The sequence below is a fragment of the Schistocerca piceifrons genome, chromosome 3 (assembly GCF_021461385.2).
Source record: "Schistocerca piceifrons isolate TAMUIC-IGC-003096 chromosome 3, iqSchPice1.1, whole genome shotgun sequence".
NCBI classification, from domain to species: Eukaryota; Metazoa; Arthropoda; class Insecta; order Orthoptera; family Acrididae; genus Schistocerca; species Schistocerca piceifrons.
In genome coordinates this window covers 48098085-48170173 of record NC_060140.1, presented here as the reverse complement: position 1 = coordinate 48170173, position 72089 = coordinate 48098085, and positions in this window count along the sequence as shown.

Sequence of the window (72089 nt, the reverse complement as noted above, 5' to 3'; positions counted from 1 at the left end):
AAAACCTCGTCCCGTCGATGGGGCTGGAAGGAAGTACACCACACACGCGTTGTGGGCTTGACTATATGGAGCTTATTGTCAGTCACTTCCAGCCACTCATCCTCCCACCGACGCATGACTCGTGAGCTCAACAGCGAGGTGAGTGCGTGCAAGAGGATAGCATACTGAGATACTTGTAGTTCGGGACACGCCTCCTTGGCTGCGAGATCCGCCCTTTCATTTCCAGCACTGCCGACATGCCCCGGAACCCAGCAGAAAGCTACAACCTTCACCAGTCGCTGTAGTCGGAGGAGGGCATCCTGGATGGTCTGGACTATTTGGTCCGCCGGATACAAACGTTGCAATGAGTGAAGGGCACTGAGTGAATCGGAACAGACAAGAAATTTAGGAGAGGAAGAAAGTCTCATCTGCTCCAGTGCCCGCAAGATCGCAGACAATTCTGCATCAAAGACAGTAAAAGTCGGAGGCAGTCGGACCTTGAGGACACGATCCGGAGAAACAACTGAGCAACCCACGGAATCCCCTTGTTTCGACCCATCCGCAAAAACAGCTACATAGTCGTGGTGCTCAGATAAAATGGCAGAAAATGCTGCATTAAAAACGGTGGCAGGAGTGCAATCTCTCTTGTACTGCAATAAATCTAAAATCACACGGGACCTCTTCATTAACCTGGGTGGCAGGCGGTTAAAACCCAGGATTTGGGGTTGTACAGACTCCACACCCTAGGGACTCATGCACACGTTGCACTAGGATCCCAAACGGCAACGTAGCCCGGGGGCGGCGGGAAAAAAGGCGGTCCAGAGGTGGATGGGCAACAAGATGGTGAGCAGGCGAGCTGGGAGCTGCAAGAAACTAACAAGCTTGGCTCACCAGCAGGAGCTGCCGCCGGATCGTAAGTGGCGGTTCGCCAGCCTCAGCACAGACGCTGGGTACGGGTCTGGTCCGATAAGCACCCGTGGCCAGTCGAATCCCAGCACGGTGAACAGCGTCAAGGATCCGCAAATAAGACGGCCTCACTGACCCATATACTGTGCACCCATAGTCCAGCCGTGAGCGCACGAAAGCTCGATAAAACTGAAGGAGACGCGCCCTGTCCGCTCCCCAAGACCTGTGGCTGAGGCACTTGAGGATGTTCAGTGCCTTCAGGGTTCTGGCTTTCAAGTCACGTAGGTGTGGCAACCATGACAACCTGGAGTCAAAAATTAGGCCCAGAAACCGCACTGTGTCTCTAAAATGTAGGACAGTATCCCCCATATGCAAGGAAGGCAATGTAAAAAGACGACGAGAACGATTAAAATGAACACAAACACACTTATCGGCAGAAAACCTAAAACCCGTCTTTGCAGCCCACTCCTCTAATCGCCGCACTGTTAGTTGCAATTGACGGCTCGCAGATGCAACACTATAGGAGGAACAGAAAACAGCAAAGTCGTCCACAAACAAGGAGCACTGTACTGGACTCCTCACTGTAGACGTTATACTGTTTATGGCTATGGCAAAGAGGGTAAGCTTAAAACGCTGCCCTGGGGGACACCGTTCTCTTGCTCAAAGCGATCAGACAGTGTGTTACCAACGCGGGTCCGAAAAAACCGCTGAGACAGGAAAGACCGAATGAAAATGGGGAGGCGGCCACGAAAGCCCCGTTGACGCAGTTGTGCAAGAATACAGTGTCTCCAAGTAGTATCATATGCCTTACTGATATCAAAGAAGATACCGATACAGTGATGCTGATGGAGGAAAGCCTGCTGAATAGCCGCCTCGAGGAGGGTCAGGTTGTCGACTGTGGACCGAAATTTTCGGAATCCACGCTGAAAGCGGCTAAGGAGCTGTCTGGTCTCTAGCAGCCTGACCAGACGACGGTTAACCATCCATTCCAAGGTCTTTCCGACACAGCTTGTCAAGGCGATACTACGATAACTACTGGGACATGTGCGCTCCTTTCCTGGTTTGAGGACAGGGATGAGGATTTCCTCCCTCCACGAGGTTGGGAACACACCTGTCTGCAATATGAGATTAAAACATTCGATGAGGATTTCCTTTGACGTCGCTGGCAGATGTCGAAGCATGGAGTACCAGATGCGGTCGTAACCTGGTGCAGTGTCAGAAGTCTCAGTAAGAGCCAAGTCAAGTTCCCACATGGAGAAAGGGGAGTTGTAGGCCTCAGAACAGGTCGACCGAAAGTCCAAGTTCGCTCTTTCGACAGTCGCACGGTAGCGACGAAACGTTGGACCCTGGGTTGCAGTGGCAGTACTTTGTGCAAAATGCTCTGCCAGCGACTGAGCTATGGGTGTCGTTTGGAGTCATCCCTGGTTCAGGACTGCAGCTATTGGTGAACGGCTGCGTTTACCGGAAATCATCCGGATGGCTTCCCATACATTTGTGGAACAAGTGGAACGGTTGATCGAGTCCAGAAACTCCTGCCATGACCTTTTCTTGCTCTCTTTAATGACACGGCGTGCCCTGGCTCTCGCGATACGAAAGGCGGTAAGATTGACCGCTGTTGGGCGGCATTTAAATCGGCGAAGAGTCGCACGCCAGTCCCGGATGGCTGAACGGCACTCTTCTGTCCACCAAGGCACAAGGCGCCGCTTAAGAGTGCCAGAAGACTGTGGTATGGACAGGTCAGCAGCATGGTGGATCACAAGCGTGATGTGTCCACCCATTCCTGTACGCTGTTGTGGCGGTCAAAGACAGCCGACCGAGTGAACAATGGCCAGTTAGCCCTGCCAATCATCCACAATGGTGGCCGCTGCTCCAGCAATACACCATCCAGGAGATGAATGCGGATAGAGAAGTGATCGCTGGAATGTAGGTCGTCAATGACCTCCCAGTGAACGGAGTCAGTGAGCGTTGGAGAGCAGAAAGATTGGTCAATGGCTGAGAATGACCCTGTAGCACTAGAGAAATGAGTCTGAGTACCTGTGTGGAGGATGCACAACTCTTGAGATGTGAGGAGGCTCTCCAAAATTCGACTCCGAGCGCAAAGAGAAGTGGAGCCCCACAGGACATGATGGGCATTGAAGTCTCCCAGGAGGAGAAACGGTCGGGGGAGTTGGTCGATAAGGTCTGTGAGAGCCTCTAAGTTCACTGCATCCAGAGGGGGTAAATAAAGGGAGCAAACGGTAAGCCTCCGACGGGAATGAATTTCAACTGCAACTGCTTGCAGGTCAGTATCCAGGGGGAGAGCAGAGGAGTGGTGGTCATTATTGACAAACACGGCGACTCCGCCTTTGGCCCTGTCTCAAGTCAGGTCATCTCGGCGATATAACGTATAGCCCCTTAGTACAGGAGCATCGGATGGTTTGAAATGCGTTTCCTGTAAACACAAGCACAGGGGGCGTTGCTGTGCTAGGAGGTTCAGTTCCTCCACATGTGCCCGGAAACCATTCATGTTCCACTGTATAATGGGAGCCATCTATCGGGGTGGGAGTACCTTCATTCTCACTTTCTGTCGGGGAAGAGAGCCCACAACAGGTGGTGGCTCAGTTTTGGGGCGATATGATTGCCTCAGTCTGACATCAACCTCCATCGCCTCAGAAGAGGAGTCGAGAGAGACGTCAGAGAGAATGACATCAACATCAGCAGACTGTAGAACTTCAGTCTCCTTTAGTGGGTGAGTCTTCACCTTTGTCTTTGGCTTCGATTTTGTGGCCTGAGGTGGCATTGGAGCCAAAACCTCAGAAGCAGTAGGGGGTGTAGCAGCACTGGGCAGTTCACAAAACTGGACCCAGGAAGGGGCAGGAATTTCCATGATATCAGCTACCACAGCCTGGTCAGAAGGCCGGCGGGGAGCAGCAGGCTTCACAGGAACGGCAGCAGCACACGTACATTGACAAACACAGGTACTAGTGCTGACAGTAGCAACCTACGTTTGTGTAGCGGCATCGGTTTTCAAGACTGGCTGTTTGAAAACGGAAGAAAAGGAAGCAGCGAACGTGGACAGTTGCAAGGACTTGTAAATTTTCTTCGCCTCACCATACGGGATGCGTTTTGTAGTCTTAAGTTCCTGGATCTTCCGTTCAGCAAGGAAAACTCTGCATTCCTTACTCCACACAGGGTGATCCCCAGAGCAGTTGACACACTTGGGAGGAGAGGAGCAACTAACCCTCTCATGGGCGGCGTTACCACAATTCCTGCAAGTGGCTTTCCCTCTACAGCCGAGAGTAGTGTGTCCAAAGTGTTGGCATTTAAAACACCGCATGGGGTTGGGGTAATAAGGCCGTACACTGAGACGTAGGAAACCTGCCTTCAGATGCTCTGGCAATTTGGTGCTGTTAAATGTAAGGATAAATGAGTCAGTCTTTATGAGAGTACCATCCACCGGTTTCATAACGTGTTGCACGTCGACAATTCCTTCCCGGGACCATTCAGCCTTCAGTTCGTCTTGGGGAATGTCAACGAGATCTCTGCAAGTCACAACACCCTTGCTGTAGTTCAAGGTGTAGTGAAATTCAGTCTCTATCGCAAACTCCCCATGAAATTGTGCCTTCTGAAGGTTCTGGACTTGCTGGAAGCTAGATGTTTCAACCAACAAGGTGCCATTTTGCAAGCGCTTTACAGATTTTAATGTGCCAGCAATACCTTCTAAGCCCTTCTGTATATAAAATGGCGAAACTTTTTCAAAACTCCCATCTTTTCTTCTAATTATGAGAAAGACATTCTGCGAAGCACCATGCGTTCTGTTACTATTTCCTGAATCAAGAGGACTGGCTGCACGAGCCCTCTTGTGAGATTGGGTGTTAGAACCTACCAGCGGCCCACCCTTTCCGCTGGGAGGAGAAGAAGAAAACATCTAGGGTTCCATCTCGGTCCCACGAGCAGCTAGGGAACTAGGGGTCCACCTAGACAGAGTCCCGCATACCTAGGTAAGCCTTATACAACTGAGGTGCGGCAGGCTTACCAGAGGTTGCCCGCTAACGACTGTTCCACCTCAACAGCCATGCATTTCATCGGCGCGCGGCACACCTTGAGATTGAGGTTTTTTAATAGAGGTTTATTCCATCCTCGTGATCCGGGCGATCAAGCCAAGATCCCCTTTCCCTGAGACACACATCGTTCCACCGACGCGCTGTACGGTGGTCGCTGAAGTATGCTCAGAGCTTATGGTGACAGGGGACTGGCGGCGCTTACCAGCCCCTAGCTCAGGAACCCCGGGGTCGCCAAGCCCGTACCCAGCAAATGAATGCTGAGCCCCTGGGGGCTGGTGCATCGGAATCGAACACTTTCATCCCAGGAAATTTTCATAGCACCGACCCTTTGAGGAGTTACTCCTCGTGGACAGAGGTCGGCATTGTGCCTTTTGTATTAAATCCCGATGCAATTTCTGTGTTTCATCATGAATGTGAAGGTCGAAGGGTTGCAGAAAACCTGTAGTGGTGCATCAGAATCGAATACTGGCATCCCAGGAAATTTTCACCGCACCGACTCTTTGAGGCGTTACTCCTCGTGGACAGTGGTCGGCATTGTGCTTTTTGTATTCAATCCCGATGCAATTTCCATGTATCATCGTCAATGTGAATTTCCATTGGATGCAGAAAACTTGTAGTGGTGCATCGGAATCGAACACTAGCATCGCAGGAAATTTTCATAGCACCTACTCTTTGGGGCGTTACTCCTCGTGGACAGAGATCGACATTGGGCCTTTTGTATTCAATCCCGATGTAGTTTCTGTATATCATCGTCAATGTGAAGGTCCATGGGTTGCAGAAAACCTGTAGCCGTGCATCAGAATCGAACACTGGCATCCCAGGAAATTGTCATGGCACCGACTCTTTGAGGTGTTACATCCACTGACAGATGGCGGCATTGTGTCTTTTGTATTTAATCATGATGTAATTTCTGTGTTTCATCATCAATGTGATGGTTCAAGGGTTTCAGAAAACCTGTAGTGGTGCATCGCAATCTAACGCTGGTATCCCAGGAAATTTTCAAAACACTGAGTCTTTGAGGCGATCCTCCCCCAGGACAGAAGTCGGCATGATGCCTTTTGTATTTAATCATGATGTAATTTCTGTGTTTCATCGTCAATGTGGAAATCCACGTTTTGCCAAAAACCTGTAGTGGAGCATCGGAATAGAACACTGGGATGTCAGGGGACTTTCATAGCACAGTCTCTATGAGGTGTTACACCCACTAGGCAGAAGTCGGCATTGTGCGTTTTGTATTCAATCCCGATGTAATTTCTGTATTTCATCGTCAATGTGAATATCCGAGGGATGCAGAAAACCTGTAGTGGTGCGTTGGAATGGAACACTGCATTTTAGAAAATTGTCAAATGATCGAATCTTTGGGGCGTTACACGTTCTAGACAGAAGTCGGCATTGAGAAATTTTTATTCAATCCCGATGCAGTTTCTGTGTTTCATCGTCAGCGTGAAGCTGCAAGTGTTGCAGAAAACCTGTAGCGGTGCATCGAAATCGAACACTGACATCCCAGGAAAGTTTCATAGCACCAATGCTTTGAGGAGTTACGCCCTCTGACAGAACTCGTCATTGTGCCTTTTGCATTTATCATGATGTATTTTCTGTGTCTCATCGTCAATGAGGAGGTGCACTTTTTGCCAAAAAACCTCAACAGGTGCATCGGAATCGAACACTGGCCTCCCAGGAAAGGTTCCAAGGACAGACTCTTTGAGGCGTTACTCCCCCTGGACAGAAGTCGGCATTGTGAATTTTGTATTCAATCCCGAAGCAATTTCTTTGTTTCATCGTCAATGCGAAAGTCTAGCGGTTGCAGAAAACCTAAAGTGGTACATCGGAATCGAACACTGGCCTCCCAGGTAAGGTTCTAAAGACCGACTCTTTAAATCGTTAATCACCCTGGACAGAAGTAGGCATTGTGCATTTTATATTCAATCCCAATGCCTTTTCTGTGTTTCATCGTCAATGTAAATTTGCAAGAGTTGCAAGAAACCTGTAGTGGTGCATCGGAATCGAACACTGGGATCCCAGGAAATTTTCATAGCACTGGCTTTTTGAGGCATTACTCCTCGTGGACAGAAGTCGGCCTGGTGCCTTTTCTATTCTATCCTGATGCAATTTCTGTGTTTCATCGTCAATGTGAAGGTCCAAGGTTTGCAGAAACTCTGTAGTGGTGCATCGGTATCGAACACTGGCATCCCAGGAAATTTTCATAGCACCGACTTTGTAAAGCGTTACTCCTATTTGACAGAAGTCGGCATTGTGACATTTGTATTCAATCCCGATGCAATTTCTGTGTCTCATCGTCAATGTGAACGTCCAAACATTACAGAAAACCTGTATTGGTGCATCGCAATCCTACACTGGCCCCCCACGAAAGGTTCTAAGTACCGATTTTTTGAGGCGTTACAACCCCTAGACAGAAGTTGGCATTGTGCGTTTTGTATTCAATCCCGATGAAGTTTCTGTGTTTCCGCATCATTGTGGAGGTCTAAGGGTTGCAGAAACTTGTAGTGGTGAATCGGAATCGAACACTGGCATCCAAGGAAATTTTCATAACACCGATTCTTTGAGGCGTTACTCCGCCTGGACCGAAGTCGGCATTGTGCCTTTTGTACTCAATCCCGATGCAATTTCTGTATTTCATCGTCAATGTGAATATCCAAGGGATGTAGAAAACCTTTAGTGGTGCATCGGAATCGAACACTTCATTTTAGAAAATTGTCAAATCACCATGTCTTTGTGGCGTTACACCTTCTAGGCAGAAGTCGGTATTGAGCCATTTGTATTCAAGCCCTATGCAATTTCTGTGTCTCATCGTCCATGTGAAGGTCCAAAAGTTGCAGAAAACCTCTAGTGGTTCATTGGAATCGAACACTGGCGTCCCACGAAAGGTTCTAAGGACCGACTGTTTGAGGCGTTACACCCCCTAGACAGAAGTAGGCATTGTGTCTTTTGTATTCAATCCCGATGTAATTTCTGTGTTTCCTCGTCAATGTGAAGGTCCAATGGTTACAGAAAACCTGTAGTGGTGCATCGGAATCGAACACGTGATCCCAGGAAATTTTCATAGCACCGACTTTTTGAGGCGTTACTCCTCATGGTCAGAAGTCGGCATTGTGCCTTTTGTATTCAATCCCAAGGTAATTTCTGTTTTCATCGTCAATGTGAAGGTCCAAGGGTTGCAAAAAACCTGTAGTGGTGCGTTGGAATCGAAGACTAGCTTCCCAGGATATTTTCATAGCTACTCCTCTTAGAGGCGTTACTCCCCCTGGACAGAAGTCGGCATTGTGCCTTTTGTATTCAATCCCGATGCTATATCTGTGATTCATCGTCAATGTGATGATCTGAGGGTTACAGTAAACCTGCAGTTGTGCATCGGAATCTGCTACTGGACTACCAGGCAATTTTCCAACACAGACTGTTCAATGCGATACTCATCCTGGACAGAAGTCGCCAATTTGCCTTTTGTATTCAATCCCCGATCAATTTTAGTATTTCATGTCATTGTGAAGTTCCAATGGTTACAGTAAACTTGCAGTGGTCGATCGGGTTCTGCAATTTGACTCCCAGAAATGGTTCCAAATTTAGACTCTTTAAACGTCAGTTCCCCTGGGCAGATGTCGGCATTGTACCTTTTGTTTTCAATCCCAATTCAATTACTGTGTTTCATCGTAAAAGTGGAGGTACAAAGGTTACAACATACCTGCAGTGGTGCATCGGGACATACTACTGGATTCCCAGGAGAGTTTCAAAGCATTAACTCTCTGAGGCGTTACTCCCTCTGGACAGAAGTCGGCCCTATGCCGTTTGTATTCAATCCCGATGCGGTTTCTGTGTGTCATCGTCAATGTGAAGGTCCAAGAGTTGCAGAAATCCTATAGAGGTGCTTCGGAATCGGACACTGGCCTCCCAGGAAAGCTACTAAGCACCGACTCTTTGAGGCATTACTACCCCTGGACACAAGTCGCCATTAAGCCTTTTGTATTCAATCCCGGTGCTATTACTGTGTTTAATCGTCAGTGAGAATGTCCAAGGGTGGCAGAAAACCTATAGTGTTGCATTGGAATCGAACAGTGGCATCCCAGGAAATTTTCATAGCACCGATTCTTTGAGGCGTTACCCCCCCCCCCCCCCCCCTGCACTGAAGTCGGCATTGTGCCTTTTGTAATCATCCCGATGCAACTGCTGTGTTTCATCGTCAGTGTAAAGGTCCAAGGGAAGCAGAAAACAGGAAGTGGTGCATCGGAATCGAACACTGGCGTCCGAGGAAAGGTTCTAAGCGCCGACTCTCTGAGGCGTTACTCCCCCTGGACAGAAGTCGTCATTGTGCCTTTTGTTATCAATCCCTATGCAATTTCTGAGCTTCATCGTCTATGTGAAGGTCCAAGGGTTGTAGAAAACCTGTAGTGGTGCATCGGAATCGAACACGCATCCCAGGAAATTTTCATAGCACCGACTCTTTTAGGCGTTACTCCTCCTGGACAGAAGTCGGCATTGTACGTTTTGTATTCAATCCCAATGCAATTTGTGTGTTTCAGGCTGGTGTGTGGGATTGAAGGGACCAGAGTGCTATGGTGATGGGTCCCTTTTTCCAAAACTTCAAACACCCATACAGAATAACGTCTAAGAATGAAGATGACGACAGACGACATAGGAGAAGAAGACAGAGACAGAGACCAGACAAAAGGAAGTAAAAATCACACAGAATGTGACAGTGGTTTGCCGACCATAGAGACAAATAAAGGAAAAGCCGACCACCAAGAAACGCACTAAAAAACTCAGCTAAAATCGTAGACCAAAGGCCACTCTCAACACAACAAAGACAAACACTTAGATCAAGTAATATGAGCCCCCAGCAGGAATAAAACCCAGTACTAAGCCTGCCATGGCAGTGTCATATGTTGGAAGTGCAGGGAGCGTATCAGACAGCGCAAACGTCTGCCTGAGCGCAGTTAAAAAGAGGACAAGCCAACGAAATGTAAAACGCCAACAAAGCGGATCCGCAGCGACAGAGATTGATCATCACGGTGCAGTAAATCGCTGTGTGTTAAGTGTTCGTGACCAATGTGGGGCCGAAAAATGACAACTGAGACCCTGCGATTGGCTTGTATGGATGACTGCCACACATTCGTCATCTCCTTGATAGGTTGGTTGGTTTGTGGGATTAAAGGGACCAGACTGCTACGGTCATTGGTCCCTTGTTCCAAAACTAAAAAACTACCACACAGAGTAAAAGACGGATAACAGAGACAACAAACAACACAGGACAAGAAATACTCCGACAAGGATCAGACAAAACAAATGAAAACACACAGAGTGTGACGGTGGTTGGCCGACCATAGAGAAAAAAAGAGGAAAAGCCAACCACCAAGAACACATTAAAAACTCAGTTTAAAATCAGAGGCTAAAAGCCCGAATCAGCACTAAAAATCATAAACACTCAGATTAAACGATAAAAAACCCCTGCCCGAATAAAACGCAAAACTAAGTCCGCTATGGAAGAGTCGTCAGATAAAAGCGCAGGGAGCGTATCAGGCAGCGCAAAAGTCTGCCTGAGCACAGTCAAAAGGGCGCACTCCAGCAGAATATGGACCACCGTGAAGGACACCCCACAACGACAAAGATGTGGATCCTCACGACACAGTAAATAACTGTGCGTCAGTCGGGTGTGGCCAATGCGGAGCCGACAAAAGACGACTGAGTCCCTGCGGTTGGCTCGCATAGATGACCGCCACACAGTCGTCGTCTCCTTGATACGACGGAGTTTGTTTGGCACGGGCAGGTTGCGCCGTTCAGTGTGCCATAAATCGAAAACTTTGCGGCGTAAGACTGCCCTCAAATCAGTCTCTGGGATGCCAACATTCAGAGATGGTTGACTGGTGGCCTCTTTCGCCAGGCGGTCAACATGTTCATTGCCTGGGATACCGACATGACCGGGGGTCCACACAAAGACCACGGAGCGGCCGCAACGGGAAAGAGTATGGAGGGACACTTGGATAGCCATCATCAGACGAGAACGAGGGAAACAATGGTCGAGATCTCGTAAACCGCTCAGGGAATCGCTACAGATCACGAAGGACTCACCTGAGCAGGAGCGGATATACTCTAGGGCTCGAAAAATGGCGACCAGCTCAGCAGTGTAAACGCTGCAGCCAGCCGGCAAGGAACGTTGTTCGGAATGGTCCCCTAGAGTTAGTGCATAACCAACACGACCAGCAACCATCGAACCGTCAGTGTAAACAACGTCAGAGCCCTGATACGTGGCCAGGATGGAATAAAAGCGGCGGCGGAGGCCTCTGGAGGGGCTGAGTCCTTCGGGCCCTGTGCCAAGTCGAGCCGAAGGCAAGGGCGAGGAACACACCATGGAGGTGTACGCAAAGTGGCCCGGAAAGGAGGTGGAACAGTGAAAACCCGAAGCCCGGAGAGAAGTTCTTTGACACAGACCGCGATCGTACAACCTGACCGGGGCCGACGTTCTCGCAGATGGACGACCGATTGCGGGAAAAGGAGACGATAGTTTGGATGCCCGGGAAAGCTAAAAACATGGGCAGCATAAGCCGCCAGTAAATGTTGGCGCCTCAATCGCAGTGGAGGGACACCTGCCTCCACAAGTATGCTGTCTACAGGGCTGGTCCGGAAGGCACCAGTGGCCAGCCGTATCCCGCTGTGTAGTATTGGGTCCAGCACCCGCAACGCAGATGGGGATGCTGAGCCATAAGCCAGGCTCCCATAATCCAGACGGGACTGGATTACCGCCTGGTAGAGCCGTAACAGGGTAGATCGGTCAGCGCCCCAGCGCGTGTGGCTCAAGCATCTCAGAGCATTTTGATGCCGCCAACACGCCTGTTTAAGCTGCCGAATATGAGGCAGCCAAGTCATCCAGGCATCAAAAACAACAACCAAAAACCTGTGGGTCTTCACCACAGCAATGAGTTCGTCGGCAAGATAAAGCCCCAGCTCAGGATGGACTGTTCAGCGCCGGCAGAAATGCATAACGCGGGTCTTGGCAGCCGAAAACTGAAAACCATGCGCTACAGCCCAAGACTGCGCCTTGCAGATAGCGCCCTGTAGCTGACGTTCAACAGCTGCAATGCCAGTGGAGCTGTAGTAAAGGCAGAAGTCGTCAGCATACAGGGAAGCGGAGACAGAATTTCCCACCGCTGCAGCTAGCCCGTTTATTGCGATTAAAAACAGGCAGGCACTGAGTACAGATTCCTATGGTACCCCGATCTCCTGGACTCTGGAGGAACTATGAGAGGCCGCGACTTGCACGCGGAAGGTACGATACGACAGAAAATTTCGGATAATGAGTGGCAGAGGGCCCCGAAGACCCCATCCATGAAGCGTAGAAAGTATGTGATGACGCCATGTCGTATCGTACGCCTTCCGCATGTCGAAAAAGACAGCGACGAGGTGCTGACGGCGGGCAAAGGCAGTACGGATGGCCGACTCCAGGCTCACCAGATTGTCGGCGGCGGAGCGGCCTTTACGGAACCCACCCTGACACAGAGCCAGAAGGCCCTGAGACTCCAGTACCCATATCAGGCGCCGGCTCACCATCCGTTCGAGAAGCTTGCAAAGAACGTTGGTGAGGCTAATGGGGCGGTAGCTGTCCACCTCCAAAGGGCTCTTGCCCGGTTTCAAAACGGGGATGACAATGCTTTCCCGCCATTGCCACGGAAACTCACCCTCGACCCAGAGACGGTTGTAAAGGTCGAGGAGGCGTCGCTTGCAGTCCACTGAAAAGTGTTTCAGCATCTGACAGTGAATGCAATCCGGCCCAGGAGCGGTATCAGGGCAAGCGGCAAGGGCACTGTGAAATTCCCACTCACTGAATGAAGCATTGTAGGATTCAGAATGGTAGGTGCGAAAAGAAAGGGTCCGACGCTCCATCCGCTTGTCAATGGAGCGGAAGGCCAGTGGGTAATTGGAAGAAGCGGAACTAAGAGCAAAATGCTCTGCCAAGCTGTTGGCAATTTCGTCGGAGTCTGTACAAACTGTTCCATTCAGTGAGAGTGCAGGGATGCAGACAGGGGTCTGATAGCCATTGAGGCGTCGGATCTTGGCCCAGACCTGCGATGGCGAGACCTGGAGGCCAAAAGTGGACACATACCGCTCCCAGCACTCCTGCTTGCTTTGGCGGATAAGGCGGCGAGCCCGCGCACGCAGCCGTTTGAAGGTGATGAGGTGTTCGATGGAGGGATGTCGCTTGTGACGCTGGAGCGCCCACTGGCGATCTTTAATCGCTTCAGCTATCTCAGGCGACCACCAAGGCACAGTCCGCCGCCGAGGGGCCCAGAAGAACGGGGAATGGCATATTCGGCTGCAGTAACGATGCCGGTGGTGACCGATTGAACCACCGCATCAATGTCATCATTAGAGAGAGGCTCAATCGCGGCAGTGGAGGAAAACAAGTCCCAGTCAGCCTTATTCATGGCCCACCTGCAAGGCCCCCCAGAAGACTGACGCTATGGCAGTGACAGAAAGATCGGAAAGTGGTCACTACCACACAGGTCGTCATGCACGCTCGAGTCGACAGACGGTAAGATGCTAGGGCTGCAGATCGAAAGGTCGACGGCGGAGTACGTGCCATGCGCCACGCTGAAGTGTGTGAAGGAACCATCATTTAAAAGCGAAAGATCGAGCTGTGCCAATACATGCTCAATGGTGGCGCCCCGACCTGTTGCCACCGACCCACCCCACAGAGGGTTATGGGCGTTGAAGTCGCCCAATAACAGGGAAGGGGGCGGCAATTGGGCTATCAGCGCAGTCAGGACATGCTGCGCAACATCATAATCCGGTGGAAGGTAAAGCCTGTAGACGGTGACAGACTGTGGCGTCCACCACACCCGAACAGCGACAGCCTCTAAATGTGTTTGTAGAGGGACAGACTCGCTGTGAAGAGAGTTAAGGACATATATGCAGACGCCACCAGACACCCTTTCATAAGCTGCCCAGTTCTTATAATAACCCCGATAGCCACAGAGCGCGGGGGTTCGCATTGCTGGAAACCAAGTTTCCTGAAGAGCAATGTAGAAGAAAGGGTGAAGGGTGCTGATAAGTTGTCGGAGCTCGGCTAAATGGTGGAAAAAGCGCTGCAGTTCCACTGGAGTATGGAATTGTCCATTGCTGAGAAGGCACGAAGGGACTAGGAAGGCAATTTACGCCGCTTGTTCACTCGCTGCCACCGATTCAGAACCTGTACGAGTGACATCCATGGTGTCTGAGGGACCGGCGAGATCCAGGTCTTCAGCAGAAGCCAGAATCTCGACTATAGTAACTGTAACAGGAGCGACAGTGACGGCATAAGTGGACGTCATTCGTACTGGATAGAGTCGTTCAGACTTACGCTTAGCTTCAGTGTAGGTCAGCCTATCCAGGGTCTTGTATTCCATTATTTTCCGCTCCTTCTGGAGAATCTTACAGTCCGGCGAGGAAGGGGAATGGTGCTCCCCGCAGTTCACACAGATGGGAGGCGGGGCACATGGAGTATCAGGATGGGATGGTCGACCACAATCGCGACATATGAGGCTGGAAGCACAGCGAGAAGACATAGGACCGAACTTCCAACACTTCAGGCACCGCATCGTGGGAGGGATATAGGGCTTGACATCACAACGGTATACCATCACCTTGACTTTCTCAGGCAACGTGTCACCCTCGAAGGCCAAGATGAAGGCACCGGTGGCAACTTGGTGATCCCTCGGACCCTCGGTGGACGCGCCGGACGAAATGGACACCTCGTCGCTCTAAGTTGGCGCGCTGCTCATCATCGGACTGTAAAAGGAGATCTCTGTGAAAAATAATTCCCTGGACCATTTTAAGCTTTTATGTGGGGTGATAGTAACAGAAACATCCCCCAGCTTCGTACAAGCGAGCAAGGCTCGTGACTGGGCAGAGGATGCTGTTTTTATTAAGACTGACCCTGACCGCTTTTTCGGCAAGCCCTCCACCTCCCCGAACTTATCCTCTAAATGTTCGACAAAGAACTGAGGCTTCACAGACACAAACGATTCCCCGTCTGCTCTGGTACAGACGAGATACCGGGGCGAATACCTTTCGCTCTCATTCATAGCCTTTCGTTCCTCCCATGGTGTGGCCAGGGAGGGGAACGATTTGGGATCATACACATTAGCCTTAAAGTGAGCTTTGGAACGCTGAGAGACTGCTGACGGCTGGCCGCCAGCGAGAGATGATGTACCACGCTTCATTGCGGGTCATCCGCCCTGATACCACCTACTCCGACCAAGGACCCTCGCCACGGGCGCCACCCAGCCACAGCAAAGGCCACCTGGCAGGATGCCCATTGCGGGGAGTCCTGATGCCCCAGAGAGATGGGCATCTACTCCTTGGCATAAGTGGGGAGTTAACGGCACAGGCATCAGTAGAGCTATCCCTATCTTGTCAGGGGGCTACAACCAAGAGGGTACATGGCAGCCGCACCACAACAGACAGGCTACCGTGCTGGATTTTAGGTGACACGTCATCCATGGTTTTCATCTGTGTAGAAACTGGCACCGCTCATCGCATGGCGGAATGTGCACGCAGGAACGGATCCGTGCCCAAGAGATGGAGAGCCGGCAGGACTGCAATGCAACGACGAATACGCTGGCGAAAGATCTCAACGCAAGATGGACACAATGCACCAAGTAAGGCGCCCTTCCCCAATCGGCTCGCTCTTCGGAAAACTTTTGAGAGATGGAGGTAAAACCCAATAGGGGACCATCAAATACGGCCGAAAAGTTTGAGACTATTTTTAGTCGCCTCTTACGTCAGGCAGGAATACCGCGGGCCTATTCTTATCCCCGAAACCGCAGGGGGGGGGGGGGGGGGGGCACAGGCTGTGTAATGCGTTACTACCCATAGGCAACTGTCGGAATTATGCCTTTTGTATTCAATCCCGATGCAATTTCGGTGTTTCATGGCCAATGTGAAGGTCCAAGAGTTCCTAAATACCTGTAGTGGTGCAGCCAAATCGTACACTGGTCTAGGAGGAAAGGTTCTAAGCACCGACTCTTTGAGGCGTTACTCCCCTTGGACAGAAGTCGGCATTGTGCTTTTCGTATAACTTCCCGATGCAATTTCTGTGTTTCATCGTCAATGTGAAGGTCCAAGGGTTGCAGAAAACCTGTAGTGGTTTATCGGAATCAAACACTTGCAACCCAGGAAATTTTCATAGCACCGACATTTTGGGGCTTTACTCCTCCTGCACAGAAGACGGCATTGTGCCTTTTGTATTCAATTCCGATGCAATTTCTGTGTTTCATCGTAAATGTGAAGGTCCAAGGGTTACAACATACCTGCAGTGGTGCATTGGGACATCCTACTGCCCTCCCAGGAGGGTTTCAAATTATTGACTCTTTGAGGCGTTACTCCTCCTGGACCGAACTCGGCATTGTGCCTTTTGTATTCAATCCTGTTGCAATTTCTGAGTCTCATCCTCAATGTGGAAGCCCATAGGGTATCAGTAAACCTGCCGTGGTGCACGGTATCTAAAACAGGTCTCCCAGGAAAGTTTCAAACACAGACTGTTTGGGGCGTTACACCCCCTGGACAGAAGTCAGCATTGTGACTTATGTATTCATTCCCGATGCAATTTCTGTGTTGCATCACCTATGTGGAAGTCCGAGGGCTGCCGACCACGTGTACTGGTGCATCGGAATTGAACACTGGCCTCCCAGGAAAGGTTCTAAGCATCGACATTTTGAAGCGTTACTCCCCCTGGTCAGATGTCGGCGTTTTCCCTTTTGTATTAAATCCCGATGTAATTTCTGTGTTTCATCGTCAATGTCAAGGGCCAAGGGTTGCTGAAAACCTGCAGTGCTGCATCGAAATCGAAGACTGGCATCCCAGGAAATTTTAATACCACCGATTTTTTGAGGCGTTACTCCTCCTGGACAGAAGTCGGCATTGTGACTTTTGTATTCAATGCCGATTTAGTTTCTGTGTTTTATCGTCAATTTGAAGTTCCAAGGGTTGCAGAAAACCTGTAGAGGTGTATCGAATCGAACACTGCCATCCCAGGTATTATTATAGAACCGACTCATTGAGGCGTCACTCCCCCTGGACAGATGTCGGCATTGTGCTTTTTGTGTTCAATCGCCATGCAATTTCTGTGTTTCGCCGTCAATGTGAAAATCCAAGGGTTGCGGAAATCCTGCAGCAGTGCATCGGAATCGAGCACTGGCGTCCCAGGAAAGGTTCTAAAGGCCGTCTCTATTAGGCGTTACCACCCCCTGGACAGATGTCGGCATTGTGCCTTTTGTTATCAATCCCGACGCAATTTCTGTTTTTCATCGTCAATGTGAAGGTCCAGCTGTTGCACAAAACTGCAGAAGTGCATGGGAATGGGACACGGCATCCCAGGAAATTTGCATAGAACCGTCTCATTGAGGCGTTACGCACCCTGGACACAGGTCGGCATTGTGACTTCTGTATTCAATCCTGTTGTACTTTCTGTGTTTCACCGTCGATGTGAAGATACAAGAGTTGCAGAAATCCACTAGTGGTGCATCGGAATCGGACAGTGAACTCCGAGAAAATGTTCTAAGCACTGACTCTTGGAGGCGTTAATCCACCTGGACAGAAGTCGGCATTGGTCCGTTTGTATTCAATCCCGATGCAATTCGTGTGTTTCATCGTCAATGTCAAGGGCTAAGGGTTGCGGAATTCCTGTAGTGGTGCATCGTAATCGAACACCGGCATGTCAGGAAATTTTCATAGGAATGACTTTTTGAGGCTTTACTCTTCCTGGACAGAAGTCCCCATTTTGCCTTTTGTATTCAATCCCGATTTAATTTCTGATTTTCATCGTCAATGTGAAGGTCCAAGGGTTGCAGAAAACCAGTAGACGTGCATCGGAATCGAACACTGGCATCCCAGGAAATTTTCATAGCACTGACTGTTTGAAGCGTTACTTCGCGTGGACAGAAGTCGCGCATTGTGCCATTTGTATTCAATACCGATGTAATTTCTGTCATTCATCCTCAATGTGATGGTTGATGGGTTGCAGAAAACCTGTAGTTGTCCATCGGTATCGAACAATGGCCTCCCAGGAAAGGTTCTAAGCACCGACATTTTGAAGCGTTACTCCCCCTGGTCAGATGTCGGCGTTTTGCCTTTTGTATTAAATCCCGATGTAATTACTGTATTTCACCGTCAATGTGAAGATCCAAGGGTTGCAGAAAACCTGTCGTGGTGCATCGGAGTGGAACACTGCCATCCCATGTATTTTTATACCACCGACTCTTTGAGGCGTTACTCCCCCTGGACTGATGTCGGCATTGTGCCCTTTGTATTCAATCCCGATGTAATTTGTGTGTTTCATCGTCAATGTGACGATCGATGGGTTGCAGAAAACATGTACTGGTGCATCGGAAACGGACACTCGCATGTCAGGAAATTTTCATAGTACCGTCTCTTTGAGCTGTTACAGCCCCTAGACAAGAGTCGGCATTGTTACTTTTGTATTCAATACCGATGGAATTTCTGTGTTTCATCGTCACTGTGACGATCGATGGGTTGCAGAAAACATCTAGTGGTGCATCGGAATAGAACACTGGCGTCCCAGGAAATTTTCATAGAACCGTCTCTTCGAGGCGTTACTCCCCTTGGAGATATGACGGCATTGTGACTTTTGTATTCAAACCCTATGCAATTTCTGTTTTTCAACATCAATGAGAAGGTCCTAGGGCTGCAGAAAACCTGTAGTGGTGCAATGGAATCGAACACTGGCATCTCTGCACACTTTCATAGCACCGCCTCCTTGAGGCCTTACACCCCCTGGAATGAAGTCAGTATTGTGACTTTTGTATTCCACTCCTATGCAATTTCTGTGTTTCATCGTCAATGTGGACGTCCAAGGGTTGCAGAAAACCTGTAGTTGTGCATCGGAATCGAACACTGACATCCCAGGAAATTTTAATAGAACCGTCATTGAGGCGTTACACCCCCAGGGCAGAAGTCAGTATTGTACCTTTTGTATTCAATCCCCATGCAATTACAGTATTTTATCGGCAATTTGAAGTTCCAAGGGTTGCACAAAAGAGGTTGTTGTGCATCGGAATGGAGCACTGGCACCCCAGGAATGTTTCATAGCACCTACTCGTTGAGGCGTTACTCCTCCTGTACAGAAGTCGGCATTGTGACTTTTTTATTCCATCCCGATGCTATTTTTGTTTTTCATCGTCAATGTGAAGGTGCAGGGGATGCAGAAAACCAGTAGAGGTGCATCGAAATCGGACACTGGCATCACATGAAATTTTCATAGCACCGACTCTTGAAGGCGTTACACCCGCTGGACAGAAGGCGGCATTGTGCATTTTGTATTCAATCCCGATGCAATTTTTGTGTTTCCTCGTCAATGTGAAGGTTCAAGGGCTGCAGAAAGCATTTAGTGGTGTATCGGAATCGGATACTGGTCTTCCAGGATAGGTTGTTAGCACCGACTCCTTGAGGCACTATTCCCATGGACAGAATGGGCCATTGTGCTTTTTTATTCAATCCCGATGCAATTTTTGTATTTCATCGTCAATGTGAAATTCCATGGGTTGTAGAAACCTGTAGTAGTGCACGGGAATCGGACACTGGCCCCCCCAGAATAGGTTCTAAGCACAGACTATTTGAGGCGTTATTCCGCCTGGACAGAATTCGGCATTGTGCCTTTTGTATTCAATCACCATGCAATTTTTGTGTTTCATCATCAATGTGAAGGACCAAGGGTTGCAGAAAACCTGGAGTGATACATCGGATTCGAACACTGGCAATTCCAGGAAATTTTCAGAGCACCGACTATTTGAGGCATTACTCCTCCTGGACAGAAGTCGTCTTGTGCATTTTGTATTTAATCCCGATTCATTTTTGTGTTTCATCGTCACTGTGAAGGTGCAAGGGTTGCAGAATACCTGTGGTGTTGCATTGGATCGGACAACTGGATTCCCAGGATAGGTTCTAAGCACCGACTCTATGAGGCGTTATTCCCCCACGAGAGAAGTCGGCATTGTGCCTTTTGTATTCAATCCCGATGCAATTTTTGTGTTTCATCGTCAATTTGAAGGTCTAAGAATTGCATAAAGCCTGTAGTGGTGCATCGGAATGGAACACTGGAATTACAGGAAATTTTCATAGGACCGACTTTTTGAGGCATTACTCCTCCTGGACAGAAGTCAGGTTGTACGTTTTGTATTCAATCCCAATGCAATTTTTGTGTTTCATCGTCAATGTGAAGGTCCAACTGTTTCAGAAAACCCGTAGTGGTGCATCGGAATTGGACACTGGTATCCCTGGATATGTTCTAAGCACCGACTCTCTGAGGCATTATTACCCCAGGACAGAAGTTGGCACTGTGCCATTTGTATTCAATCCTGATGCAATTTTTGTGTCTCATCGTCAATGTGAAGGTCGAAGGATTGCAGAAAGCCTGTAGTGGTGCATCGGAATCGAACACTGTTAGCCCTGGGAATTTTCGTAACACCGACTTTTTGAGGTATTACTCCTCCTGGTCAGAAGTCGGCATTGTGCCTTTTGTATTCAATCCCGATGCAATTTTTTTGTTTCATCGTCAATGTGAAGGTCTAAGGGTTGCAGAAAACCTGTTGTTGTGCATCGGAATCGAAAACTGGGTTCTCTGGAAATTTTCATCGCACGGTCTCTTTGAAGATTTACACCCCGTGGACAGAAGTCGGCATTGTGCCTTTTGTATTCAATCCGGAAGCAATTTTTGTCTTTCATCGTCAATGTGAAGGTTGAAGGGATACAGGAAACAGGCAGTGGTGCATCGAAATCTACTATTGCACTCCCAGGAAAGGAACAAAGCACCGACTTTTTGAGACTTTCTCCCTGTACAGGGGTCGGCAATGTGCCCTTTGTATTCAGTACCGATGCAAATTCTGTATTTTATCTCAATGTAAATGTTCGAGTGTTACATTAACCTGCAATGGTGCATCGATATCCTTTATTGGACTCCAGAACAGGTTTTAAGCACAGACTGTTTCAAGCATTACTCTCAATGGACAGATGGCGGGATTGTGCCTCTTGTTTTCAATCCCGACGCAGTCTCTCTGTTTTATTGTCAATGTGAAGGTCCGAGAGTTACAGTTAACCTGCAGTGGTGCATCTGATTCTAATACCGTACTCTTTAACAAATAAACTGAAAAATAAAATAATAATAATAATAATATTTAAGAATAATAATTTTTGTTTGTTTGGATAAGTAATTGAGAGATTAAAGTTTGTTTCGCGTTTAAGACTGGAATTGAGTTGCTTAATGTTTCATAAAGTCTTACGTAGCATTGTTCTTTGAGGTCACACAGTAAACTAAATGTAATTTACGCCGCAAATTTATCGAGCTTCGCACGTCCGAGGATGTACTCAACGTAGCCAGGGCTCATTATATATTTTCTTAGACAAAGTCTGATATCTGACCTCAGCTTCAATCATGACAATGGGGTGCCTAAAACTACTAAAAAAGAGAAAAATATACGATTAAATAAGACATGTATTCGTTTTAACATATACATTACGATATTAATGACACTTACGTAAAATTCTAGTTAAATAATAGCTGATTATTCACGAATGAGAGCGACTTATCAATTCTGCTCCTCTTTCCTTCAAATAAGTATCAATATGGAGCTACACAAAATATTACGTCCTTCTAGGGCAACGAATGACATAAGAGTGAGTTGATGCCTACTGGCTGTGAAAAGAGGGAGGTGTTAATTCCTTTGTTTTGCGTACTCTTGTTTTAAGAAATAGATACATATAATGTAAGTTCAGTAAATTAAATACCGTCTGTGCTCGACGCACTAGCAGTGGGGGTCTCTTCATGGCACTGCCAGTGTGTTGAGGCCCAATCCCCTCCGGCCCCATTTTTATGTCCCCTGTTGAGTCATAGCACTAAGTGTGCAGAAATCGTAACACAAAACTCTCATTCTTAGACGTAACAAAGACAAAGAAACCTCTTCTCTGAGTAGGAACTGAACACTGATAAAACTAAACAAATCTTTTTGAATCACACAAATACTTTGGAAGTCGAACATGAGTAACTCTGAACAAAATGTTTTGAAAAAAAGAAACTCCTCGTGTAATATAGAAGTTTCGGAAGCAAGGTAATAGTAAATAATAACAACAACACAACTGACTTTTAATTTTCTTCTGTTCGTTCTCGTTGAAGGTGTTGTAGTGGTTACACATATTTAACCGACACCCATTCTTTCAAAAATGATCTTTCGCATGTTGCCGTTGTGCTTCATGTGGTTGCGATAAGTGCTGATTTTTGAGTATGCACACTCCTTGTAAACGCGGAATTCTATCTCGTTGTCCAACCCAAGTTTGTTGATGACATAACTAACATATTTTCCCAGTAACCAGCTAATGGCGTTGGTTTTTAATTTCGGAAAGTATGTCATGTCTGGTCTCAGGAGGAGCGATGGCGTTATATATTCCGTTGAGGATCTGGTGAGAAAGGCAATTTGTTGCCTGATCCAATTCCAGTTATTCACATTGCCGCCACTGGTGAATCTGTGGATGAGTGTATCCACCAGATTGCGTTTTCCACAGAGGTGTGTCTGGTTTAAAGCGATCCCATCTAGTCTCTCGTTGGTGCTGATGACATTGTTAACTGTTTCGTACCATGCGGAAATAGCGTCTGTAGATAGCCCGGCATAGTTGATGTTCCACCATACAGCTTCCCAGTCACAATTAGGGAATTTCTTTTCAATTTTGTTTCTCCCCTCATTTTACTTCCTTTCAAGTATGATGTCGCACGCTGTTATACATGTGTTGCTTCTAATTTCGTCACTAAGATAATTTGCTTCGAGGAAAAACTTCCTCACATACTGCAGATGGGCATTAATCCTTCGCCCATCAATCGGTGCTTGCCGGCTAGGGGGTGTCACAGCCTCATAGAGTTTTCCTTTTATACATTGTGGAAGTTCTCTGAGTATATGGAAAGTCCGTTTGAGGAACAGAGCAGACCCTTCATTTCGAATATCCACAAAACCGAGGTCCCCGTTTCTGACATCCAGTATAACGGTAGTCGCACCAACCCTGAATATGTCTCCTTGCCATAAATAATTGGTAACAGTGGACATGATCCCTTTCGCTACTAGTTTGGGGATTGGAAATACACGTGCAGTGGAATACGCTTTAGAGAAAATGCAGTAGTTGATGAATCTCACTTTTTGCACCTGGTCCATAGTTCGATGGATGTTCTCCATTACAGCACCATGAACTTTCCTCCTAGTTTTCGTCCAGTTAAAAACAGCCATTCTCATCGGACATGCCATTAAGGTTATTCTCAAAGTTTTATGTTTGTTGCCTTTTTTTGCCCATGCTAGTCGGAGGTGATTTAGGCCCCGCAGATTCAATACCTTACATTTGTTTTCATTTGTTGTCAATCCCGATGCTAGACAATACTTTTGGATTTCTCTTTCCAGTGTAACTGTCTCCTCCTTATTCCTCATTACAGCATCCACGTCATCAGCATAAGCTCGTGTGACAGTTTTCTCACCACTCAATGTTATGCCTGTTAACACTGCGTGGACAGCGCTGACTAAGGGCTCTAAAGATACGGAAAACAAAAACATAGATAAGGGACTGCCCTGTGGAACCCCTCGCCTTATCTGTATGTGTTTAGATGTTAGGCCATTCATTGCTATTTTCGCATTTATACCCATTGTAATACAGGGTGTTACAAAAAGGTACAGCAAAACTTTCAGGAAACATTCCTCATACACAAATAAAGAAAAGATGTTAAGTAAACATGTGCCCGGAAACGCTTAATTTCCATGTTAGAGCTCATTTTAGTTTCGTCAGTATGTACTGTACTTTCTCGATTGACTGCCAGTTGGCCCAATTGAAGGACGGTTATGTTGACTTCGGTGCTTGTGTTGACATGCGACTCATTGCTCTACAGTACTAGCATTAAGCACATCAGTACGTAGCATCAACATGTTAGTGTTCATCACGAACGTGGTTTTGCAGTCAGTGCAATGGTTACAAATCCGGAGTTGGCAGATGCCCATTTGATGTATGGATTAGCACGGGGCAATAACCGTGGCGCGGTACGTTTGTATCGAGACAGATTTCCAGAACGAAGGTGTCCCGACAGGAAGATATAGCAATGAGTCGCATGTCAACACAAGCACCAAAGTCTACATTACCTTCCTTCAATTTGGCCAACTGGCGGTGAATCGAGGAAGTGCAGTACAAACTGACGAAACTAAAATGAGCTCTAACATGGAAATTAAGCGTTTCCGGGCACATGTCCACATAAAATCTTTTCTTTCTTTGCGTGTGAGGAATGTTTCCTGAAAGTTTCTCCGTACCTTTTCTAACACACTGTATTTCTTAGCATGTTGACGCTCTGAGGGTTGAAGCCATTCTTGACAGTGTCGTAAAGCGATATCTATGACTAACGTGGTAAAAAGCTTTGTTGAAATTTATGAAGATTGAAGCACATTTTACACTTATTACTGAGGTAATTGCAATGACGTCTCTGTATGCAGATAGCCTTTCGAATATCGTTCTGGCTGGAGAACAAGATTGATGATGACTCAATATTTTGTAGGAAAAGGCAGAGAGTCTTTTGTCGATAATATGCGAAATTATTTTGTAATTAGAATTTCGTAGCGAAAGAGGCCGAAAATTGTTTAAGTTAGTTTCGCCTTTACTCTTAGGAATCAGTACTACTTTACTTTCCTTAAACTTTGCAGGGACCACTTTTCCATTTAGGACGTCATTCGCCATGGAAGTGATCTTGTCCCCAATTATAGACCAGCAGCGGGCATAAACCACCACAGGGAGGCCATCAAGTCCCAGAGATTTTTAGAGAGATGAGTTACGCACTGCTTCATGCACTCCATCTTTAGTAATAGGTGACAGGATGTCAGCGTTTTCTGTTACCGACAACTGTGGACATAAAATAGTGAGAAAGTCCTCGAGAGCTGCATCGTCCACTGTGGTAGGGGCATATAAGTTGTCATAGTACCTGTGGACTCCGTCCAGTATTTCTTTCTGGCATGTGGGCCTTGTACCAGTATGCGTCTGAACTTCATCAATAAAAGTTTGACGTCTGTTTTTAGCATGTCGCACCAAGTGATACAGAGAAGCTGTTTTATCTGTTACTACTGATGTGGCTTTCGATTTAATTTTTAGTACCTCCGTCTGTTACCGTTTAATGCTTAATAACTTGGCTTTTATTTTTTTTATATCATTCAGACGAATTACGTCATCATGTGCCTGTTGATATAAGTCTCTTAATACATTATAATAAAACTCCATTGTATTCCTCAACTCCTTGTGCCTCGCTACACTATACTAAATGACAACTTTCCGCAGCTTCGGTTTAGTCCTCCTAGTCCACCTGTCAATGACTGTTGGGTGCTTGTCTGCTGTGCGGAGGCATATCGTCCACGCTACTCTTATTGCCTGTTCCAGTTCTTCGTCAGTTAAAACAGAGATATTCAAATTCCATTGGCCTCTGAACCGACGGCTTGGCTGTACACTTAAATTAAAGCAAGTTAAAAGTGTACTGTGATCGTTAAAATACACGGGAACAGTTTCAACGTTTAATAAAAAAATTTGCAAATTTGGAGACGTAAATCCTATCTAGTCTGCTGCAGGAGTGGCTGGTTATATACGTGAACTCGACTGACGTCGGGTACTGAAGTTCCCACACATCCTTAAGTTGTAGATAACTAACCTTTTTAACTGTGGCGAGTAGTTGAAATTGGGTTGTTCATCTTTCTGGTTTAAGACACAGTTAAAATCTCCACCTAGTATAAGAGAACACGGATTTTTCCTCAATAAATAAATTAGTTCATCTTGAAAAAACTTCGCACGATCCAATTTATGGGAATTTTCTGATGGGGCGTAAAGGTTAAGCACGGTCACATCGAAAATTTTTATGCCTACGGCTCTTCCTGATTCTAGTCGTTCGATTTCAGTCTCTGGTATGCCATCCCTTATTAGAATGGCTGTACCGATATTGGCTTCCGTAGAAACACTAACAATTTCAAAAAAGCCTGGGATCCGAAATTCCGTTATCGCAACTTCTTGTAGCAACGCGATCTGTCCCAGACTGGTACAAGAATTCATTTAGTGCTGCCAATTTCGAGGGTGACTGTATTTTATTAATGTTAATAGTAGTAATGCTATAAGCTTCATCACAGACATGCCAGAAGAAGCTATTTGGGATGAGGATCGGTGTGATAATAGCAGCAACGTGCTTCTCTACAAGTCACGATCTTTACAAGCTGTGTGCCCATTACATGTACTAACTTCGTAGAAACATATTTTACTGCTTTTAAACAAAGTGCCTGGAAAGAAAATTATCCTCAAATCCTGACAATGCTTTGCTATAAGTCACTGTGGTCATTCTCATTCTCCTCGTCAGTGTTGGCCCTGATGACTTCATATTTATTATTCTTTTTCTTGGTGTCTTTCTTCTCTGGTGTGGCTTTCGCACGATGACGCGTGACAGCAAAACCTCGTCTCGGTCGCAGCCTCCGACGGTGGCCGTCTGGCGCAACGGCGGTGGCTTGCGAGTCGTCGATATTTGGCTCCGGCGTGTTGTCTGTTGTGTTGTCTTGCTGGCGAGGCGGTGATGCTTGTTTATTTCCTCCTTCGGCGCGGTGTTGCGCTTCGGAGTCAGCACGTTGTTTACTTGGTACTTCGTCGTACTGTTCGCACTGTATGGGCCGTGCACTTGATGCGGTTATTGCCGCTGTGACCTAAGGCTCAGGGTCACATTTCTGTGAAAGGTAACTACCAGCTGCGTCACTATCTTTTTCGTGGCCGCATAATTCCTTATGCGTAAGTGGGAGCCACATAGACCTGCATTTCTTCTCCTTTTTCACTTCCAACAAATCTTCAGGACTTGGCTTCTGCTTCCTGGGAACGGGTGTTTCACAGGAAGAGAGTCCTCATCAACATTTTTTCAGTGTGCTCTAGAGGACGCTTTTAGGTGGGAATCTCGCTGTCACGGGACGGAATTTCAGCAGTTAAAGCAGGTTTGAAAATGTTGCACTCAATGTTAATGAATTTCAGACTTTAAGAGGTAGTAACAGGATCCACTGCAGCCGCCGGCTCAGTTGTATTACTGGCTGGCAACAAATCGTTGAGTGTTAATTTCCGGCGTTGGGTAAGGTTATTTCTTAGCACAAAAACACGGCGAGGGCAGTCCTGACGGAGGTGGCTCTAGCTCTGAGCACTATGGGACTGAACTTCTGAGGTCATTAGTCCCCTAGAACTTAGAACTAGTTAAACGTAACTAACCTAAGGACACCACACACATCCATGCCCGAGGCAGGATTCGAACCTGCGACCGTAGCGGTCACGCGGTTCCAGACTGAAGCGCCTAGAACCGCACGGCCACACCAGCCGGCTGACGGAGGTGACCAGACTCGTTACTTACATGACATGTAGGGGCTTGCCCTGAGTAAATAACAAGCACCTTGTACCCGTCAACAAAGATGTGGGAGAGAATGTTTGCCTTCACTTTCATCTCCACGGAGCGAATGCCGTTAAAGCACTGCAGCTTGAAATGCGAAGCCCACCTTTCGTTGACTATTTGCCTGACAACCCCATACTTTGAAAGGACTTCTTTAATTTTCGAGTTGTCTACTTCTATAAGAATATTCAAAACCCTAACATTTCTAATTACAGACTCATAATTCCTGAGTTTTACAGTACTTTTAGTACCATCGCGGTGTATAAATTCCGTTTCATAACCAAATATTTCCAGGAAGCGGTCTACACTCACGGGATCGTTAAACTCTACAAAAATGCAGTATTCATCAGAGTCTAGCTGCATGAACAGATTCAGAATGAAGGCCAGTTACCTCGGTAATCCAGACATCTATTTCGAGTGCACAGGACTGTACTCGACGGGTGTACTTCACGAAAGTGAAAATCACGGTGTTTTTTTTCTCACGGAGTTTGCCATGGTGTTCTGCAGCGAAGAAATTTCGGACAACGCCGAAATCCCAACGGCACTACGTAGAAAGACGACGCGAACGAAGACCAGTAGCTCAATTTATAACACTTAATTCACGTGAAAAACGCTAATAAACAATCACGAAACACGAAAACACTGGCGTAAACACTGAAAGTTCACGGAGCAAACTTGAGGAGCGTGCGACCGCGGCGACAGCTAAAGCCAGACTGATACTACTGATGCTTGTTGCTACAAGTGTCTCGCTATTGTACAACATAGACATTAACATTCATTTCACAGTTCGTATTCATTTGTGCTGTTACTTTGTAAAAAATTGTTGGGTGTATAGTCAAATGCTCTCTTTCACTTCAAATTGTTATTACACAGGTTCACTCAATGAATAAAAATAATTAATGTTTTTTGTGCATATTCAGAGATACGTGAACGTTTTCTCTGTAGAATGTCGCTTGTTAGAAATGGTTTATACTGTGCTAAAGTCTTTGCACTTTAAAATAAACATCACATGTCACACGTTTAGTTTACGTTGAGACGAAAGTTCTTGAAGTAATAAGTTGGAGATCAACATTCCCGCAATGAAGCGTGCTTTGGAAGACGTAGTTAAAATGTGGTTTCGTCTTGGTAGGAATACATGGTGTCAGTGGTTCCATACTGATCAGTCCGTGTTGCATCTACTCAATAACCTCCATATTTCGTCTTCCGAAAGGCATATGTCGTCTCCTGGATATTGTGTCGTCGTTTCGTCGAAAAGTGTGCCGTGGTTTTGCGACTCACGTCACCTATAGTGTCCCATCACGAGCGCAGTGAACCGTTTTTTAACAATTTGCACACAACTTGTTCGTACATTGTTCGTTGCAAAACAAAATGTTCGTTCACAACAGAGAGCACAAAACATAACAATTTATACTTCACATTGAGTAAAGTGTTCTATTACATATCTACGTAGATATAAAAACTTTTCTGTGAAACATGTACCTATACATTGACATTACATTGTTTGGTAATACATATACACATTTTACATTTTTCAGTTGCATTAAACTAGATATTTACAAATACATATGGGTCAGACATAGAAAAATTACCTTATAGGTTCGTGGTTTTTTTTAAATAAAGTATTCCTTTTAAGTATATTTTCCTTTACATCAGTACTACACAATCAGTGTTCTTCCTCATTAAATGTTTCCTGCAATATAAATTTTCATAGTAGATTAGAAAACATCTTGGAGATGATCTGTCCTGAAAAGTCATGATTACAATAAGACACGAAACGTCACATCCACAATCAATTCCTAATTAGCACATGCACAAAGTAACATTTATAAATAAAGTGAAGTATATAACCTTGCTCAATTAATCTCATTTGTCATTTCTTGTACAGTGTATTTTGTGCATGTTGTGTTCATGTGGATAGTGGTGTGAGCGTGAATAGGAAATCAAGTGCCTATCATACCAATTCATACGAGGGCTATCCACAAAGTACATTACGTTTTGGAATAAAATTTTCCAATACTTTATTTATTTTTATTTATTATATACAGATGAAAGCCATACTTAAATACAACTTTTCTACATAGTTTCCATAAAAATTAAGGCACTTATCGTAGCGATGGACGAGCTTGGAAATTCCTTCGTCGTAAAATTCGGTCGCTTGCGCCTTCAACCACGTGGCGACTCTCTTTTAGGACAGAAAAGGTGTGATTTTTGTGGATTTCCTGGAAAGAAGCACTACAATAAACTCTCAAAGGTATTGCCAAACTATGCACAACCTCGGAAGAGCAATACAAAACAAGTGCATGGGAAAGTTGGGCTCAAAGATGTTGCTGATTCACGACAACGCCCGGGCCCACACGGCAAATGCCACTCGTGAAGTTCTCGAATTTTTTAAGTGGGAGTTGTTTCCTCATCCGCCGTACAGTCCCGACCTGGCACCGAGTGACTTCCACTTATTCCCAGCAGTGAAGAAGTGGTTGGCTATGCAGCGTTTTGATGACGACGCACAGCTTCAAGAAGAGGTAACCATGTGGTTGAAGGCGAATTTTACGACGAAGGAATTTCCAAGCTCGTCCATCGCTACGATAAGTGCCTTAATTTAAATGGCAACTATGTAGAAAAGTAGTATTTAAGTGTGGCTTTCATCTGTATATAATTAAAAACAATGCCAATACTTTATTTATTTTTAATTCCAAAACGTAATGTACTTTGTGGATAGCCCTCGTATATCAGGTTCAGGGCAGAAACTGTCTCCGGTCATTTAGTCTGTCAGCTTGTCTGCTGTGTCTTATCTTCTTGACGCTGCTGTCGTTGTTGGTACCGTAAAATGTAGATACTTAAGATTATAGCTTATGTCTTCTTCTTCTTCCAGCTTGATGTACCAGATGTGACTTACCTTGTTGTTGTATCAGCATACTCTGCTAAGGGCTAAAGGCTAAAGGTTAAAGGTTTTCAAATATTTGTGAGGGTACAAACCTAAAATTCTCTTATTCTTGACGTTTTGTAGAAGATATGCTCCAGATTGTGGTATATCAATGATTGTGTAAAGACCTTCATATAATGGACGCCACTTAACAATACGTTTTAGAGGTGATGACGATTTGTAGTGAGTCTGAAGTAAAACTTGCATGCCAAGTGTAAAGTTTTGCCTTCTTTTAAGATTAGCACCTTAGTTCTTATTTCTAATGTCAGCTTGTTCAGTAATTGCGATGAGTACATACCTTACCTTTTCGTCGTGTGAAGGTTGGTGTCTGAAACTTTTGCTAGTGGGTTGCTCCATTCATTAGTTTCCTTTGTGTCAAACATGATTTCTCAGGGAGTATAGGATGTGTTGTATATATCTAAATTGTTGTGTATTTCCTCAAAAAGTGCTAGGCAATGGAACCAGTTTGTGTACTGTGTTGAGGTATATGTTCTCATGAATCTGTTTAATTCTCTAAAACTTCTCCGGTTGTGTCCTCACAGGTAAGATAGTTTGGTTGATAGCTGTTAGAATGGAAGTATCAGGTTAGTACTAGATGCGTCTTTTCACTACATGCAAAGGGCTACAATATGGAGTGTTGATGGTTCTATAATACTCCATGTAATCATTTTCTTTAGTTCTTCCCAAACCGCAGGTCGCAGAGCTAGAGGTATGACTTATATATGTATACGATTGAAGTCAAGCCTCACCAAATTTTTTACCATAAGTCATACCTCTACTATGTGTTGATCTTACCTGGCTTAAGTGAAAACACCCTTTTTCTTAAGTAAAATATGTTGAAGCTGGGATCTCTCCTCTTCATTAACAGCATAACATTCTCATAACTTGTACTTAAACAAATTAATTCTATCATTCACTACCTCACAGTGTTATACAGGTTTTGTGCGGAATCTACGCCAGTCTCGTGTATAATCTGTATCTTGTAGCCAGAACAGTGCTTGTTATGGTCTACTAGTCGAGTGTCCAAGTTCAAAACTATGTCTTTGCCTTCATACTTAAAATAACAAATGCCTTTGGAGAAGTCTATTGTGCAGTCCTTCTTGCAAAGAAAATCAATGCCCAATATACAATTGACAGCAAGGTTTTGGACAACTAGGAAAGGCCATTGTAGGATTCTATTTCGCATATTAACAGTCACTAATACCTGCTTGTTAACCCTACCTAACATATTACCTAATGCAGTTAATATTAAACAGTTTTGTAGTGGGAACTCTGGTATCATAGAAGTTTCCTTCATCATAGTATAAAAATTGTGAGAAATCACACCGACAGCAGCTCCTGTATCAATAATTATGTTAGTAGTATGAAAGGTCCCCTTAGAAAAATTATAAATGACTATGCTTAAACTGACACACAATATTTTTAGCGCAACGCAATCTGACTTTCAAAAATCCCTACAAAAGAATGGCTCTGACTAACATTAACCTATACCTTCCACAAATCAATTACCTCACAAAAATCGTCGTAACTCGAACTACTGCAATACAGCGAGCGCCACTACTGCCAGCTAAATAAAAGATTCCAACTACTGAAGGGACTAACTACTGATAGGCGTAGTTAGCAAATGAAAGATTTTGTTAAAGAACAAACAATGTATTTACCGTAATAGTGTTCAAAAGTCATAATATATATATATATATATATATCAGTTCATGACATCCAGTCTTACAAATTTACTGTCTCTGATGGACACACGTCCAGATCATCCGGTCTCAAAACTCCGCCATCTCTCTCCCCACATCCACCACTGCTGGTGGCTCACCTCCAACTGCGCAACGCTACGCGCTGTTAACAGCCAACTGCCCACTACAATAGAGAATATTTCAGCAATGCCAACCACCCACAGACTGCACACAGCACAGCCAGTGATTTTCATACAGAGCGCTACGTGGCGTTACCAACATAAGAACCTAAACAGCCTACTTACATTAGGTATAGCTCCTACAATGCCTGATGAAGAAGACAGTACAAATCTTTTCTTTACATTGTGACATTGTGTGTTGTCATTTATCAGATCATCAGCTAAGTTTCCACTTTCATTAAAACTTAAGAATAGTGTAGGCAACTCTTGTTGTTTAAAAATATTATTTTTCTTCACAGTTTCACTAGCAAGTTTGTATTCAAACATAGTTTCTATATTTGAAGTTGGCCCCCAAACGTTCCTCAGTCACGACATGGTGCTCAGTAATGACTGGTTCTAGTTTACCTGGATTGTCTGGTCATTGGTAAGTATAGTTTTAGTTTCATTAGCTACCTCAATAATATTTACTTTAGGATATTTTCTTTGCCTATAGCCTGTCTGCTTTCTGTTGACTGATGTCATTTGTTGGTTTGTATTGCGTGTTTGTGCACAATTCCCTTGTGACATCTGAATATGATTTTGTGGTGGCGGTGTTTCATCGTCAATGTGAGAGTACAAGGGTTACAGTAAACCTGCAGTGGTGCATCGAAATCTATAACTGGACTCCCAGGAAAGGATCAAAGCAAAGATTATTTGAGCGTTACTACCCTGGACAGAAGTCGGCATTGTGCCTTTTGTATCCAGCCCCGAAGCAATTTCTCTCTTTCATCGTTAATGTGAAGGTACGAGGGTTACAGTAAAATTGCTGTGGTACATCTTAATGTACTACTGGACTCCCGGGAAAGGCTCAGAGCAAATACCGTTTTAAGCGTTTCTCCCACTAGATAGAAGTCAGCTTTGTGCCTTTTGTATTCAATACCGATGCAATTTCTGAGTTTCGTAGTCAATGTGAAGGTCCAAGTGTTACAGTAAACATGCAGTGGTGCATCGGAATCTTAATACTGGTCTCCCAGGAAAGCTTCCAACACTGACTGTTTGAAGCTTTACGCCCCGTGGGGAGAAGTCGGCATTGAGCATTTGTATTCAATCCCAAAGCAAACTCTGTGTTGCATCGTCAATGTGAGGATCCAAGGGTTACAACAAGCCTACCCTGGTGCATCAGAATCTACTACTGGACTCCGAGGAAATGTTCAAATACAGACTGTTTGAAGCCCTGTCCAACCTGGACTGATGTCGGCATTCTGCATTTATTATCCATCCCTACGCAATTTCTATGTTTCATCGTAAATGGTAAGGTCCAAAGGTTATAAAAAAGCCTGCCGTGGTACGCTGAAATCTATTACTGGTCTCCAAGGATAAATTCCTACAGAGACTGTTTGACACGTTACTCCCCCTGGATACAAGTCGGCATTCTTCCTTTTGTATTCAATCTCGATGTAATTTCCGTTTCGACGTCAACGATAATGTCCAATTTTTACAGTAAAACTGCCGTGCTGCGTCGGAATATAATACTGGTCTCCAAGGAAAGGTTTAAAGCACATACTGTTTGAAGCGTTACTTATCCTCGGCAGAAGTCTTCATTGTGCATTTTGTATTCGATACCGATGCAACTTCGGTGTTTCATCGTCACTGTGAATGTCCAAGGGTTACAGTAAACATTCAGTGGTGCATCAGAATCTACTACTGGACTCCCAGTAGAGGTTCAAGGTACAGACAGTTTGAAGCGTTACTCTCCCTGCACAGAAGTCGGCAGTAAACCTGTTGTCGTGCATCGGAATCTACTAGTGAACTCCCTGGAAAGGTTCAAAGCACAGACTTTTTGAGGCGTTAATCCCCCTGCACAGATGTCGACATTGTGCATTCTGTATTCAAAACCGATGCAACTTCAGTTTTTCATCGTAAATGTGATGATCGAAGGCATAAACTATACCTGCAGTGGTGCATCGGCGCAAAGACTGGCTGAAGAGTTACTTCCCCACGACAGAAGTCTGCATTGTGCCTTTTGTATTCTCTCCCGATTCAATTTCTGTGTTTCATCGTCAATGTGTGGTCCGAAAGGATACAGTTAACCTGGAGTCGGCATTGTACTTTTTTGAATTCAATACCGATGCAACATCCCTGTTTCGTCGTCAATGTGGAGGTAAACGGGATACAGTAAAAATGCAGTGGTGCATTGGAATTAAATTCTGGGCTCCCAGAAAATTTTCAAAGCACAATCCATTTGAAGCGTTTCTCTCTCTGAACAGAAATCGGAATTGTGCCTTTGTTATCCAATCCCGATGCAATAACTGTGTCTCATCGTCAAGGTGAAGGTCGAACGGTTAAAGAAAATCTGCCGTCGTACATCGAAATCCAATACTGGTCTCCCAGAGAAATTTCTAACGCAGATTGTTTAAAGCATTATTCCCCCCGGACAGAAGTCGGCATAGTGCCTTTTGCATTTACTACCGATGTTCCGTGTTTCTTCGTCAGTGTGAATGTTCAAGAGTTACAGTAAACATGCACTGGTACATTGGAATATACTATTGGTCTCCCAGGAAGGGTTCAAAGCAGAGACTGTTTGAAGGGTTACTCCCCCTCGACAGAAGTCGGCGTTGTGACTTTTCAATTCAATCCCGATGCAATTTCTGAGTTTCAACGTAAATGTGAATGTGCTAGGGTTACAGTAAACCCACCGTGGTGCATCGGAATCCATTACTGGACTCCCAAGAATGTTCCAAATCACAGACTGTTGGAATTGTTACTCACCCTGGACATTAGTCGGAGTTGTGTCTTTTGTATTCTGTCCCGATGCAGGCTCTGTGTTTCATCGTGAATGCGAAGGACCAAGTGTAGTGTCCCATTTGCAATATTCACCCTTATCGAGGTAAAACATAAATAAAACTGACTGTATGTGACCGAAAATGAACTGCAAACATCGATTTATCTGCGAAAGGTAATAACACTAACTGTAAAAATATACATTATATATTGATAAATGCAGAAAAGACATTATTTTTAGTGTATGAGATTATAATGTGTAAGTAATTAAAAGAAGTATTATCATCTCTGCAAGAGTATAAAACACAATGCAATGTTCATTCTTCTGTCTAGTCTGTTTTGTTCTGTTCGTTCTGGTGTTAGCTGGAATAAGATACGCAAGCTATTGTGCTGCGCTAACATTTGTTTCTGTCGTAACGTAATTGCAAATATTGAATGGTGTAAACTGTGTCCTAGTAAGATTATATTAGTATAAAGTGATCTCCGTGTGTTACTTCAAGAACCTACGCCACATTTATCTTATGAAAAGAATATTTAATGAAAATTTTTTAGCATGTTTCCAGCTGCTGCGGAGCGAGTAACAGTGATCTCTGACTGTTAACAATTAGCCGCCATTACGCGGTACATTTAAAAATATTTTTTCACAGCACAATGTCTGATAGCCGCAGTGGAAGAAATTATGTTAAAATATTCAGTGACATTAATTGAAGGAATCCAGTGAAATACTTTTATCAAAACTTGTCTATTTACTGTGATAGTAATAATTTCAGAGCTGAGTAATACTACGCTATTGCATTTACAGTAATTTGTAGGGAGCCTGGCGCTCGGTAAAACCAGATACAATACATAATTGGCAACCTACGAAATTTATTATTTTGCTTATTATATCTCTTTTGTATTCTTTTTTTTTAAAGCTAAACGTAATAAATAACTTCACTAAAAATCAGTAACAGGTCACGATAAATCAAAGGACAAACAAATTTACTAGGGGTGTTTCCTCAAAATAAATACATTACATTATTTTTTTAAGAGATATAATGCAAGGTGTACAGTAAACCTGCAGTGGTGCATCACAATTTGTGTTGTCACCGCCAGACACCACACGTGCTAGGTGGTAGCCTTCAAATCGGCCGCGGTCCGTTAGGATACGTCGGACCCACGTGTCGCCACTATCAGTGATTGCTGACCGAGCGCCGCCACACAGCAGGTCTAGAGAGACTTCCTAGCACTTGCCTCAGTTGTACAGCCGAGTTTGCTAGCGATGGTTCACTGCCTACTTACGTTCTCATTTACCGAGACGATAGTTTCGCATATCTTTCAGCTACGTCATTTGCTACGACCTAGCAAGGCGCCTGGCAGTTACTATTGATATTGTGAATCATGTACTGTCAAGAGAGACTTTCATCATTAATGGATTAAAGTTAAATATTCCACCAGCTACGTCCGTTTTTCTAAATTACAATTTCCTTGTCCTGTTCCAGACCTCATGCCTGCCTGCGTGAGCTAAAACGCGTGCCTTCCAACCTCCTCTAGTAACACGGTGTTGGCTCTCCTGCCAACCACAACATTGGCGACGAGACAAAACCGCGTTCTTATCGAAATTGCCCTTATTTACTTGTGTAATGGCTTCGTCACAATCTCAAGATGTACTGTCCGAATTTTATCGCTTACAGAATCAGCAGACGCAGGCCTTACTGGATGCCCTTGGACAGCTCGTCCAGGGTCAATGTGCGATGCAAAACGATGCGGCAGCCGCCGCTCCATCGCTCACGCAGCTACAACACGCTGTTGCACCAACTTTTCGACCTTTTGATGCTGCCCTGAAAAGCTGGACGGAGTGGTCACGCCAATTTGGATTCCATCTCGCCACCTACAGAATTCAAGGTAACGAGCGGCAGCCTTTTCTCTTATGAACGGTCAGCGTACAAACGTACCGTGTGATAGTCAAATTATTTCCCCGTCGCGACGTAGCAACTCTGTCCTACGAAGAAACTTTGTCTGCATTAGATGCATGTTTCAAGGAATCAGTCAATGTAGTTGCGAAAAGGTATACCTTCTTTCGTACAAAACGTACGGCAGGTCAGACTAATCTGGAGTGGGTTGCAACCTTTCAAGGCCGTACTAGGGATAGTGCTTTTGAGTGTCAATGTGCACTCCCTTATTCAGATACTATCGTACATGATGCAATTGCACAGAACGTTTCTGACGTTCGTATAAGGGAACACATTTTGAAACTAGTCAATCCCTCCCTTCAACAAGTGCCGCCACCGCCGACGCCGCCGACGCCGCCGACGCCGACGCCTGTTCTCCCGCCGGCGACGCCCGCAGTGGACGCGTCACTGCAACCGCCGGGCGCCTCCCTGGGTCACGCGCCGCCGATTGCTTCCCGTGGCCAGTTATCCTCCGACATGGAATTCTTGCCCGCTCCTGACCACGTGTTGTCTTCGCCCGTCGGGTGCCCCGGCCCGATGGAAGTCGACCCTTCGGCCCCTCCTGTCTCTCTGCGGGCGCATACACCGCATGTTGTCGTGCACCCTGGAGCAGGTTTTCAGGCGTTTCCTAGCTCCCCGCGGTCCGCATGTCAAGGTGCCGGTGACAGCATCGCCTGTTGTTAGGCTCCCCACCTCGTCACATACGTCAACATGAGGTCCTCCCCACGGCGGGCGGAAGCCTTATGCCACCACTGTACGCCGATTTGCGGAGGAGGAATGTGGTGTCACCGCCAGACACCACACTTGCTAGGTGGTAGCTTTTAAATCGGCCGCGGTCCGTTAGTATACGTCTGGCCCGCGTGTCGCCACTATGAGTGATTGCAGACCGAGCGCCGCCACACGGCAGGTCTAGAGAGACTTCCTAGCATTCGCCCCAGTTGTACAGCCGACTTTGTTAGCGATGGTTCACTGCCTACTTACGTTCTCATTAGCCGAGAGAATAGTTTAGCATAGCCTTCAGCTACGTTATTTGCTACGACCTAGCAAGGCGCTATTATCAGTTAGTATTGATATTATGGATCATGTACCGTCAAGACCAACGTACACCATTAATGGATTAAAGTTACGTATTCCACCAGCTACGTCCATTTTTCTAAATTCTAATTTCCTTGTCCTGTTCCAGACCTCACGCCTGCCTGCGTGAACTAAAACGCGTGCCTTCGGGCCTCTGCTAGTAACATGGTGTTGGCTCTCCTGCCAACCACAACACAATCTACTACAGGACCCCCAGGAAAGGTTCAAAGCACAGACTGTTTGAAGCGTTACGCAACCTGGACATAAGTCGGCATGGTGATTTTGTGGTCAATCCCGATGCAATTTCTGTGTTTCATCGTCAATGTGAACGTTCGGGGGTCACAGTACACATTCATTGGTGCAATGGAATCTAATACTGGACTCCCAGGAACGGTTCCAAGCGCAGACAGTTTGAGCGTTACTCCCTATGGACATAAGTCGGCTTTGTGGCTTTTCTATTCAATCCCGATGCAATTTCTATGTTTCGTCGCCATTGTGAAGGTCAAAGGGTTACAGTGAGCCTGTAGTGATGCATCGGAATCTACTGCTGGACTCCAAGCAGTGGTTCCAAGCACAGACCGTTTGAAGCGTTACTCCATTGACCACCCCATCTCGATAAAGCGTGCAGACCCACTATGGTATTGTGGTATGCCCACAAAGCCGCACGCGCTGCTATCATTCATCTTTCTTTTGATTTTGAATAGACCTACAGAATATGGGCCACTGTCTGTCAGATAATTTACCAACCCAGTCGATGGGTTAAGAAATATTTTCGGCTGTCTCACATTATTATTATTATTATTATTATTAAGCATTACAATCCATGAAGGCTTTTTGCTGCAGAATGGACAATGTTGAACCACTTTGCTCTGTCTTTACAAGTAATTTGCCACTGTCTGTCATGTCCTAGTTTTCTGAGATCGTCTTGAATATTGTCCAAGTATCTCATGCGTGGGCGTCCAAGAGGTCGTCTTCCGGTGGGAATCTCTTCAGTCACTTTCTTGATGGTCCTGTTTGGTGGTGCTCTGATGACATGCCCTATCCATTTCAGTCTTTTGGCTTTAATTTTGGCCACTATATCGGAGTCTTTATATAATTTGTAAATTTCATTGTTATTTAGCAATCTCCATTCATCACTGATCCTATCTCTTATGGGTCCAAATATTTTTCTCAAAATTTTTCGTTCAAATACTCTTAATCTGTTTTCCTCTTTTTTTGTGAGAGTCCAGGTTTCAGATCCATAGGTGAGTACTGGTATAATCAATGATTTGTATACTTGTAATTTGGTGTTCCTAGAAATTAACTTGCTTTTGAAAACTGTCAAGAGACTATAGTAGCATTTGTTAGCCTTCTGAATTCGTGATTCTATTTCAATTTTTATGGAGTTGTCAGAGGTTACTATTGTACCAAGGTAATTAAATTCATTTGTCTTTGTGAAAGCTGTGTTATTAATTTGCAGTACATTATTATTTGATGGATAGTGGGATAAGATAAAGTACATTGTTTTGTCTGTATTCAGCTGGAGGCCTGTGCCGTTTGTGGCTTTAATTAATTGTGCTGTAAGAAGCTTCAAATCATTCTCACTGTCAGATAATAATGCAATGTCATCAGCGTATGCTACAATGTTAATTTTGCTTTCCAGTTGTGCTCCAATTTGTAGTAGCTTTACTTTTTGGATTATTCTATTGATTACTATGTTAAAAAGAACTGGTGAGAGTGAATCCCCTTGTTTGACTCCAGTTTTAACCTCAAAGTCTTCAGAAAGTTTGCTAGCTACTTTTATTTTGTATTTTGAGTTTAAAGTGCAAGATTTTATTAAATTTATCAATTTGTTAGGGATGCCAATCTGCCTCATGCACTTCCATAAATATTCCCTGTTGATACTGTCAAAAGCTTTTTTAAAATCAATGAAAAGCATATGTACATTTTGATTGAATTCATATTTCTTTTCACCCAACATCCTTAGGACATATATATTGTCAATAGTCGATCTGTTAGGTCTAAATCCACATTGGGCATCATCTAGGGAGTCTTCAACGTAAGGGCTTATCCTTGCTAACAGTATATTTGTCAGAATTTTATATGTTGTGTTTAGTAACGCAATTCCTCTGTAGTTTGAACAATTTGTTGGGTCCCCCTTCTTGTATATAGGGCACACAACTACTTCTTTCCAATCATGTGGGACCTGTTCCTGCTTCCAGATGTTGGTGATGATTTTGTGTAAGCAGTTTACAAAAGGAAATTTACTGAGCTTCCATATATCTGTGTCTATACCATCACTTCCAGGAGCTTTATGTCTCTTCAGCTTCTTGATGCTTTCTTTAATTTCTGCTAAGCTGGGCTCTTCGTCCGATGGGTCAGCAGTAAGATATTCATTGTCATCTTCCTGAGAGACGCTTATAGTTGGAGCATTTAGTAACTCATTAAAATATTCCTTCCATCTGTTAGCAATGTCACTTCTTTCTGTTAGCAAGGAGCCATCTGGGTCTGTTATGAACTGTCCATAATTTTTTATATTCCCACTTTTAAACATATTTATGCTCTTGAAAAATCCTCTGGAGTCTGTGGTACGGTCATTCTCAGCTCTTTTTAATTTGTAATTCATAAAATCCCTTTTCTTTTTCCTAATGAGTTTCCTGGCAAGTTTCTGTTTCTCTTCAAAAATAAGTTTGTTTTGTGTTATTGGTTTTTGTAGGAATTTTTCCCTTGCTAATTTTCTATCTTCGATAGCGTTCGAGCACTCGGCATCAAACCAGGGGTTCTTAGTTGTAGTAAAATGTCCCAAAACTGAGGTAGTTGCTCGTGTGATATTTTCTTTCAGAGCGTTCCAGGCTTGATTAGTATCATCATTGTTAATTTTACTTTCCACTTCAGGTTTGTGTGTTTCTAATTCTCTAATGTACTGGTTGAGAATGTTTGGGTTTTTCAGTTTCATTGTATTAAACCTAGGAACACCATTTAATTTAGACCATTTATGTCTTGAGAGTGAGATCTTGAACTTGGCTTTTACAAGAAAGTGATCCGAATCACAGTCTGCTCCCCTTTGTTTTTCGATTAATACATGATCAATTTGATTTTTTGTGATGCCATCTCTTGAAGCCCATGTTTGTTTATGTATATCTTTATGTGCAAAATATGCACTTTTGATCAACATGTTTTTGGAAGTGGCAAAGCTAATAAGTTTTGTTCCGTTTTCATTACTCTGCTGATGTAGACTATGAGGTCCAATTGTAGGTTTATAATGATTTTCATGTCCTAACTTGGCATTGAAATTTCCTAGAATTATTTTAATTGAATTTTTCGAGAATGTATCATATACCTGTTCCAATTTGTTGTAAAATTCTTCTTTAATATTGTCCTCTTTATCCTCTGTTGGAGCATGGCAATTTATAACATTTAAAGTCTTATATTTGCATTGAATCGTAATGTGAGATATCCTTTCATTCACTGCCTCAAATTTCCTAATAAAAGGTAACAATTTGTTGTTTATTATAAATCCTGTCCCTAGTGCATGTATTTGTGTATCATTTCCCCCATACATTATTGTATACTTATTTTTGTTTATACTTCCATTACCCGTCCATCTGGTTTCTTGTACTGCAACTAAATCCATTTTATACCTTTCAAGTTCCTGTATGACATTTATCAGTGATCCTGATCTATAGAGACTTAATACATTCCATGTTCCCATATTCATAACCTTTAAATTTTGCAAGTTCGTCATCAAGTTTGGTGGCCCAGCATTCTTGTCATTCTGATTCGTAGCAATCCATTTTCTCCTACAGGATCCTGTGATAGGGTCGCTGGCCCTAAGCACAACCCCCAACCTGGAGGACCAGGGTCTTGATTTCGGGGATGCCTACCCCTAGAGCAGTTGCTTTCACTTCAGCTAACGAACTTGCTCTGCTCTGTCTCACATGTTAGAGTGAAATTCGTATGTTCCCATGCCTGGGCCCGAAGTGTCCCATTAATTTTGCCATAGTTGTAATATGCAATCTTTTATTGCCTTTTTCGAATTCGCCACAGTTTCATGCACCCTTCGTACTTACATTTCACTGTCGTTCTTTAACCAGTAAAAGGCTCGCCTTTTTTTAATTGGCAAGTCAAGCACGGCTATTCCTAGAATTACTACCAAGGTATCATTCGGTGTAGCGCTGCAGGCGCACATTAATCTTACTAACACTCTTCGTTGAACTCCTCTTACTACTGAGGCTAGCTTCGCTATCTGCAGTCTACGGGCCCAAACGCTCGCACCACATACCACGACTGATGCTAATATATATTGGTGGTAAACTCTGATTCCTAAATAGCCTATTTGCATTTTCCATAATTTTATTCATCAAGTTTGTACCTGTTCTGTCTGCTTTCTCTTAAGCGTTCTGGTAGAATTTGCAGTTACGTGTTATGTTGCAGCTATCATGCAACTTTTGTAGTATAGGCTCCAGTGCTACATCCCAAAATTCAGGACCACACAGTGATCCTGTGGACAATCTTTCCTTATTCTCTTCGTTATTGTCTTTCCTGGGCATGTTAAAGAAGCGCGTCAGAGGTGGCAATAATCTCTCAGGCAGTGGAACGGTGCTCCAGGATACTCAGTTCGAACATTATCGCTAGAGAGTACATAGAATGAGTATCTGTCGTTAGCGAAGTCGCCTTATTAATTACGTCTTCAGTTGACGTGCCTCCTCTGAGCCCGCATTCGTGACGGCTTATCCCATGTAGCAGCCAATAACCTTGTAACGATCTGAATAATAGTTTTCAGATGTCTTATGGAAAACTTGCATTAGACAGATTGGTATGTAGGATTAGGATATCCTTGTCTTGCCCTTTAGTAATTACTACCATTTCAGCAGTCTCGCACACTACACGGATCCTTCCTTGCAAGAGACATTTGTTGTATAGTTCGCACAAGTAACCATCTAATTGGTAACATAGAGCTTGTATTACTTCAGCAGGGATCTCTTCGGTCCTGGAGGTTCTTCTTCTTCTTCAGCCTTAAAATCATTTGCCTAGCGTCTTCTTGTGCGAAGGGTTTCACAAATTTACTGTTTCTGTAGTCTTCCCATAACAGTTTTGTAAACTATGGTCACCATCTGTCTAGCCGTCATCTCCATCATGAGGAAGTAGTGTTTCCATTAGCAGGGCAGCTGACTGTTGCCAACTTCCTGTTACCGTCCATCATTTGTTTTGAGCGTGGGCTAAACTGCCAATGATCGTGTTTTCTCGCAGATTATTTTATACGGTATACCCCAAGGATTGGTTTCTAAGTTGGCCTCCACGAACTGCTTTTATCGTTCCATTTTTGTTTCCTACATTTGTCTTCCGTAAAATGTTACTTAACGTATCTGTATCTATGCAACCTTTGGATTCTTTCTCCTTGGGGCGTGCTGTTCAGGTATAGCTTCCTGGCTCTTCCTGCTTCACATTTTAGTTTCTTCAGCACCTCAGTCCAGATGCGAGGCACTCCTTTAGAATGACCTGCGCCGGCAGGTATGGAAGCCTCCATTGCTCTATGTATAGCCACTGTCAGTTCTTGCGGGATGAACTTCCCGGACGCTGAAACACCCTTCTTAGTTCTTCCCAGTTAGCCTTCATGATGATGTATTTGGGCCTTGTGCGTTTTGGATTTCCCTCCCAGTGGTGGTATAGTGTACGGTATTGTAACTTGACGTCATTCCATTGCCTTTCACACGGCGCGCCGCTTCTGTATAAGCTAAAGTGAGGTCGATATTTTATGTTACTCCGAGACTTTATCTGATTACTTTCTTGGTTGTACTACTGTTGTTAAAGGGGAGAAATCGTATTTTAACTATACTGTGGTAATGGCATCAATAAAATTCCGCACATTTAATTGCTATAACGTCCATGATTACCATGAAACGCCTGTTACATGTGGCTATGTGATCCAGTTGATATTCTCCTACTTTTTGATTTGGAGATATCTAAATTTTGGCTCTTCTTGGTAGTTTGCGAAAATGTGCAGGAGATCGTTTTAAGTGCAACATTTTACGCACATTATCAGACTTTCTCCATTTCTGTTTGTTCGTAAGTGTGCTGGATATACGCTTACAATATTCTTAAAATACTTCTCGGTGACTTTAACGTCCAAGCTGGGAAGGAAAAGAAGTTTAACGTTGGTTTTAGGTGTATTGGTGACTTCAGAATCTAAAAGACCCCAAACTGATTTACTTCCTGCAAATTTCTTCTGTTATCATTTATAGTGCATGGAAATTTGTAACACTATAGCTTTTATTTTTGCGCTTTGCTGTTGGCATGCATATTTTTCTGATGTAGACGTAAATTCTGTTATACCACCAACAATTTTTTGCTTACATAAATTGCTGTTTCAAACACTGGCGTGTTTTCCACCATTTTTATTGTTGGGCTACCTTTCTAAATTCTAATGTTGTCTATCAATCACATTCTTATCTAAAAATGTTGTTTCCTCTACTGCCAACTTTTATATATGAGTCTTCTGTAGAAATAATTCCAATTTTTTCTTTTTCCCTATTTTCAGAAGAGAAGTTATCTTTAATGTTCCAAAGTAGTACTTCTTGTTGAACTTCAACTTAGAAGGATTTCCATTGCACTTCATCTCTTTGTCACAGCAAATTTTGGACTCTGCAGAACCTTAGATCCTAATGCATTACAAGATGTAATGGTAGATTCCTCATCAAAGTAATTTCCTGGGGTAGTGCATCCATTGTCCGAACTTTTCATTTTATGTGATTAATGTTATGTCGTTCTGTTGTAGAGCTGTCTGATATTTTTTAGTCCTCAAGTCAATTAGAATTTGCTAAACCCGTATATTTATCGTTGTTATGTATTAATTTCTGTTTACCGAAGTATGGAAAGACAAACGAAAACAATATTTTTAATGTAACTTTCATTTTACTTACGTTTGTGCCTGTTGTTCTTCTATTAATGTAGACTATGTTTTTCTTTTATTGTGGGCGCAACCTGGTAGCGAATGTACAACTAACTTCTTCTCCTGTGACTCTGATATAACCAAAATGCTCTTATACTCGCTACTATCGTATTCCATTTGACGCGATACGATGAACTACTTTTCAGATTCCTTTTGAAGGAAATTTTCTTTCATCAGTTAATGGGTAAACCTTATTTTTAATGTCATGTGAAATAATGTGTACGCAGTGTTCTTTCCTTTTTTGTCTTATGACAAATTTCATAATGACTGTTTCTTCAAATTGATAATGCGTTTTACCAAGCTAAGTGCGAGCTAAACTGACATTTGTGCATCATCATCGTAGACCTCTACGAAGACTTTCGGTCTTACATTATAAAATTACGATCTTGGAAACATGGAAGTGGTGGTGATTATTTGCTTGACGTATTCCAATCTCTGTCTTCCTCTACAGTTTTTGCCCTCTACATCTCCCTCTAGTGCCATGGAAGTCATTCCCTCATGTCTTAGCAGATGTCCTATCATCCTGTCCCTTCTCCTCATCAGTGTTTTCCACATATTCCTTTCCTCTCCGATTTTGGGTAGAGCCTCCTCATTCCTTATCAGTCCACCTAATTTTCAACATTCGTCTATAGCACCACATCTCAAATGCTTCGATTCTCTTCTGTTCCGGTTTTCCCACAGTCCATGTTTCACTACCATACAATTCTGTACTCCAGACGTACATCCTCAGAAATTTCTTCCTCAAATTAAGGCCGATATTTGATATTAGTAGATATCTCTTGGCCAAAAATGCCTTTTTTGCCATATCGAGTCTGCTTTTGATGTCCTCCTAGCTCCGTCCGTCATTGGTTATTTTACTGCCTAGGTAGCAGAATTCCTTAACTTCATTGACTTCGTGACCATCAATGGTAATGTTAAGTTTCTCGCCGATCTCACTTCTACAACTTCTCATTGCCTTCGTCTTACTCCGATTTACTCTCAAACCATACTGTGTACTCATTAGACTGTTCATTCCGTTCAGCAGATCATTTAATTCTTCTTCACTTTCACTCAGGATAGCAATGTCATCAGCGAATCGTATCAATGATATCCTTTCACCTTGTATTTTAATTCCACTCCTGAACCTTTCTTTTATTTCCATCATTGCTTCCTCGATGTACAGATTGAAGAGTAGGGGCGAAAGGCTACAGCCTTGTATTACACCGTTCTTAATACGAGCACTTCGTTCTTGATCGTCCACTCTTATTATTCCCTCTTGGTTGTTGTACATATTGTATATGACCCGTCTCTCCCTATAGCTTACCCCTACATTTTTCAGAATCTCGAACAGCTTGCACCATTTTATATTGTCGAACGCTTTTTCCAGGTCGACAAATCCTATGAAAGTGTTTTGATTTTTCTTTAGTCTTGCTTCAATTATTAGCCGTAACGTCAGAATTGCCTCTCTCGTCCCTTTACTTTTCCTAAAGCCAAACTGATCGTCACCTAGTGCATTCTCAATTTTCTTTTCCATTCTTCTGTATATTATTCTTGTAAGCAGCTTCGATGCATGAGCTGTTAAGCTGATAGTGCGATGATTCTCGCACTTGTCAGCTCTTGCCGTCTTCGGAATTGTGTGGATGATGCTTTTCCGAAAGTCAGATGGTATGTCGCCAGACTCATATATTCTACACACCTACGTGAATAGTCGTTTTGTTGCCACTTCCCCCAATGGTTTTAGAAATTCAGATGGAGTGTTATCTATCCCTCCTGCCTTATTTCGCCGTAAGTCCTCCAAAGCTCTTTTAAATTCCGATTCTAATACTGGATCCCCTATCTCTTCTAAATCGACACCTGTTTCTTCTTCTATCACATCAGACAAATCTTCACCCCCATACAGGCTTTCAATGTATTCTTTCCACCTACCTGCTCTCTGCTCCGCATTTAACAGTGGAATTCCCGTTGCACTCTTAATGTTACCACCGTTGCTTTTAATGTCACCAAAGGTTGTTTTGTCTTTCCTGTATGCTGAATCTGTCCTTCCGACAATCATATCTTTTTCGATGTCTTCACATTTTTCCTGCAGCCATTTCATCTTAGCTTCCCTGCACCTCCGCCGGCCGAAGTGGCCGTGCGGTTAAAGGCGCTGCGGTCTGGAACCGCAAGACCGCTACGGTCGCAGGTTCGAATCCTGCCTCGGGCATGGATGTTTGTGATGTCCTTAGAACTAGTTAAACCTAACTAACCTAAGTTCTAGGGGACTAATGACCTCAGAAGTTGAGTCCCATAGTGCTCAGAGCCAACCTGCACTTCCTATTTATTTCATTCCTCAGCGACTTGTATTTCTGTATTCCTGATTTTCCCGGAACATGTTTGTACTTCCTCCATTCATCAATCAACTGAAGTATTTCTTCTGTTACCCATGGTTTGTTCGCAGCTACCTTCTTTGTACCTATGTCTTCCTTCCCAACTTCTGTGATGTCCATTCCTCTTCAACTGTACTGCCTACTGCGCTATTCCTTATTGCTGTATCTATAGCGTTAGAGAACTTCAAACGTATCTCGTCATACCTTAGTACTTCCGTATCCCACTTCTTTGCGTATTGATTCTTCCTGACTAATGTCTTGAACTTCAGCCTACTCTTCATCACTACTATATTGTGATCTGAGTCTATATCTGCTCCTGGGTACGCCTTACAATTCAGTATCTGATTTCGGAATCTCTGTCTGACCATGATGTAATCTAATTGAAATCTTCCTGTATCTCCCGGCCTTTTCCAAGTATACCTCCTCCTCTTGTGATCCTTGAACAGGGTATTCGCTATTACTACCTAAAACTTGTTACAGAAATCAATTAGTCTTTCTCCTCTTTCATTCCTTGTCCCAAGCCCATATTCTCCTGTAACCTTTTCTTCTACTGCTTCCCGTACAACTGCATTCCAGTCGCCCATGACTATTAGATTTTCTTCCCCCTTTACATTCGGCATTACCCTTTCAATATCCTCATACACTTTCTCTATCTGTTCATCTTCCGCTTGCGACGTCGGCATGTATACCTGAACTATTGTTGTCGGTGTTGGTCTGCTGTCGATTCTGATTAGAACAACCCGGTCACTGAACTGTTCACAGTAACACACCCTCTGCACTACCTTCCTATTCACAACGAATCCTACACCTGTTATACCATTTTCTGCTGTTGTTGATATTACCCAATACTCATCTGACCAGAAATCCTTGTCTTCCTTCCACTTCACTTCACTGACGCCTACTATATCTAGATTGAGCCTTTGCATTTCCCCTAGTTTCCCTACCACGTTCAAGCTTGTGACATTCCAATCCCCGATTCGTAGGACGTTATCCTTTCGTTGATTATTCAATCTTTTTCTCATGGTAACCTCCCCCTTGGCAGTCCCCTCCCGGAGATCCGAATGGGGGACTATTCCGGAATCTTTTACCAATGGAGAGATCATCATGAGACTTCTCTAATTACAGGCCACATGTCCTGTGGATACACGTTACGTGTCTTTAATGCAGTGGTTTCCATTGCCTTCTGCATCCTCATGTCGTTGAACATTGCTGATTCTTCCGCCTTTAGGGGCAATTTCCCACCCCTAGGACAAGAGAGTGCCCTGAACCTCTATCCGCTCCTCCGCCCTCTTTGACAAGGCCGTTGGCAGACTGAGGCTGACTTCTAATGCCGGAAGTCTTCGGCCGCCAATGCTGATTATTTATCAAAATTTAGGCAGTGGCAGGGATCGAACCCGGGACCGAAGAAGTTTTGATTATTAATCAAAGACGCTACCCCTAGACCATTGTCAAGGAACCAGTTATTATGTAAGACAAAACACAATAGAAGTAAAAGTTTAGGACACGATTTTAGACGGATAGTGTACTGAACACTAAAATGGGCTTTCGATCGTTCCTGGCTTTTTGCCAATGAAGCAATTATAATGAACTTACTGAGTACCTGGTATGGCCCACATATGTGTTTATCCCAGTCTTATAAGCGTTCATCTCCTCTTTCACCTCTCTCTGTCCATCTCCTCCTTACCCCTCTCTCTGTCCGTCACCTTCTCTCCCCCCTCACCATCACCCCATCTGTCTCCTGCTTCCCTTGACTCTGCTCCCTATCCACTTCCTCCATCCCCCAGTTGAGCGCTCCACAAACCAAACATCATCACCAGCCTTATCCTCCATCCCCCAGTCTCTGCCTATTTCTTCCTCCCCATTATCTCTGCACAACTCCTCCTTCCCCTGTTTGTGACAGCCTACTCCTCCCCAATTCACTCTCTTAAGTTACCGAGAACACCCCACTAGGAGGCTGGCAGTTCTTAACTCGACAGTATTTCTCTCCAGATCGTAAATGGTATTTGTACCAATTGTGGTTGAAATCGGGACAGTGATTTAGGAACTGCTGTGGACCATACATACACACACACACACACACACACACACACACACACACACACACACACACACACACACATAGGATGTCGGTAATTAAATTTTTAGTTTCAAAACGCTGTAGAATGAGAAACAATGCTGAGATTGACGCTATATTTGAACAACATATTATTGACACAGGGGGAAACATCATGGAGACGAATATTCCCACCAGATGGCGCTGTAAGGGTCTTAACATAACTGGAATCGGCTATCGTTGACAGATGAATCGCAATTCTGGGAGGGCCATGTGCTGTGCGTCTATTAGTATGCAGATTCTGACGCTTACAGTGCCATCTATTGGTCAAATTTTCGTTAAATGTTTTTTATCCCATGACATTTCCCCGCTGCATGAATAATATGTTACTCAAATTTGATGATATTCTGAGCAGTGACTCTCTCCTCCAGTTTCCTGATAGTCAATTTATGATCGTCTAAGGTTGTATAATCTGTTTATGAAAATCGGAAAAAAGGACATGTTTCCACAAGAAGCTTGGAATTTAGAACCTGTAGATAATTATCTGAAAGCTTGTGACACTTCTCTTTATTTTAAACGAGTTACTCAACAAAAGAGGTACTGGTATAAATCCCCCTAATTTCATAACACATTGTCCTTCTTATGTGATCAACATGACACTTGGACAAAATAGTTACAAGTCAAAAGACACCAATGACTTTGTCGGGTACGTTTAATGATAAGGTATCAAAAGACACTCTTCTCTATATACTCATGTATAGTGAGAAAAAAACTAGATGGGAGTCTCAACACAGAATACCTACTGAAAATATTTAAACAGAAAAACTGCATATCTTTGGTACCCAATTTTATTCATTATTATTTTCCTGAATATCCATTTTCATGTAGATTACACCAGAATTTTGAATTTTTAAAACTGGTTAATATTTGTCTGGAGAATTAAAGAAAATCGACCAATTCAGCAGGTTGGCTGGCGTGAAATATAGCGTAGCTCCTGCCTCCTGAGTGACCTGTCTCTCTCTCTCACACATTCTGATCGCCATCCGGAGCGGCGGGGAGGCCGCGCCGTGCTGTCCAGCCACAGCTTCCTGGCCAGCCTTAGCAGCTGGAGCTGGACCAGGAAACCGCTAGCTGGTGTCTCATTTTTGTTCTTCAATCAGCTTTGTTCCTCAAATACTAACTGTAAACGTTATTTCCGTGCCTTGTGGGGACAGCTGAATAGCTGTAGGTTTTATTTGCCTGGCCAATACTATTGTTATTTGTTTGAGCACATCTAGAAGAAAATGAGGTTATCTGTTATTAGCAACACCTAATGGAAGTAGCCGAACTTATGTTAAGTCTAAGAGGCAGTTTGTAACGGTAATGACAAGAGGCATTACACAAAGATGACGTATATCTTACACACGACGGATGCAACCGTTTGTGCCAATACCATTATCTCAAATCAGTGGACGATAGAACTCTGACTCTTTCGTGTGGGATAATTAACAACAGATTATTGTAGGAACTAACCGTGGGTTCAATGACACGCTGCTGTAATACCTTTTCTGTTTCTGCCTCTATCCTGCCTGTGGTGTAGGTTAGGGCCTGACAATGAACTTGCTATGCTCCTGCCATATAAACTGATAAGAAGAATATCTAATCACATCTACGTACTTTGAAAATATAACGCTGCAGTACATTAAATGAATATATTTTGCACCTTTCTGTGCCTGCTTGACACAATGACCTCGGTTCTGTATTTCTTGCAAAGTACGAACATATCTTTGTTAATACAACAAAAGTATTGCATTAGCACAGTTCTCACTTCAAGTGTCTTCCGATCAAGTGACAGCTCACATCTGGTGAGAAATTTGGCAGTATTAATACCAACGAATTTTCATAACACGCTTTACCAAGGGCGGCGGGTTTGTCCACCCTAAAATAGAATCGAAAAAATTATTAAAATTCATTAAAAAATATGTTGCTGATACAGCTCAAAAATAAATAAAGACATTCTGATGGTAAGTAGGCTCAACAACCTGGAAATATCTCTTAGCACACTTAACAATAACAACACACCTTCAGTAACGTGTACTACAAACGGGGTGTGGGGCTACTTTACGCTCACTTCGAAAAAGTATTTAGGAAACGCAAATTTGAAATTTACTCGCAACTTAGTATTTAAAGAGGTACAGATGCGTAAGTGATGTCCTGAACATTAAGAAGCATCAGGGAAATGACTTCCACAATTACAGCTTAAATTTTTTGGTTAAATTCACATTTTTTTAAAAAAATTTCAGTAATCTGGTAGGACAATAAAATTTTGAAAAAAATTTCGTTTTTATTTAAAAGTGTAAAGTAAATGACTGTTGTTGCTGTGGTGGTCTTCAGTCCTGAGACTGGTTTGATGCAGCTCTCCATGCTACTCCATCCTGTGCAAGCTTCTTCATCTTCCAGTACGTACTGCAACCTGCATCCTTCAGAATCTGCTTAGTGTATTCATCTCTTGGTGTCCCTCTGCAATTTTTACCCTCCACGCTGCCCTCCAGTACTAAATTGGTGACCCCTCGATGCCTCAGAACATGTCCTACCAACAGGTCCCTTCTTGTCAAGTTGTGCCACAAACTCCTCTCCTCACCAATTCTGTTCAGTACCACCTCATTAGTTATGTGATCACCCCATCTAATCTTCAGCATTCTTCTGTAGCACCACATTTCGAAAGCTTCTATTCTCTTCTTGTCCAATCTATTTATCGCCCATGTTTCACCTTCACACATGGCTACACTCTATACGAATACTTTCAGAAACGACTTTCTGTCATTTAAATCGACACTCGATGTTAACAAATTTCTCTTCTTCAGAAACGCTTTCCTTGCCATTGCCAGTCTACTTTTTATATCCTCCCTACTTCGAACATCATCAGTTATTTTGCTCCCCAAATAGCAAAATTCCTTTACGACTTTAAGTGTCTCATTTCCTAATCTAATTCCCTCAGCATCATCCGATTTAATTCGACTACATTCCATTATCCTCGTTTTGCTTTTGTTGATGTTCATCTTATATCCTCCTTTCAAGATCCTGTCCATTCCCTTCATCTGCTCTTCCCAGTCCTTTGCTGTCTCTGACAGAATTACAATGTCATCCGCGAACCTCAAAGTTTTTATTTCTTCTCTATGGATTTAACACCTACTACGAATTTTTCTTTTGCTCCCTTTACGGCTTCCTCAATATAAAGATTGAATAACATCGGGGAGAGCCTACAACCCTGTCTCTCTCCCTTCCCAACCACTGTTTCCCTTTCATGTCCTTCGACTGTTATAACTGCCATCTGGTTTCTGTACAAATTGTAAATCTCCTTTCGCTCCCTGTGTTTTACCCCTGCCATCTTCATAATTTGAAAGAGAGTATTCCAGTCAACATTGTCAAAAGCTTTCTCGAAGGCTACACAAGTCTAGTAAATGACTACATAGAAATATTTCAAAAGGCGCCCATAAAGTGCCTCTCGTTCTCCCCCTCCCCCGCGTTTGGTCCATTATTAATTAGTATACCTTCGGTGAAAGACAAGTTCATCACTACTTGTTGCATCGACAAGAAAATCACTTTAACTACGATCTTCCCAACAACGCTTCGACTGAAAGGCGCGTAGGTACCTCGAATTTCAAAACCGGCTTACGGAACAACTTGATCTGACGGTATTTGATTCTGTTTGTGTAATGATTTCAGGTGAACTATTTTGGGCTTATACGGATGCTGTGTAGCAACCAGGGGGAATGAAGTGAGTCCTGACAAGACAGGAGGTGTCAGATGCGTTTGCATATCGATTCTGTGTTTGACTTATTACGGGTGGCGGGAATATTGAAACTAGAGGAAGGATCACTTCAAACTTGTGTCAAAAACGTAATCGTAAAATTTAGCTCAAGTTTGTACGTCGATACCCTTGTAAATAATCACACGTCTGTGTAGTACGCGCAGAACTCTGTCGAATGCACTCAGTAGCTTGAACGAGTCAGGCCTGTGGATTTTCTGTTACATAAATAACCAGGGTCATTAAACAGCTGTTCTTGCCGTCAAACGCTTTGCGCTGCAGATGATGTAGTACCTCACTTTCCTCGGATGACATGCCGAGCATTTGTACTGAAATGAAATTGTTGGAACGTTGGAGAGAAAAGCCGTTTATTGCCGTGTTGCTGCCTTGTGGACTCGAAGTACTCGGGCTAATTGGATAGCGTGAAGAGACGATGCTAGCTGGAACAGGGAAACCGCCACTGCTAGTGAGGTTCAGGGTGAGCAGCGGTCTGCCCCTGTTTGCTGACGACGCTCCGGTCCAGGGGAAGTGCCGTGGCGAAGGGACTGACGGAGGCGTGGATGACTTGGATAGACACACTACTTGGTGTCATGACCGACGGCTTGTTCTACACGCGGAAAAGTGTACATCAACGCAGATGAGCAGGAGTACAGATCCTTTACATTTCGAATACAGTATTACTATTGCGTTGCTAGTCACAATCACGTCGATTAAATATCTAGCCGTAATATTTCCAGGTAACATGAAACGGAACGTGTATGTGAGATCGGTAGCAGGAAAGGCAAATGGTCGACTTCTGTTTATTCAGAGAAATGTAGCACTGTTTAGATGATCTATATGTGACACCGCAATCACAGCAGTTCTGCGATACACTCTTGAGCTCTACTCGAGTGTGTAAGATCCCAACCATGCCTTAGAGATACTGTAGATTGGTAACTGGTACGGTCTTAACGAGGCGAATGTTGGAGACACGGTCCATGAACGGAGACGGGGATCACTGGAGGGGAAAAAAAGACTCTTCTCGCGAAACGCTGTTGCAAAACTTTAGACAAAAAGCCAAGTATTGCTCGTCGCAATGTCAGGAGAATAACCGAGGGGAGATTTGGGCACAAAATCTAATATCTGGATAGGTTATACTGCCAACTGTGCAGTGTGTGGTCTGGCGGTACCCTGCAATAGAAGCACAGTATTCAGTCTCCTTGGTCACTCCTCACAGATTGTGACCGGATGTTGTTTCAATTTTTTACAGCCGGAGATTAAATGTTAGGAACATATGTTGCGCACATCTGGGCTCATGCGAAGAACTTGGACGCTGTAGATAAACTGACTGGCCCCAAAATCTTGAAAGAGTTTGAGATCATTACTGATGAAGTAACTAATTATTGGTCTCACAAAGACGATCGTCCCAAGGCACAAAATGCCAGTGCAATCAAATAATATTCTACCCACGCACCCTGACAACAGGATCAGTATCTCTTCAGCTTGATGACACGGCAAGCCATATCTCAGGCAACTTGGCTATTACCTCGCAATAAGCAGTTCACGACACACGAAATTATCTCCTACTTCCTCAGCGACTACACTGCACAATAAGTTTGAATGATCACTATTTGGAAACCTAGTAAATCTCTCCAACTGCAATGCCAAAGTTTCAAATTTGGCGCAAATGTGGATACAAACTTGCTCAATAATGGTGCAAAAGCGCGTCGCCCTGTGACGTCATCATCGGGCTCGACGGTGATTCAAACAGCAAAGTGCTGACGCATGCAGAAAGAAGGCCTCAGCTGAGAAGTTCCAGTGAGCTGTCAGTAGGATTAATGATGTCGCGTTGGCACCAAATTTCACCACAATTTTGCCCAATGCCACCATGAGGAGAGCGACACACCCTCTCTTATCCACAACTGTCCATTCATTAATGTTCTACTATTGGCGAGTCTGCGACACCCACAGCTGAGATCCCCCGGTTTCCTAAGGAGTGGCCGGCAAAATATTTCTGACACACCGACACTCAGAATCCCCACAAAAAGCCCCCGGTGGGTGGCATAAAGACGTCAATGAAACCACCCCTTTGTTCTGTGACTTACCGGGGTGAATTGCCGTGATGAGGGGCAACGTTACTACCCCCTGCCTGACAGTATTGGGAATCAGTTAGGTATCAGTGAAGAACTGCCAGGACAGTTACGTCCTCGGCAGCAACGTTACGATCGACGAGAAACTGTAGAGTTTCCGTGGGCGATGCGCTTTCATTCAATACATTCCGACAAAGGCGGCCAAGAACGGCAACGAGATCTTCGCCATGTGCGACCCCGAGGTGCTCTACACTTCTTGCGTGGAGGTGTACGCTGGAAAGCAACTTGACGGAGCTTTCCGCAAGACCAACTCCCCATCTCATGCGTTTGCATGCCTCATAGCCAAGTTATGAGGATCGGGAAGAAACCTAACGACGGACAACTGGTACACTAGCGTTCCACTGGCCACTACGTTCCTACACAAGCACGAGATGACCCTGATTGGAACGGTTAGGGAAAACAAGAGATAAATCCTTCAGGTATTCACTGGGACCACTGGCCGCCCATTCTCCAGCAGCATGATCGGGTTCAGTGCCCAGATTACACTGGCGTCCTACATTCAAAGAATGTGATTCTTCTCTCCATTTTTCCCCGTGATGATTATATAGATGAATCGACTGTGGACAATAAGAAGCCTTAGGTGATTACCAGCAACAATTAGGCCAAGGCGGTGACGACACAGTCTTTCAGTTGTGCGGAACTTCCGACGTGAGCCGCACGTGCAGAAGATGGCCACTCACGATCTTCTTCTCGATACTTAGCTTCCCTGGAATCAATGGGCAAGTGGTTCACTTCTGCAACTAGCATCAGAAAACCCTTACACGACGACAATTCTTCAAAATCCAAGCCCTCGCCCTTTTTCATTGTAAAATGTTATAAACATACTAATTTTTCTCATTGTACATTGTTCTAATGCTGTGTGAACAAGAAACGAAACGTAAAGCAAAATGTATTAGAGGTCTTACACGGAAAATCACTGAGGCAGGACAGTTGTAGGCATGGAGGTGTACTGCGCCCTCCCTTTGTGTTTTTGTTTTATGATGCACCTTTCTAACGGAAGGTACAACAACAGAATTATCGATGTGTGTTTCTTGTTTTCCAAACACCATAGTTGTACATTACAAAATTCCCTTTTGAGTATAATTCACCTTTTTCTGTACAATCACAGTTCTCACGCCAACGTGTAGTTATCATTTAATATCTTACTTCCGATTGACACAGTCCTTCAGATTAATAAACAAATTAACAGTAATTAATGACAGTCATAATAAGCATAATAACTACAGTTTTGCTTCAAAAATTATTTTTAAACTACTTGCTAATTTCGTAGTCCACAAGAAGCCGACGCCTTTCGCCGACAGTCGTAACCACTTGCATCTAGCTGCTGCATCGGAGTGTATGTGTCATGCGGTAACCGTGACTCATGGTCTGAATTCGTCTTCTCGCTACCGTCACGTACTTAACAAGGGTGCGGTACAAAGCACTAAGTCTCATAGTCATTATAGTTTTCTTTTCTTTTAATTTTTTTAAATAGAACTGCTCTTACAGAGTATGATGATTCAGTTAATTGCGCAACTGGCGAAAATAACAACAGGATACAGATAGCGATACCTTCAATGTAAATGACGACGTTCCTAGAGAATTCATATAAAAAGTTACCCTGATGCCTTCAGCGTAAAATATTGCCATGAGAAAGAAAAAGTAACTGAGTGAAGCCAGTTTAATTTCATTACCCCATTATTGCATAATCAGATAGATCTAATCATAAATTACTGAAAGACATTAATTGGTTGAATGTAAGCGACATCTCGGTAGTGTATGAAAGCTATTAATCATGTGGACAAATACTTTTTGTTACTGAAGGTGCATCCTGTGTGTCTGACCAATAATACCATATTATAGTTCAGCTGCAATTTAAGTGAATCATATCAACAATAAATGGTGCTGTACAATTACCAGCACTATTCTGTATTCTAATCTGCAACGAAACTTGTGGGAAGATTACTACATAAATTTTCGTACACAATTTTTCATAACTTGGCACAGCAGTGCCCTTTAGAAACTTCTACTAGCATGGAGTGACATGAAACAACAATCTTTATATACCTTCCACTTGTTTCCCTGCAGGACGACAGCAGAAATTGTTATGAAAATTTTGCACTTCATGTTTTGCCCATCGACCGCAGTAAAGTATTTTGTCGTTATGTAGTCAAAAGACAATCCAATTACTTGTACAGACTCTCTTATGCGTTTGGTGCAAGCATTCAACTTAATATCTCCGAAATGCAAATTCTAATGGGGATAGCTGTAATTAAGGCTATCTTCACTTCTAGTCGTCGTTTGTGGAATGATTAGTACAAATTTTGAAGTACAGTACGTTTTTTACATAAAAGGCAAATTGGAAGTACATTTGCTTTTAATCAGAAATTGCAATATATTTAAAATGTATGTATGACTGATTGTTTTCTAATCACATAAAGTTCTGAACAAAAATATGATGTTTGATGACTTTACCTGATACTATTCCTAAGCCGTGACGTCAGCTCCTAGGTGATGATGTAGGCGTATAGCATTCTCAAAGGAAGCACATCAGGTAAGTGAGATGAAACACGTGGTTACCACACAAAAATGAAGTTTCCGAATAACAGCTTCTGATATCCAGTGCCTACTCGATTACATGTAAAGATCGAATTGAAAGTCATTTACATTGCAGAAGCCACGGCACACGCAACAATGAAAGACAGTTGATGATCGCTAAGTTCGTATCCGCGGAAACGCATCCCTTGAGTCGCTTTAAGATGACGGAGCGTGTCGGAAGTGATCATGTCGCTGTGCCCGAGGTAAAGAGGAGGCCGTGGCACGCGCCGTGGCTCGAGTACGGAAAGGTAAGCGATGTGTTGCACACGGTTTCAGTAAGAGACGTAGGAGTGGAAAGCGCACAGCTTAGAAGCTACAGAATTCGGATGCGGTGTCCACCGCTCCGCTTTCATACAACGACTTTAATATGGACTCAGTGACTTTGGAACTTACATTCAACGATATTACTTATAATGAGAGACATGCAAAAATGCTGAGACACTGTGCAGTTATTATTTCTTTGCTGGAAATGGGGGTCGATATTGTGTGGTTTTATGTTCTACGCATTTCGTAAATAGATGAAATGAAACAGACGTGACTTGTCATTAACAAAATTCCTCCATGACTGATACAAAATCGTAGCTACAGTGATCAAACCGTTGCACTTCGAAATGTGTATCTATATTGCGTTTCATTAAGAATCTGTTGAGCTGACATGGCCTTAAAGCGTGTGCGACTCACCCGTTGGATGTTCCTGTTGGTAATTCGTTGCCCTACGTCGTAGCAAGCCTGGTGATAGATTTTCAATTGATACTGCGTACTATCTGATGTTGGTATTTTCCGACAGGTTCTTAATTTCCGAATTTTGGATAAAAAATTGCCACGAGTGAGAGAAAATACCCGCCAACTTAATTTTTGAAGCACAGGAAGTTAGGAAAGAGCAATGTGATTCTTTATCCACATCCGATTAATTATCCGCCGTGTCCACTTCCTATAATTCATCATGGGAACCCTTACCAACAAAAATGCCTTGGACAGAGAAAGTGAACCTTTACCTTTTGTTGTACATCTCACACGTCACACTACCGTTGCTTATGTGCTTGACTTGAAATTTTTGTTTTTTGACAGCAAACGCTGGTTGTATGCAATATCATTTGCCTAACGTCAGTAATATTACAATGCTAGCAGCAAATATGAGCTACAAGAAAGTGACACCATAAAAAATATTTCTCAACTTCAGTTTTATAGTTGAAATCAAGAAAGTGATACTTCAAAAAATACGCAGTATTATAAAATCTGAACGTAATAGGTATCGATGACCACACTTAAGCATTCGAATTGTAGTTCACGATTTGCTGGAGAATTCTACGATCTGGCATTCTGATGAAGTTTTTTGTCGATTTTTCACATAACCTAATTGAAATGTTGAAAACATTTTTTTTTTTCGTGGTAACCGAAATTTCACTTCCATAAAGTAACAAAGTAACCATCATCACTTTGGCCCCTAAACTGCAAAACGAAACCACCCCGAATTTTTGCAATGTTCTGTTACAGACGGTTCGAATATTTATTTTATTTTCTACATCATTTTCGATATCGTCCCCTTAAGTAAAAGATTCATTTCATTAGGTGTTTATAGCAGGTGTATATTACTCTGATGTGGTGGGATGTTATATTTTGAGTAGTTTGTGGGAAATTTGCTACACATGGATAGAAATAAGTAATTACATGCAGTCGAGAGGATAGTATATGATCAATTGAAATTTATTTCCTTTTTAACCCGATATTCATTTATCAAAACAGGGCTAATATTTTTCTGCACTTCACCTGTTTGTATGTAGGGCCTACACTAATTCTGAGGTGTACATATTCTCCTGATTTTGGCTCTTGTCCAGAAGTTTTATCATCATTCTTATCTCTCTTACATTTATGCAGTTATGCGGTGGATTGGGCTAGGAAACAATCTTATTCACTGCAATTACATCGACCTCCAGGAAATAGCTGACGAAGAGAAGGAAGTATGAGTTCTTCCAACATTTCGCAGTAATAATCACTACAAAGCGGACGCTCAAGTTCCCTCAGCATGCCGCAGCCATTTGCTGATATCCAGCCCCAAACTGTGATAGACGCCCGGCCACACCTTTGGCTCTGCTGGACATATTTACGGTCGTATCTGGTTCCACGTGGTCGATACACACGGACAGAGCTATTTGGAGCAGTTGGTAAATATAACTAGTTCCCAGTATGAAAGCGGCACGGGGAATGGCACTGATACAGTAGCCGTCTTCATAAAGCGCTAGGATACGACCTTTATCAAACTCACTGAGCTGTGTCATGTCGCCTTGACAGAAGTAAGAACCGACTCACAAGCCAACAGGAAACGATGTGCCACACAGGACGTAGATCACTCGCACGAGCACCGAATTCAAATTCATTCATGATTTCAAGCTTTCAATAATGTGACACACAGATTATATTCACGATTTCATTGGAACGTTTAGAGCAATATCATTAAATCATGTTGCGTGCGATCCAATTGTAACCGATAGGTGGGTTCAGTTTATGGGTATATCTGCCAAAATCACTAGTCTGAAATACGCAGCTGTTGATTTACCACATATGTCGTAAAAAACAAGAGCTTGAACCATGATATAAATTATCATCTAACACAGCTCCTTAAAATAGTTCTATCTGTTTAGCAAAATTCAGGTTAAACAGAAAAATGTTTTAGTTGTAACTATTACTTCGAAGAAACGAACATATTTTAGTACTTAAGACTGAAGTAAACTGTGGCGTTCAGTTTATATGAGGTATTTCATACATTGCTGTATGTCACTTAGAACGCTCGTTGTGGGGAGCAGGGGGAAACAGTCTCCACAAACTTTCGATTTGTAAGTCTCACAAGGAGAGGGTCTGATATGTGCGCTACCGATTTTGATCAAATATTGTATGGACGTTCTAGCTGTCTGCTAGACTCTCCCTAGCTTCTGAAAAAATCGAGGCCAAAGTTGAGGACGGACAATGGTATTTTCAATGCTGTACACAAAAATAGCGTCTACAAATACAACGTTCTATTAGTACGTTACTGGTTCTATCTGGTATGTGGTGGCAAAGTGGTAAAGAGCAAGAATACGAATACAAAGGTCTCAGATTCGATCCCTGGTCAGTCCAACGATTTTGATCTCTCATTTTACACTTATTTCCCCTCGGGTAGTGTTTGTCGATGTGAAAAATGCCGAGTTGCACGGTGGTCCGAAAGCCACGTTAAACTGTAGGTAACCCTATTATCTGGCTAGCTAAGTCAACTGAAAGGTCAGAGGAAAGCAATGGCATACCACCTCCAACTGGACCGTGCTCATTAAAGCACTGAGTTCCAAAGTTAATGATCTATGGGTTACTGACATTAGTGCTCGGCCGGTTACTTACGTTTACTGGTACCAAACTACAGCACGAGAACACACAGTCACCGTTCGAGTTGTCAAGTTGGTATACGACGATGCTGTAGGCCACAGTTACAATCATGTTCATGGCTATGTCTCAGTCGAATACCCCTTTGTTCCTTTCTGTGTACTTTAAGATATACTTTTATACACTTGGTACGCATCCACATTGATATCTGATAGAGCTATATTTAGCAACATGAATCAGATATATTCTGATATATTGCTCGGAAAACATATGTCAGTGCAGCGAGATTTCGTTTGAGCGTTGCGCATGGCGCAAGAAATATTTGTCTTTTGCTTGCTTCTGTGATAGGTTTCACCCCACTGAATGCGCGCAAGTTCATGAATAGATTATCAATAATTGGAATTACGCATTAATACACTTAAAAGATGTATTTTTGTATTATATAACCCGATGAAAATAACTATAAATAGATTATAAGCCTACTTCCTTATTACTCGCGCTTCTTGATGCTTTCCTCAAAAAATTAAAAGAAAAAGAAAAAGAGAGAAAGAGAGAGAAAACAAATGTATTTCAAATATCACCTCGGTGACGCAATGTTCGTCTCGTGATGTAAATCAAGGACAGTTGATAGGTAATATCTCGTGGTAGTAGCGATATGTATGGCTACAGGGTTCTCTCTGTTACTGAATTCTTTTCTGGTTGTTTGCAGAGGGAAAAAAGTGGTAAGAACACCTATTCAGTGCACCATTTGCCGCGCGGTCTGGAGGGGTTCCACTCGTGGGCTGTGCGGCTGGTCCCGGCGGAGGTTCGGGTCCTCCCTCGGGCATTTGTGTGTGTGTTTGCCCTTAGGATGATTTTGGTTAAGTAGTGTGTAATCTTAGGGACTGATGACCTTAGCAGTGAGTCCCATAAGATTTCACACACATTTTTGCAGTGCACCACTTAAATACTCAGACTTTCTTGGTTATTTTGTTATTGTTATTCGTCACCTCACAACAACTTTCCTATCACTCATTGCTGCCGATGCACGTAACGAATGGATCAGGATGAATGGAATGTGGGATGTTTCGTCACGGAGAATATACGCACTTATCTCGGCGTCTTGTGTTCACTTGTTGTTGTTGTTGTTTTTTTGTTGTGATCTTCAGTCCTGAGAATGGTTTCATGCAGCTCTCCATGCTACTCTATCCTCTGCAAGCTTCTTCATCTCCCAGTACCTACCGCAACCTACATCCTTCTGAATCTGCTTAGTGTATTCATCTCTTGGTCTCCCTCTACGATTTTAACCCTCCACGCTGCCGTCAAATACTAAATTGGTGATCCCTTGATGCCTCAGAACACGTCCTACCAACCGATCCCTTCTTCTACTCAAGTTGTGCCACAAACTTCTCTTCTCCCCAATCCTATTCAATACCTCCTCATTAGTTACGTGATCTACCCACCTTATCTTCAGCATTCTTCTGTAGCACCACATTTCAAAAGCTTCAATTCTCTTCTTGTCCATACTAGTTATCGTCCATGTTTCACTTCCATACATGGCTACACTCCATACAAATACTTTAAGAAACGATTTCATGACACTTAAATCAATACTCGATGTTAACAAATTTCTCTTCATTAGAAACGCTTTCCTAGGCATTGCCAATCTACTTTTTATATCCTTTCTATTTCGACCATCATCAGTTAGTTTGCTCCCCAAATAGCAAAACTCCCACACTACCTTAAGCGTCTCATTTCCTAATCTAATATCCTCCTTTCAAGACACTGTCCATTCCGTTCTACCGCTCTTCCAAGTCGTTTGCTGTCCCTGACAGAATTACAATGTCATCGGTGAACCTCAAAGTTTTTATTTCTTCTCCGTGAATTTTGATACCTACTCCGAATTTTTCTTTTGTTTCCTTTACTGCTTGCTCAATATACAGATTGAATAACATTGGGGAGAGGCTACAAACCTGTCGCACTCCCTTCCCAACCACAGCTTCCCTTTCATGCCCCTCGATTCTTATAACTGCCATCTGGTTTCTTTACAAATTGTAAATAGCCTTTCGCTCCCTGTATTTTACCCATGCCACCTTTAGAATTTGAAGAGAGTATTCCAGCCAACATTGTCAAAAGCTTTCTCTAAGTCTACAAATTCTACAAACGTAGAATGCCTTTCCTTAATCTAGCTTCTAAGACGAGCCGTAGGGTCAGTATTGCCTCACGCGTTCCAATATTTCTACGGAATCCAAACTGATCTTCCCCAAGGTCGGCTTCTACTAGTTTTTCCATTCGTCTGTAAAGAATTCGCGTTAGTATTTTGCAGCCGTGACTTACTAAACTGACAGTTAGGTGTTGACAGATGTGAAAATTACCGGTTTTCTTTGGGATTGGGATTATTATATTCTTCTTGAAGTCTGAGGGCATTTCGCCTGTCTCATACATCTTGCTCACCAGATGGTAGAGTTTTGTCAGGACTGGCTCTCACAACGCCGTCAGTAGTTCTAATGGAATGTTGTCTACTCCCGGAGCCTTGTTTCGACTCAGGTCTTTCAGTGCTCTGTCGAACTCTTCACGCAGTATCATATCTCCCATTTCATCTTCATCTACATCCTCTTCCATTTCCATAATATTGTCCTCAAGTACATCGCCCTTGTATAGACCCTCTACATACTCCTTCCACCTTTCTGCTTTCCCTTCTTTGCTTAGAACTGGGTTTCCATCAGAGCTCTTGATATTCATACTAGTGGCTCTCTTTTCTCCAAAGGTCTCTTTAATTTTCCTGTAGGCAGTATCTATCTTACCCCTAGTGACATAAGCCCCTACATCCCATTTTGCACTTCCTGTCGACCTCATTTTTGAGACGTTTGTATTCCCTTTTGCCTGCTTCATTTACTGCGTTTCTATATTTTCTCCTTTCATCAATTAAATTCAATATTTCTTCTGTTACCCAAGGATTTCTACCAGCCCTCGCCTTTTTACCTACTTGATCATCTGCTGCCTTCACTACTTCATCCCTCAAAGCTACCTATTCTTCTTCTACTGTATTTCTTTCCCCCATTCCTGCCATTTGTTCCCTTACGCTCTCCCTGAAACTCTGTACAACCTCTTGTTTAGTCAGTTTATCCAGGTCCTATCTCCTTAAATTCCCACCTTTTTGCAGTTTCTTCAGTTTTAATCTACAGTTGCTAACGAATAGATTGTGGTCAGAGTCCACATCTGCCCCTGGACATGTCTTACAATTTAAAACTTAGTTCCTAAATATGTCTTACCATTATATAATCTATCTGATACCTTTTAGTATCCCCAGGGTTCTTCCATGTATACAACCTTCTTTCATGATTCTTGAACCAAGTGTTAGCTATGATTAAGTTATGCTCTGCACAAAATTCTACCAGGCAGCTTCCTCTTTCATTTCTGAGCCCCAATCTATATTCACCTTCTATGTATCCTTCTCTCCCTTTTCCTGCTACCGAATTCCAGTCACCCATGACTATTAAATTTTCGCCTCCCTTCACTATCTGAATAATTTCTTTTATTTCATCATACATTTCCTCAATTTCTTCGTCATCTGCAGGGCTAGTTGGCAAATAAACTTGTACTACTGTAGTAGGCGTGGGCTTCGTGTCTATCTTGGCCACAATAATGCGTTCACTATGCTGTTTGTAGTAGCTTATCCGCATTCCTATTTTCCTATTCTTTATTAAACCTACTCCTGCATTACCCCTATTCGACTTTGTATTTATAGCCCTGTATTCGCCTGACAAAAGGTCTTGTTCCTCCTGCCACCGAACTTCACTAATTCCCACTATATCTAACTTTAACCTATCCATTTCTCTTTTTAAATTTTCTAACCTACCTGCCCGATTAAGGGATCTGACATTCCACGCTCCAATCCGTAGAACGCCAGTTTTCTTTCTCCTGATAACGACGTCCTCCTGAGTAGTCCCCGCCCGGAGATCCGAATGGGGGACTATTTTACCTCCGGAATGTTTTACCCAAGAGGACGCCATCATTATTAACCATACAGTAAAGCTGCATGCCCTCGGGAAAAATTACGGCTGTAGTTTCCCCTTGCTTTCAACCGTACGCAGTACCAGCACAGCAAGGCCGTTTTGGTTAGTGTTACAAGGCCAGATCAGTCAATCATCCAGACTGTCGCCCCTGCAACTGCTGAAAAGGCTGCTGCCCCTCTTCAGGAACCACACGTTTGTCTGCCCTCTCAACAGATACCCCTCCGTTGTGGTTGCACCTACGGTAAGGCTATCTATATCGCTGAGGCACGCAAGCCTCCCCACCAACGGCAACGTCCATGGTTCATGGGGGTTGTGTTCAGGGTAATAGGAAAATCTCAGTAAGAGAAGACAACAATGGGATGCCGGTGATTCAGGCAATAATACCCAACTATTTCTGTCGACTTATCACCATGACGACAGACAAATTGGCTTCTCAATGTATTTTGATTATACTTCGTTAGCCTTCTTGTGAGCACATTATAATACCTCGTGGGAGCAGGCATAATATTTAGCTTTTTGAACACCGAGCAATAACATACAAAGGTAGTAGATGGAAGTATACATAGTAACAATCAGACTTATGGGTGTGGATCCAGTTCACCATTAGAAGACTAAACAAGAGCAATAAATACACTGGTTAGTATACATTATTTGTATAAATCTGAAGATGAAAAAGCGCAGATCTGCACAGTGCCACATCTGCATTTTAGTTTCTGTCTTTATGAGCATAATTTTTAGTTTCTTGATTATTACGTGGCACAGAATAATTAGTTAACTTTGTTTCTTATAGCTTCCATTCCCACCAACATTTTTCTAGATTCTCGTGCAATTCATGAAATTCTACTTGTATGATCACAAGACTGCAAATAGATGCAATCGATTTCAAGGTGCAACGTGTTTGTTATCTTACTTTTTCTGACAGGTGGCCCAAATTGATTTTTAAAGTGTTTTTATTGTACTGAAATAATCTTTTGTCACAAAGTAACAGGGTAAGTGTTTTATTCGGATATATTTTGTGGGAAACTGTAATTGTGATGGAAGTTTATACACCTTAATGTTAGACACAGCTGGTAGGAGAAAACGCTGCATATTAACCAAACCTCGCGCCTTCTCTCCGTATCCTCCTATGACACTAGCACGGGATTCTCCTCGCACACTGCTACAGAGCTGTTCCTAGCACAACCGAGAATTGGCAACATTGTCACAAAAATTTGGCAACACTGTGACAGTGCATTCATTTCTACGTATAGTACTAAATTGACTTGCTCAATTCACTTGATATTCACTTTCCATTTGAATGACTCGTTCTCTATAGCCCCTAGACAGTGAGACAGAAAATTCAATTTTTTGGCTAAGGAAATGCTATTCTTCATGTGAATGACAACTTTTACTATCTTTCACGATGCGTTCTGAGGCTGAGCGACCAATACCATGATGAGAGTGGGCTGCTGGCAGCAGTGTGTCCGTGGCCCCGTGCCTCCGCCCGTATCTCGTCTCGCAACGGCTCAATGAGTCGTCAGTTCGAACTGTGGCAGGGATCAGCTGGTGAGAGCTTTTTTTCTGATTTATTTTATTGAGCTACGAATTTCCAGAAAAAATTCTGTAAGGAAATCGTAAGAAATCCTGTACTACACATCAAGTCCTCTTGGTAGCTCGACACAGCAAGTTGTGTTAATGATCATAGAGCTTGGCTTTCTGACTGCCAAGTTGCTTCACATTACCAGCATCTTCAGTTTCATCTCTGAAGAAATTCGATTCGACTGTCAAGGATACTAATTTCAATATTGGTCTTCACTTAAGACACATGCCTGGAAAGGAAATGAACCTCTTGATTTCTATAGGGTCTTTATGCTAAATTTCCACAGTAGCCATTAGGAACTCCCTGCAAACATTTGCTCTCTGTGCCTTGACTAACACATATGAATCCATGACAAAAATAAATTATTTGAAGAATCTCCTGTGAAGGGAAAAAGAACAGGATGTGATGCTTTAATTATAGAACACTATATCAGGAACAATGAAATTAATTCAGTGCCACATTGATGTATTGCATACCAGTGTAATAAAATACTCATAAAATAAAAACGGTTTTGTGGCCCCATTGCTATGTAGTGTGAAACACAAAACATAGATTTTATGGCTCAAATGGTTGAAATGGCTCTGAGCACTATGGGACGTAACTTCTGAGGTCATCAGTCCCCTAGGACTTAGAACTACTTGAACCTAACTAACCTAAGGACATCACACACATCCATGCTCGAGGCAGGATTCGAACCTGCGACCGTAGCGGTCGCGCGGTTCCAGACTGAAGCGCCTAGAACCGCTCGGTCACACCCGCCGGCTACAGATTTTATGGATCACCAGTCAACAGCATTAAAGCATGCTACACTGTCGAGAGTGCGGAGTGGAGCAGATGTTGAGATGTTGTCGGCAGAAGGCGACGCAATGCAGTGCCTCAGCCCCCCCCCCCCCTCCCCCGCCGCCCACCCGGTACGCAGCAAACGGGTATATGAGAACTCAGGAACTCGGCCGGCCATCTGCCTCTGAACACCACATGCGTCTAAGAAAACTCTCGCTAAAATAGTGTTGAACCAAACTGTTATTGACAATGTGGCAGAAAGCGAAATATATTGTACATTCGCTTGAATTGCACTCATAACTTTAGCACCAAGAGGAAAGGAGCGATAAAAGTGTTGTCGACATGTGCTTTTTCTTGCCAGATGTCGTATTGGCTAGTCTCGTGTTTTACCTCAAGACTACGGTTGTAGTCAAGACTGATGCATTCAGACTGCAGTCAAGACTTGCTAGAGGACGTGCCGTAGTCTACAGTGTTGCCAGATCGAGCATACTGCTGGACACAGAATTCTGAGGGGAGCACGACTGTATTGTCCACCTTACACGAACGACTCAGGGGTCAGTTTTTTTACCTAAGGCTGTATCTACAACACATATTGCACGCTGAAGACCCAGAAGAATTAAAAAAAATAGTTTATGAGAGCAACGTTAACTATAGTGTTATAAGCGTTCATAGTATTGTATACGTGTGTGTAAACGCCGTCCAGTGCCCACTCAAGGAAGACAAGGATAAACAGTCTAGCTTCAATATTATAAATACGCCTCAGTTTGTGAATGAACTCAGACTTAGATTGATAATCACTTTGAATATTTAGCAATGCTCTACCCACTGGTGTTAAACTCTTTTTCAACCAATGATTCCCACAGCTACAGGAACACCACTTGTGATACATCTTAGACAAAATACTTACGCAGTGCTATCAGACGGAAAGATCAACCTGACACAAACTGTGGGTAGTTTGTTTTACAACCTTCGTACCTGGATAAAGAGCTTTTCATGTTTGAGATATCTGTGAAAGTTGCTGCATAAGACGATTTAAGAAGAAACTATATTCGTTCAGCTACGACAATTTTTAAATAAATCGTCTTAACGGCACTAAAGCGTGGTTTGTGAATCGTTTACCAGCCGCACTCTGCCACATTTCGCTGGTTGGAGGGCAAAAAGCTTGCTGACAAGTTTCACAGAAGGTAAAGGGGTACGAAATGTCTCTCACTGGAAGGTCATGTTTTATTTAAATGATTAACAAATCAATTAAAACGAACAGTGAGGTTGTCAGTATAAGCACATTACTGTTGTCAGTATAATGTCGCACTGCCCACGGCCTGTAATGATAAAGGGTCCCTTTAGATCAGGCATATTGTATACAGAAGTGGAAGAGAGAGCACCACTGAATTCTACAATCCGTATGCATTGCATACACACAGAAATTACTGTTACAGTGTGCTAATGGAGCCCAACGAGTGAATTGCATATTTTTCCGTTGAGAAAGTGCACTGGGAAACAGTCTTCGCTCCATTAGGTTACTTAAACTGGTGTCACTCTGAGCTAGAATTTATGGTCAGCGACTAAGTGTAAGGACAATGAGTCGGATGTGGTTTTGCAACTGTGAAATACTTTCCTACATTACAGAAGCGAATATTAAATTTGAACTATTATTGTGAAAATTTTGAACTTGGATAGCTTAGAATGAGAATCTTTCTGTTTATTGAAAAGGTAAACAACTGATTTTCTAAAACATTCTGTGTCATACACAACTTGAAACAGGTCACGTCGACAAAATCATATGGAAGAACTGACAGCGACGTATATCGGAAGGCAGTAAGATCCCTTGGCTTTTGGTTTGGCAGTATTCGACAGCTATTTCTAGGCGCAAGTAAATGAAGAAAGACAGCGCCTTTTTGTTATCAACTGACGTCTTCATCAATTACTTTAGTTTTAATGTAATCTACGAGTAATTGCTGATGTTTCATATTAACATGAAAAGAATTCTGTAGACAGGGAAAGATACTTGTTCTTGGGCAACTACTTCTATAATGACCAAAACGCATTAAATGATCTTCAAGCACATGTGTTCCAGCGGCGGTATGAAGAAAATGATAGTAATAATGACGGTAATAATCGAATTATCCGGTAACTTCACACTTCACAGTGGATTTTCTCGAACTAAGAAATTTTATGAATTAGTGAAAAATTTCAAAATGGCTTCACATCGAGGCAATGATGCCTAGAAGATTCTTTACATCCTGCTGACATGAGAATAGCATAATCTCGACGTCAGAATCTTGCTAATACTTAACCATTTAACGCACTCAATTTCTTTCCACCGTGACTAATTTTGTAACCTAAGCACGTCATCCGTTACAGCACACTCCTGGGGCTGGAAAATATGGCCACAATGGTCTGGTGGAACGAACTATTACAGGTTCAGACATTTACTTTTAAGAGAGACAGATTTACTTTACCTCTGGTAACCTCAAGAGAAAGATGTTATAATCCATAATCCGCATTAATCATCAAATTCCTTCATTACCAATTGGGCAGAGCCGGTTTACGTTGCGCAATGACATAGGTGGAAGACATGGTAAACAGAAATAACGTCGCCAGCGTAAACTTACTTACATTAGAAAGTTTCATTTTATTTCATGAACCGATAGCCATTTAAAAGAACAGGTCTCTTATTTTACTTGTACTTGATTGAACTACAGACGTTGAAAAATTTGATGCTGGACTGTGGTTTGAATTCGTATCTCCTCTCTCGAGGATCTGAATCTCTCGGAACAGTAAGGTTCAATCATTTCATTCCTTCTCCCAAGACTGCAATCTTCTCTAGGTCTCCTCCAAAGATAAGTATGTGGGTCCGAATCCTGATCCAGTACAAAACTATTCATAATTTCATTTCAAGCCTTATCACGAGCATACCGGCCTGCTAGTGAAAATTAACATGCATTTTTAGTGTCTGTTCACGTTTTGCCGACATTCGCAATAAGTGTCGTTATTTCTGGTCAACCACGCACAAATCATACTGTTGGTGAGTAACCAATTGATACTTAATCTACATTCGTGGATGACAAATAAGGCGTGCGGTTCGACTGTCGCTCAGGCACAAAAAATTTTATCCTAATTTTAGATTCATACACCTAGCAGCTGGTAATAATAACAGATACATAACATTTGATTTTACTTGGTTAACAATCCAATTACGTGTTGGGTTCGTATCTCCGTCACACGACTTCACATCATGCGCTTCATCTTTAAATGCATGCACACTTTGTTACTTCTGAATGGAGGCAGATCAGACATCTTTCGTGGTTAGCTAACAGGGACGAAGGGGTCTTGATAGGAATCCCAGTTTATTACAAAAATTGTCGTATTTTATTTTCAAGTTTAGATTTGGTTACTGGTATTGGCAAAAATTGCGGTAATTCATGACTCTTCATGGCTAGTCGTCAATATGATGTGATTAGATTAGATTTCATTACATTAGATTAATTCTTGTTCCAAAGATCATGAATACGACATTTCGTTTATTTTTATTTGTACGTTGTGCTCGAGTATCGGCGGGGCACAGAAACGCCTGCGAATGAGTTTCTTAGTTTTAAGTACACTTACGAAAGAAATATAAAAACAGCTATGAGAGTTACTGATTTATGATGCTTAGTTTACAGTCAGTTCTGAGTATTATTAGTAAATACACTCCAGTCCCTAAACCTAGTTACAGAAATGCGAATCAGACGCATTACGTATTCCAGGCCGTGACAGCCACGTCTTTGAGGTGCCTGCTATGGTCACTTCCCAGCCCGCTGTAGGATCACATCGGTTCTTCTTCCTGCTGCTAATGTAACTGAGATTTGGCAAGAAGGCAAGGTATGTTTGGCAACTCTGTAGTCGACGAGTTACTTTCTGGGGTGCACAGAATTAAGCCTCAAAGTTCACTTGATTTTTCCTGTCATTTCCTTTGAAGATTCTGAGTTATTTTCGCTTGAGGTGTAACAAAATATTGTAAATTTACGGTTTCCAGCCCAGGAAAGTCATTTCACGTGGAAATCACAACTAATCTTGTCCTTTAAATAGCGATTTTACGAGTTCTAGTCACTATTGGCCTAGTAATAAGAATGCAAGACACATACCTGAGTGCTAGATATGTGGTAACGTGCTGTCCTGTTAAAATGAAGCGTCTGTTCTGGTTCGTGATTCCAGTCCCGCTGACTGCAACGTTTTTATCCCTTCTACAAGCAGTCAGATCAAACATCAATAAGGAAAACAGCCGGCCGAAGTGGCCGTGCGGTTAAAGGCGCTGCAGTCTGGAACCGCAAGACCGCTACGGTCGCAGGTTCGAATCCTGCCTCGGGCATGGATGTTTGTGACGTCCTTAGGTTAGTTAGGTTTAACTAGTTCTAAGTTCTAGGGGACTAATGACCTCAGCAGTTGAGTCCCATAGTGCTCAGAGCCAATAAGGAAAACGCAAGAAAATACTTTCCGCTCATAGTGCAATGGTGAAAAACTTAACAATGCGGCACAAGACATAAGGCCTCTTTCCGTTGCTGACAAGCAAATTTTGGGTCTCCAGGAATACATAACTTTAATTATGAAATGCTACATTTGCATACCTTTTTAATATGACACAGCATACCAATTAAACAAAGACCCAAT